Source organism: Haliotis rubra, unplaced genomic scaffold (genome assembly GCF_003918875.1).
Source record: "Haliotis rubra isolate DU_JTF1 unplaced genomic scaffold, ASM391887v1 Scf117, whole genome shotgun sequence".
Taxonomy (NCBI): domain Eukaryota; kingdom Metazoa; phylum Mollusca; class Gastropoda; order Lepetellida; family Haliotidae; genus Haliotis; species Haliotis rubra.
In genome coordinates, this window is record NW_025765081.1 from 1,058,733 (window position 1) to 1,124,769 (window position 66,037).

A 66,037-nucleotide genomic window follows, 5' to 3' on the forward strand; every position below is an offset into this window, starting at 1 on the left:
TATCTGTCTTACTAACACCATTGTTACTTCCGTGTAACTATATGACTGGAAATATGATTAAACCGCATATTCCAGACGAGTCTTCAAATCTCTCGTGTATATATATCGTACAGTCATCGACTCAGTGTTTCCACGCGTAATTTCCCGCTGATTTACCCGTGGAATTTCATGCCTGCTCGATTCACGCCGCAAGCTCGCGCCCTCCAGGAATAAACGGTTTCCAAGTTCATATTACCCTAAGCTGGCGTCAGAAGACACCCAGGAATGCAGACCAAACTTGAACGGTGTATCGTGGCCCGGTTTTCCCCGGATTTCGGTCGGTGTAACTGGGTGGTTTAAAATAGAACAACTTGCTATAAATAGAACAACCTCTCGTGGTTTCGCGTGCCAGGCAATTCGCGTTAGTCGAGTGTGGGGCTTTCCGCTGGATTTCTGTGTAAATGCGTCATTCATGTCGGGAGTATTTTCATTCTGTGGAACTTCCCACTTTCGTAAGAGCGTTTGTGATTAATCGTGGTGACACATTTTCATTACGCGTTTCTGCAGTAAGACCACTCCGCTAAGAGCTTGGGCGCTCTAGATAATAACTACCTGTTTTCGGTTGCCACAACGTTCTTCCTGTTTTTGCTTGCGTAAATGTGTTATAATCATATTTGTAGTTCTAATTTATTATTGAATGAGGAAGATGCAAAGGAAAATTACTGATAGTATCTTAGTGCTTACTGTGCTTTTAAAACCACGGACCTAAATTTACGTACTCGATACATTCCTTGAATTCAATTAAACCTTAATCGACTTCAATGTACAATTTTGATACAAAGTGAAAACGTGAAGAGCTTGTCCTGAACATAAGGTCACAAAGAGATATTTTTTCGGCTCTAATCACAATGAAACTATGAATCACAACATCGGAAAATATGCCGTGCTTTTGTTCACGATCTCATGACCGGGCCGTGCACCTGCCCTCGGAATCGGTCACGTGACAAAGGTCGTGACCCCAGCTACATGCGGCGGCTTGTCGTGTAGACATTAATATTGATGTTAACTTCATCAAATTTGTGCGGAGAAATGTTCATGTAACGTCATACGTAGATGCGGAAATAATGCCGAGACGTTTAACGAAACCACCTGAAAATAAACGTTTTATGTGTTTATGTACGCTATGTGTTTGCTTAGTGTCAAAAAATGACAAGCTGAGAAACTGTTTGACTGAACAGATATAGAGGTTTGACAGGGATGTAGACGTGACCATATTCGTGCCCTTATCGTGAGACATTCGGATTTTAGGATTTACGGGAAACATAAATTGCGCAATTTTTTAAACTTTTCTTTAAGGAAAGGTATTCATTGGGACCTTTTTTCTATAGAATGTGACATTTGCTTAACCTTCTTACATTTCCTAAATTCACTAACACTAAATTTAGATACGCTTAAATTATGTGCAAACAATATCTTTATTGATAGATACTTAATTAGTTTAAGAATTCGATATTTTTAACAAAAATTATTTGCGTCATGTATTTGGGAGGCATTTAATGACAGGAGAAAGGTTGTCCAATAACCCATGAATATTTGCTTTAAACTGACGGAGTAGTAGTACTAGCAGCAGCAACAGCAACAACAGCAGCAAAATAGGCTTAATAGTTAAAACAAATATCTCGCCCCAGTCTGCTATACTCCACTGCTACATATTGCATACACTGGAACATCTTGATAACATGAGAAATGACCGCTTGCCAACCTCTCACACACACACACACACACACACACACACACACACACGCTCGCACGCACGCACGCAGAGACACACACCACACAAACCCTGCTACAAGATGGAAGAAGTGTCCAGTGTCCCTCGGTGTGGCCAGTAGAACCTGTCACACAAGCAGGTCCTGATCACGCCGGTATCGATCCGCGACGTGCCTAGAGTATACGGTCGACCTGCGTCACGACTTGACCGCCGTCTCACTCCGGCCATCGCCTGGCTGACCGGTACCCCCGGCTGACCGTGGGCGGCAGCTGGACTGACCCCACATCGATTAATACACCAGGGCTTGGCACAAACAGCTTGCTTGTCGAGGGATTGGTGATACGTATTTGTACTAACTGCTAGTGCGAATTATTGAATCAAGTATCGATTGAGTTTATGATTCACTTGTTAAGGAACGGCGAACACGTCCGATTCAGCCTCGACGCTTAATATCCACGAGAGGGTGGACCTGTTACTGGTAAAGTTGTGATGGAACAATAAAATGGCATATAACAAGTAATTTTTATGATCAGGAAAATGTTTAATCATGTTTCTTGCCATAGGCGTTGTTACTAATCCGTCAATCAACACAGATTACAACATTTAAGTGACGATCTTGTCTATTTCCTATCGTAATGGCCGAGGGTGTCATACCAGCTGACGGTATTCGAGTGTCCAGCTGGGCAGATAAGAACCGATGTCGCCATCACAGATGAGATTGACATCCCTCTGCATGACTAGGCAGTATTTCATGCAAATATAACATGTACCATGTATTACCAGGCGCATCTTTTCGTTACAGGAATTGCATCATTGTCAAACGCCATATTCTTACATGAGACTTCACAAAATGGGTTTGGTAAGAAATCATGATGCTGAAGAGGCAGAGCTGGAACTCAAAAGCTTTGCATTTTTTAAGACGCGACACGGTGTCATTTCAGTTGATTATTATCATTCACCTCGTATAGCATGTTATTATCACATATATAATTATGAATTTGACACGTTACACAACAGGTGCTGTTGGTCAACAGTTGTTAGCGCCTATCTTGTATCTTATTAGCGTATATTTGAGACGGGCGTGTTTGTACCGACTTGATACCTTTCGAACGCGATAAAGCTGACCTGGATGTTAATTGGCTGACCCAGCGATGACCCTCGCCACCTCGTGGCCCCACCCCCAAGTTAACAACCCTTCGGGCATCTGGTGGTCACGGGGACAAATCCTGGGTTGATATCGATCACACCACGGCTGCAAGGCAGGGCAGTGGAGTCAATGAGCTGGATTATACCAGCGGCCATTGATAGGACTATATCAATATTCTGATGGCCATACCAATTCTACAAATAATTATGTCCACCTCATTATCGATTATGTGGACACGCAGTGAACGAATTTCTGTAAAATATCAATATAGAACCCGCTTTAAAGGAAACCAGACACCGTGAAGATTAATTTCCATATTTATGTATTATTATTGATCATGACACCCATATACACCATGTAATAACTGTTTAATATACAGTATAATTTCACCCACTCGTTAAATAACTTGCCATCCGACACTGCTATAGGATATTCATCAGGGAAGGCGGCTGTCGATATGCAATAGACATGATATAGACAACGTAAACATCCAATCAGTGTAAGAATTTTGATGCTAAGAAAGGAATAGACGGTAATAGAGATGTGTATATAGACAGCCTTTGATCAACCATATGTATGGACGTCGTGTAGTACATTACATGTGGAATATATAATGACGATTCTCTCGGCTCTACGAGCAATGGAACATCGCGAGATTTGAGATGCTTATGATACATGGAGCATATTTAGGTAAACCAGATAGCTCCACTCCGTGTGTCCAGCGTGGTGTGTTGCTCATGACATCAATCATTGGTAGGCCTATGTATGGTGGGCGATGCGGTAGCCTAGTGGGTAAGGCGTTCACTTCTCCGGGTTCGATTATCCACATGGGTACAATGTGTGAAGCCCATTTCTGGTGTCCCTTTCCGAAATATTGGTGGAATATTGCTCCTATTCACTCACTCACTTTCGTTATTTACAGGTCTTTGGAATACAGCTGGCGTAAAACGCATATCGCATCACTAAAACCTAAGATAGGAAACCATCCTTGTGTAAATGTTTCAGGAGTAACGAAATATCTTAAATATGTCAACAAAGATTTTATTACGCAGAGGGTCAAGTGTATCCGCGTCGTCGTGGGCGACAGCCGTTGCTCGGGCGATCTGAAGCCCATATCTAGTCAAGGGGAGACAATTCTCTACGTCATTTCACGTGATGTCAGGTAGCGCTATTCATATGCATTACGGATCTTCACGTGGATAATTTGCGACTTAAAACACAGCAACATATCACAAAATAAATCAGTTGGCGAAATGTAGGACATTCGTAATGTGAACAAATTTCAAAGATGTTTACACAGGTGGATCTACACAACAATGATTTAAACGGTAGAACAATATTAAACATGAATCTATATTAATATCAGAATTTAAGATGCGCAAAAATGTACAATTATTTCAATACTTTGTGTAGAAAGAAATGTCGATAGTGGGCCATTTATCAGTATACGTGGATTCATTGATCCGCTCAGCTATGTCCTCTGAAATTAATGTCCAAGTCATGGCCGGGGATATTGTTTACCTGTAGCCATGGCGACGAAGGATGTGTTGTTGCACGAGTTGTTTACTTGTAAGGCGACGGGTCTATTCCTGAGGGTTCTCGATTTACTGATAAGAATGTATGTATATATATATAAATATATATATATATATATTTTGAAGAAAACATTTCTAAATTAAAATCTTTGAAGCATTGTTAGTTGGTTCAAAACACATAGGCAATACACATCGAAAAGGCAATTCCTCCATTATTCGTTGTATTTGAATGTTCACTGTGGTAACTCCTTGAGAAAAAAACCCCAACTGCCCCGTCCTCAGTCACCTCCGATTTCAGGATATGTTTAACATATTTCTGTGAACTGAATCCCGTTCACATCCGTGTTAGAAAGGGTCTTCACTTCAGCAACCAATGCCAGCGTTCGAAATTAACGTCGGTCCATAGGCCCCGAAGCCGACTGAAAACCACTCGGACCCACAGCTTTTGTTTTCTGCAGGTCTTTAAGGCTGACATCTTTTCCATCCCCAATAACTAAGAGTATTACTATTATTATTAAAATATAGGAGGGTCTGCAGCTTTTCGGGGTTAAGGGCAAACACTGACCAATGCTTGTCGTAAGAGGCGATTAACGGGTGGTCAGACTCGCTGACCTGGTTGACACATGTCATCGTATCCCAGCTGCGTAGATCGATTCTCCTGATGTTCATCACTGGATTGTCTAGTCCAGACTCGATTATTTACAGACCGTCATATAGCTGGAATATTGCTGAGAGCGGATTAAACAAACAAGAGCAACCGTTGAAAAGAGTGCGTGAGTGTAGTTTTACGCCGCTTTTAGCAATATTCCAGCAATATCACGGCGGGGACACCAGAAATGGGCTTCACACATTGTACCCATATGTCGTTGAAAAGAGAAAACGTTCAAAGAGTAGAGTTAGACATCAGACGGGGATGAGGCGACTTTTCAACTCTTAAAATAAATGTCCGCGGATATATATAACAGGCAGTGTTTCTCGGATTACAGCAGTGCTCGGTTTCCAGACTACAGATAACGGGACAGTACGGACTGACCCCTGGGTTTATTGATGGTGTACTAACTCCGTGTTCCCTTCCTCACTCACACAGACCGCATCGCACTTTAGACACGTGGGTGAGTTTGCGCATAGGTAGAGAAACATTCCGATCTTCCATCCAGTATTTATGCAGCTGTTATTTCTGTTGAAAATACGTCTCAAATTGAAGTGTTTTATTAACATCACCCATACTAGTTAATCGTCGCTTAAAGAACTTCTGTAACTACGTTTATAACGACTTTGAGTAAAATGCGGACTACGAACTGAAATTAGAGGTTCCTTTAAGTGCGTCGATACCAGTGAAGATCCGGGTTAGAATTGGCCTTCAGCAACCCATCCTTGTGTAAGAGGCGACTAACAGGGTCGGGTGGTCAGGCTCGCTGACTTCGTTGACACATGTCATCGGTTCCCAGTTGCGCAGATCGATGCTCATGCTGTTAATCACTGGATTGTCTGGTCCAGACTCGATTATTTACAGACCGCCGCCATATAGCGGGAATATTGCTGAGTGCGGCGTAAAACTAAACTCACTCACTGAGTTCGTCGTAAGCGTAGCTGGCTGTATTTCATTAACATGACTGCTTCCACAGAAGAACCCTTAGTAACGTAGGTCTCAGACATTTATCAATACGTGTCCCAGCGAGTGCTGAAAAACAAGACCCACAAGCATGCGCTGTCAGTTCAGGATTCGAGCATTTGAGGGTTCCTACACGACCCCGGGACTCGACTCCGGCCGCGGAGAGCAACTCAGACGACTGGGCAACACGTCCAATAAGCACAGATGACCCTTCTACACTGAACGCAATATTTTAGCCACCTATATTAGCGCATATTTGATAGAGCTTTGCGTTCATGTAATCCCTCAGAACTTGTCAAACACAGTCATATAAAGTAAAATACAAGTATATCTGTAATATTTTGAGTATAATTTTAAACGAAAAATACAATGCGGATATTTTCACGAATCAGTAATGCATGTCTCTCGTCAAGCCCTGTCACGTGAGTGTGTGACCTGCGTATGACTGTGACCAGCATGACGAGGCACCCGACAATCTGGGTCAGTCAACCAGCAGGACCCGAACTAACTTGTCAGTGTTGCTGTCTCTGTGACTGTGATTCTGCATCGGTGAATAAAAGGGTCAGCTCACACAGATGCTGCTCCAAAAACATCGGTGTATATTCCTGCCTGGAGAACATCGGTGTATATTCCTGCCTGGAGAGCGAGGCGAGGATAAGTGGCCACGCCCATACATACTAGGAGCTGAGTTACCTAAGCTAGGCACTGACTCATATAGGTGGCTTGGGTGTGATTAGTCTGTTGCATAGTCACCGAACCATATTTGTTTTCCCTTCTGTGCAAACCCTCCTGTGAGGCAAAACCCATAAATGAAGCAAGTCTAGATTTCCCTCAGGTTCCGTTACCATTTTCTTAGTCTCTGAATCTTCCATCACAGTTAGTGTTTCTGTCAAATTGTCAGTCAGGGGTCTAATAAACCAGGTGAAATAAAGACAGCAGACATTAACACATCCCTCATATGTTTACATGCATGCGTGCGTGCGTGCGTGCGTGAGTGAGTGAGTGAGAATTTACACTGCCTTTAGCAATATTCCAGCAATTTTTACATTGGGGGACACCAGAAATGAACTTTAAACATTGTACCCATGTGGGGAATCGAACCCGAGTCTTTGGCCTGATTAGCAAATGCTTTACCCAGTTGACTACCCAGCTACCCCACACATACATGATTACATATGCTTGCTTGGTTCAGTGTATAGAATTATACATTTACAAAATTTGAAATGTTTTCTGTTGGTGTTTAACAAACAAGATGTTGATACAAAATATTAATGTCAGAAGTGGTATTGAGGACAACTTGATCCAACCTCATTTGCTTCCAGTGATGTTAGTGTTACACCCTGAGGTAGTTCATGAATTCTTTATCATTACGGGTGGGGGGGTAGCCTAGTGGTTAAAGCATTCGCTCCTCAGACCCGGGTTTTGATTCCCCACATGGGTACAATGTGTGTCCACCACCGTGATATTACTGGAATATTGCTAAAAAACGGGGTAAAACTAAATTCCCTCCCTCACTCACTTTATCATTACAATCAAGAATGAAACAGAGAACGGAAAGGCAGACTGAGGATCATCCTTGAAATACAATAAACTATGGTTAAAACAAACTCAGAAGGACTAATCATTTTTTATCTTAGTTCTTCGTAACTAAAATATACAGCAAGTAGCTGGTACTAAAACAACATGTTTTTATTAAGCGCATTATAAGCATGTTCTCGGCAATATTCCAGCTATATGACAGCGGTCAGTAAATAATCAACTCTTGACGAGACAATCCAGTGATCAACAGCATGAGCATCAATCTACACAATTGGAATATGATGACATGCATCATGATCAATCAAGTCTGACCGCCCGATCCCGTTAGTCACCTCTTACCACATGCATGGGTTGCTGAAGACCAATTCTAACCCGGATCTTCACGAGTTGCGCAGCTGTAGAGGAGTAAAACTTGGCGTGTCTTGGAGAAAGATGCTGGCATTATTTCTGGGTCAATTAAAATATGCCACAATGCCACAATGAATTATCAGATTTCCATCCAAACTGTTTATTAAATGTTGGACAGAAAGCATTATATTTGTAATATTTTCATTAATCAAATAAACACCTCGAGGTATGTAATTTACAAGAAGCATGCTTGTGGCAGGATGTAGGTATGGAGTATTTCATCAGTGAAGAACAAAAAAAACACGATACTCTTTTCTATACAACACAAAAAATGATGACTTTTTTGGTAATAAGACAGGTAGGGACGGAGCTCTAATAATATATTTGTTATAGCCTGAATTAAAATTCTATATTGTGACATGTTAGTGCTTACCAGTTCAAGTCCATTATCAAGTGCAGAGAAAAAACAACACCAAATATATCAATACAGGCATCAGGTTTAACTCAGAGACATTTATATTCATACTAAAACATTTTAATGAGACAACCCCTCATCATATATATATCAAATCCATTTCAAAACATGATGAAATGTTCATCTAAAATATAATTTCATTCAAATATTAAATCAGACAGTATGTGGTTATTCCTGATCATTTATAGAATTATAGCAAGAAAATTTGCTGTTTTCTGGTCCATTTTACCTCATATAGAGCGGGTTTGCACTGATCTTGTCACAGTTGAAGGGAGGTAACTCTTACTGATCATGAACCATTTCTCTCTCAACCATGTCAGTTGTCCTGATCACAGGGATGATATTGATATATCCGTGATATATAGTGTGTCATCCACACTCATTGCTTGTAAGAGTCTCATGTCTCCATGGAAACCATTATATTTCATGACAGCTGGATATGACATCATTTCACAGGTTGAAGCGTTAACAAGCTCCCGAACATGAAGTGTTGAATTACAGGAAACTTTGCCAGCACCTGCAACAGAGGATGTACGTCAAATAAGGAGTGGACTGAGACAGTGTTACTGACGTCACCGGACAGGTGGTCACACCTCCTGTTAAAGAATTAAAAACAATCGTCATGGAAACTGTGGAACTCCCTCATCATCGTCCAATGCTTTGAGAAAATACATTCAGATTTTGACACTGTTACACTACATTTAGTGTACCCGGGATGTTGAAGTGAAAACTTAGTCGTGAGGCAGAGTGACTACTCTATCTTTGCCAACACTTGCTATCACCCCCACCTTGCAGGCGCAAACATCACAGCTTACCAGACTTCCAGATCAAAGTCTGTGAGCAAATTGAAGGGTCTTGCTTATGGTGAATTGAATTACTGTTTATGGTCTAAATTAAAACTGCTGTTTGTGTTAAAACGGACATTACTGTTTATGGTGAAATAGTGTGAGTAAGTGAGTATACAGTATCGAGCAAAAAAAATGAGACAAGTTTTGATTCAATGTCTTGATTTAATAACTGACATAAATTTATGAAAATTGGCACAATGTAGACAATGCAATCCTAAATCGTTCACAATAAGTCAATAGTCAGTCAGTCCACCATTTCGCTCCAAACACTGTTCAATCCGCCGAGGCATGGAATTTACAAGATTGTCTATCAGTTCCTCAGATAGCTCGTACCACGTTTCATGAATCACTCGTTTCCAATCTGCAATGTCTTTCGGTTCCAACTTTTCCACTTTGTCCTTGATGATTTGCCAGACATTTTCGATGGGGTTCAGGTCTGGTGAAGCGGCTGGAAACTGCACTACCTGAATGTAGTTCCGACGAAGCCAAGCTTCGGTGTAGGTGGACGATGTGTATGCAGGCATTATCTTGTTGCATTACATAGGGAATTCCACTCTGTCCAATATTTGAATCAAGCAGTCCTTCTTGCAAAAGCTCGCAGTACTTCCTTGAATCAATGCGGCTTGTAATTTCCAGAAGCAGAGTTAACCCAAATTTCCCGATCCCACCCCACACCATCACAGAAAGCAAGAACTTTGGGCACATTTTTTCGCATTTTCCATTTTGGCACCACCTTTTCCTTGTAATTTGGAAAAATTGGAACTTCGATTCGTCTGTAAATAACCAGTTTGAAAAGTCAGTGTCCCTATTACACTCACACCTCTCCCGTCTTTTCCACTTGTGCTCTTGCGTCATCAACGGAACCTTTGTCGGCACTTTCTTCACGGTTCCTGATTCTTTTAAACTCCGCCTAACAGTCCATTCAGATACTCTAGTACTCCCTGAAGCCATGGCACGCTCATCCAGTTGTTTTGCCGACGTGTTTAGATGCACTGCCGCCAGTAGTGCGAGTCCTCTCCTGTCATTTCCACCGAGTTTATGAGGACGTCCCAATCCTGGCTTGCGCTGAAAACTGCCGGCAGCTTGAAATCTATCAATAAGTTGGTAAATGGTACTCCGAGGAAGCCCCAATATTTTCCGTAACTTCTGAACTGATTTGCACCCTGCTTCATATAAAGCGAGAAGTTGATATTTCGCTTTAGATTTCGACATGACGTCGGTAACTAGGAAATCGTCTGCTACAGCGTCATCACGTGACCCAGCCCAACGACAGGGGAGATAATGCCGAGAGCGTCATACTGTTGTCAGCGGTGCAAAATATTACCCAAACAAGTTTGAATTCACCGCACGGCGACAAAAAAACAACTTTTTGTAAGTGTCTCATTTTTTTGCTCGGAGCTATAGTTTTACACTGCACTCAGTAATATTCCAGCTATATGGTTGCAGTCTGTAAATAATCCAATCTGGACCAGACAATCCAGTGATCAACAGCATGTTGTGTCAAACAAGTCAGGAAGCCTGACCACCCGATCCCGTAAGTCGCCTTTTATAAGCATGGGTTAGAGAAGATCAATTCCAACCGGGATCTTGATGGGTTTATGGTGAAACAGAATATATTGCTTGAAGGGAAATTAAACAGGTTAGTGGTGTGGGGTTTGCAACTGAAGGGAGTTAACTCTTCACATTGTGAAACATGTATCGTTATTTGCTATTTGTTGGTATAAAGTTCTATAAATCGTTTTTTGGTGGGAACAGAGCTTGTGGAATTTTTAGCAACCGCATAATATGATAATAACAAAACACATAAAGGAGTTCTCTACCCGACTCTGCCTTCAATATCTTTACTAGTCCCAAGTTGACAACTCACCTCTGCCTTTACATCTTTACTATTAAAATACTAGTCCAAAGTTGACAACTCACCTCTGCCTTGTACATCTTTACTAGTCCGGAGTTGACGTATCACCTCTGCCTTGTACATCTTTACTAGTCCAAAGTTGACAATTAACCTCTGTCTTGTACATCTTTACTATTAAAATACTAGTCCAAAGTTGACAACTCACCTCTGCCTTGTACATCTTTACTAGTCCAAAGTTGACAACTCACCTCTGCCTTGTACATCTTTACTAGTCCCAAGTTGACAACTCACCTCTGCCTTGTACATCTTTACTAGTCCCGAGTTGACTTTGTCCCACTTGCCTACACCACTGATGTTCCACAGCTGGTTTGAATGTTCAGGAAATGGTCCCGTCTTTACCTGTAATCAACATATTACATTAATATTCACCCCGTTCCTGCTATGGAAACACATATCCTGACAAAACGTAATGTTATTTCCTTTTCTGAGGATGCGACCTGACACCCCCAAAGCCATTTCTGCCACACAACATGTGAACATTGCCTGGTTTATCCTACACACTGACTTCTTCAGTCAAGCAAGTCCACACGCCTGACCCCCTGCCCCTATTAGTCGCCTCTACTACAAGTATGATCTTAACGGCTTCCACAAAACATGGAATTATAAACAGCCATGGGCTCCTGTACATTGCTGCCAGAAGTCAGTGCTGCTATTCCCTGAAACCTGTTTAATTCCTCTTTCCAAAGAAATGGTTGTGGTCTCACCTCATTGATGTACTTGATACATCCTAGAAACATGAAGTCTTTACAAAAGTGTTCACTAATTTCTGGCTTGGGGAAGGACTTGGGCTGGATCCTGGGGTGACCTGAAACAACAATCATGTACATGTATCTTGCCTCATACATAAATGTTGTTTATTTTCAACGTACCCCACTTACAAGCAAGTAACATTTTACTATGTACCCCGCTGGGAATGTCGAATTCATTTGGTACTTTGTAGTAGTAATTCTTTATCTTGAATAACATTGAATCTTGTATGATGTATGGAAATTACTGATGTTTTGCGAATGCAAATCGATGGAAGGGAGATAACTCTAAATTGTTTTTCTTGTCGTCTGGTACTCCCTACTATGATCCGATGCCCGTGCTTGAAACAGTTTAAAATTACCGTTGAGGTATTTGGTAAGATAAAATACGTTGTTCACTGGTCCCTGGGGACCCATGGGTTGATGTACCCTCGATGAGGGCTCAGGGAACATAAACAAACATCGAGGGAACATCAGCCCATGTCCCCCTCGAGACCAGTGAACACCTTATAATGTAGACTTTACGAACACCTCAATGGAAATTTTGAAGCGGGGTACATTGAAGATAATAGAAGAGCGCTCAGCCAATCAGAAAACGACATTTATGTGAGAGGCAAGATAACTTATAATGTAGACTTTAGTATCCTGTATGGCCGCTGACCTATCAACAACAGAAAATCCCCAAACCTAAAAACGGCAAAGATTACATTTCGGCACCTTAAATTACATTGCACAAAACTTACCAAACTTAACCTCATTTTACCCAGTAGCAGCTATTATCATTTGAGCTGTAATCCCCTTTCACAGATGGACTTATATTGAACTTTATCAGCAGCTTATGCTTGTAGTATACAAACTACTGTCTGATTACCTAGCAACTGGGAACTTCCCCATATAAATGGTATGAACTGGTAGTCATCCAGGCTCCACACACCATGGCTCCCTGCTGGCTCCATGCGATAGGTCTTCTGTAACTTGCGTACAAACTCCATATACCTGAACAAAGAACACAAAATGACACCTCCCCACTACAACATGTGAGTCAACTTCCTACAACATGTGACTCATCTCCCTACTACAACATGTGAGTCACCTCACTACTATAACATGTGACTCACCTCACTACTACAACATGTGAGTCACCTCCCTACTACAGCATGTGACTCACCTCCCCACTACTACAACATGTGACTCACCTCACTACTACAACATCAGAGTCACCTCCCTACTACAGCATGTAACTCACCTCCCCACTACAACATGTGACTCACCTCCCTACTACAGCATGTAACTCACCTCACTACTACAGCATGTAACTCACCTCTCTACTACAGCATGTAACTCACCTCACTACTACAACATGTGACTCACCTCCCCATAACATGTGAGTCACCTCCCCACTACAACATGTGACTCACCTCACTTCTACAACATGTGAATCACATCACCACTACAACATGTCACTCAAGTCACTTCTACATGTGAGTCAACTGCCCACTACAACATGTGAGTCACCTCCCTACTACAGCATGTAACTCACCTCCCCACTACAACATGTGATTCACCTCCCTACTACAACATGTGACTCACCTCACTACTACAACATGTGAATCACCTCCCCACTACAACATGTGACTCACCTCACTACTACAACATGTGACTCACCTCACTACTACAACATGTGACTCACCTCACTACTACAACATGTGAGTCACCTCACTACTACAACATGTGACTCACCTCCCTACTACAACATGTGACTCACCTCCCTACTACAACATGTGACTCACCTCACTACTACAACATGTGACTCACCTCCCACTACATGTGACTACATCACCTCCCTACTACAGCATGTGACTCACCTCCTACACAACATGTGACTCACCTCACCACTACAACCTCCCTACTACAACATGTGACTCACCTCCCCACTACAACATGTGACTCACCTCCCCACTCACTACAACATGTGACTCACCTCACTACTACAACATGTGACTCCCACTACATGTGACTCACTACAACATGTGACTCACCTCACTACTACAACATGTGAGTCACCTCTACAACCCACTACACTACATGTGACTCACTCACCTAACTACTACACACATGTGTGACTCACCTCACTACTACAACATGTGTGAGTCACCTCCCATGTGAGTCACTACAACATGACTCCACTCACTCTACAACTCACCCACTACAACATGTGACTCACCTCACCTCCCTACTACAACATGTGACTCACCTCTCCTACTACAACATGTGACTCACCTCCCTACTACAACATGTGACTCACCTCCCTACTACAACATGTGACTCCACCTCACTACTACACACATGTGACTCACCTCACTCACTACAACATGTGACTCCACTACAACATGTGACTCACTCCCTACTACAACATGTGACTCACCTCACTACTACAACATGAAGTCACTACTACTACAACATGTGACCTCACCTCACCACATTACACATGTGACTCACCTCACTACTACAACATGTGACTCACCTCTACACTACAACATGTGACTCACCTCCCTACTACAACATGTGACTCACCTCCTACTACAACTACAACATGTGACTCCCCTACTACAACATGTGACTCACCTCACACAACATGTGAGTCACACTACAACATGTGACTCACCTCCCCACTACAACATGTGACTATAACATGTGAGTCAGCCTCACCTCCCCACTACAACATGTGACCTCACTACACCTGACACTACACACATGTGACTCACCTCACTACTACAACATGTGAGTCACCTCACTACTACAACAACATTTGAGTCACTTCCCCACTACAACATGTGACTCACCTCACTACTACAACATGTGAGTCACCTCACCTCCCCACTACAACATGTGACTACAACATGAAGTCCTCCCTACAACATGTGACAACTCACTACTACAACATGTGACTCACCTCACTACTACAACATGACTACAAACATGACCTCACCTCTACTACAACTGACCACCTCACTACTACAACATGTGACTCACCTCACTACTACAACATGTGACTTCTCCTCCTACTACAACATGTGACTCACCTCACTACTACAACATGTGACTCACCTCACTACTACAACATGTGATGTGTCACCTCCCTCACCTCCCTACACACATGTGACTCACCTCACTACTACAACATGTGACTCACCTCACTACTACAACATGTGACTCACCTCACTACTACCTCACTACAACATGTGAGTCACCTCACCTCACCACTACAACATGTGAGTCACTACAACATGTGACTCCACCTCACTACTACAACATGTGAGTCAGCATGTGACTCACCTCACTACTACAACATGTGAGTCACCTCCCTACTACAACATGTGTCACCTCCCTACTACAGCATGTGACTCACCTCTCAAACACCCGGAGAACAGTTGCTACATAGTCTTCCGTTGTCAGCACGCCTATCTTATACAGGCAGCACAAGAAAGCTACAAAATTTAACTCATGACCTGCAATGAAAAAAAACCAACAAGATACAAAAGACACATTTATATACACATGAGCATTAATTAAGCTCCACTTGAATCCAACGGCAATGCATGTCAATATTTCATAATTGCAGTATGTTCAGTACAGTGTTCTGAACCGATTTAAAAGTTGACTGTACTAAAAATGAACTATTCTTGACCTGGCATTACATAGACTGTCAGGAACTACATGCCGGCAAGTTACTAGCAGGAACCACAAGGGATGTAATGTCGCAACATCGGCGCTAACTGGAACATCAACCACACGGTTATTAGTCGACCTGTGAACATCTGGGTTAGATTAGCATAGATCTATGCTCATGCTGTTAATTACGGGATTGTCTGGTCCAGATTATTTACAGATCGCTGCCATATAACTGAAATACTGTGGAGTGTGGCAATAAAGCTAAACTCACTCACTCACTCATTAGTCGACTTATGAGGAGGCATGTGGCCACTGATAAATAAAAAATTTCATCCACGGCCTGGAAGGCTAAAGACTGCTGTGATGACCGACTCATAGTTGATGTGGCAAGATGCAATGCCATGACCCACACAGAAAAACTGCACTTGGAGCCCGAACAAGGAGTCCTGATCCCACTCACCATGCCAGTGTGGGGAAGAGACTGGCAGATGTTATCTGTGGTGGCTAGTGGTGGTTCATACAATCACAACAATCGTTGACAACTGTGTGACCATCACATTCTTGGCATAGTCATGGTGACTATGCTTACCAGCATTGTTGATGCGCATATTTTTGTGCATTCCTCTCAGATAGCATGTAAATTGTTGCCATGTTTCAATTTCAGTTTGGTTTTTGTTTGAACAGTTATCATTTTAATATGCAGTGATTGGTTTTTAAAGCATAAACAACAACTTGGCGTGTTTTCGTATATCCATAGGAGTGAGTGAGTGAGTGAGTGAGTGAGTGAGTGAGTGAGTGAGTGAGGAGTGAGTGAGTGAGTGAGTGAGTGAGGAGTGAGTGAGTGAGTGAGTGAGTGATCTATCTCTAGTAATACTTGAGACCTACCTGTACCATAGTCTATTCTGGTGGAGTTGCCCACACTCTCCAGTAAGTAGACACTGAGCTCATCTATGGCTGGCGTGTACTTCTCCCCGAGACATTCAGTCAACAGCCCAGCTGAGTTCTGTAACAAGCAGTGCTATCATTGAGGGATCAAGCGGACCTGTCTACAGTCTAGCATAGTTCTGTAACAAGCAGTGCTATCATTGAGGGATCAAGAGAACCTGTCAACAGTCTAGCATAGTTCTGTAACAAGCAGTGCTATCATTGAGGGATCAAGAGGACCTGTCAACAGTCTAGCATAGTTCTGTAACAAGCAGTGCTATCACTGAGGGATCAAGAGGACCTGTCAACAGTCTAGCATAGTTCTGTAACAAGCAGTGCTATCACTGAGGGATCAAGAGGACCTGTCAACAGTCTAGCATAGTTCTGTAACACTGACTGACTGACTGAGTTTGGTTTTACGCCGCTTTTAGCAATATTCCAGCAACATCACGGCGGGGGACACCAGAAATGGGCTTCACACATTGTACCCATGTGGGGATTCAACCCGGATCTTCGGCATGACGAGCCAACGCTTTGACCACTAGGCTACCCCACCGCCCCAGTTCTGTAACAAGCAGTGCTGTCATTGAGGGATCAAGAGGACCTGTCAACAGCCCAGCACAGTGTCCCTTAGAAAGACTACAGAGTCCCTAAACTGGGACCAGGAGAACCTGTCAAGAGTCCAGCACAGTGTCCCTTAGAAGTAATACAGAGTCCCTAAACTGGCACCAGGAGGACCTGTCTACAGTCTAGCACAGTGTCCCTTAAGTAATACAGAGTCCCTAAACTGGCACCAGGAGGACCTGTCTACAGTCTAGCACAGTGTCCCTTAGAAGTAATACAGAGTCCCTAAACTGGCACCAGGAGGACCTGTCTACAGTCTAGCACAGTGTCCCTTAGAAGTAATACAGAGTCCCTAAACTGGCACCAGGAGGACCTGTCTACAGTCTAGCACAGTGTCCCTAACAAGTAATACAGAGTCCCTAAACTGGCACCAGGAGGACCTGTCTACAGTCTAGCACAGTGTCCCTTAGAAGTAATACAGAGTCCCTAAACTGGCACCAGGAGGACCTGTCTACAGTCTAGCACAGTGTCCCTAACAAGTAATACAGTGTCCCTAAACTGGGACCAGGAGGACCTGTCTACAGTCTAGCACAGTGTCCCTTAGAAGTAATACAGAGTCCCTAAACTGGCACCAGGAGGACCTGTCTACAGTCTAGCACAGTGTCCCTTAGAAGTAATACAGAGTCCCTAAACTGGCACCAGGAGGACCTGTCTACAGTCTAGCACAGTGTCCCTTAGAAGTAATACAGAGTCCCTAAACTGGCACCAGGAGGACCTGTCTCACAGTCTAGCACAGTGTCCCTAACAAGTAATACAGTGTCCCTAAACTGGGACCAGGAGGACCTGTCTACAGTCTAGCACAGTGTCCCTTAGAAGTAATACAGAGTCCCTAAACTGGCACCAGGAGGACCTGTCTACAGTCTAGCACAGTGTCCCTTAGAAGTAATACAGAGTCCCTAAACTGGCACCAGGAGGACCTGTCTACAGTCTAGCACAGTGTCCCTTAGAAGTAATACAGAGTCCCTAAACTGGCACCAGGAGGACCTGTCTACAGTCTAGCACAGTGTCCCTAACAAGTAATACAGTGTCCCTAAACTGGGACCAAGAGGACCTGTCTACAGTCTAGCCCAGTGTCCCTAAACTGGGACCAAGAGGGCCTGTCTACAGTCTAGCACAGTGTCCCTAACAAGTTATACAGTGTCCCTAAACTGGGACCAGGAGGACCTGTCTACAGTCTAGCCGAGTTCAGTAGCCAGTAATATATTGACCCCCATACAGGTATCAAAAGGTCCAGGCATATATTCAGCTGTTGTATTTTCTGTTCAGTTCCGGTCTACTGTACCTGCTGCAGCCGAGTGAAGAAGTCCCTGAATGCCTTATTGCCGAACCTCTGCTGCTGGTCGACAGGGGATCTCATCTACCCAGCCTGACAGTGTGTCAACAACACCCTCAATTTTTCTTTATTGGCTGAAACAGTGTCACATCAGAGTTTTCAGACAGGTGAAAATGAGACTTACAGAGGCCCAGATAAGCTGCGCAGATCCGGTAAAATACGATAGATAGAACATTTCCAACCACGCATTGAAAATAATTCTTAAGGTACCACCACGCATTTAAAATGTTAGATACATAAAAAAGTTTAAAACAAATGCGACGAATATATTTATAAAAATAAACTTAGTAATGAAAAAAGACATGGATTGCTATCAAGTTGTACTGTTAGTATAGGACAAGTGTTGTACTGTCAGTATAGGATGAGTGATTTTTATGAAATCATTTCCATTATATTTAAGTTGGTTTTGATTAGGTATGACATAAGGCAGAACATACCTGCTTAGTAAACTTACTCAATGACATAATACTTAGGTGAGTAAAAGCGACTGAAATACGACACATATTGAAAAGAAAGGGTAACGGAAAATGAAATACCCACTCAACATTCATAAAACCCACTCCAAAAATACAGTGGGTACAGTACCCACATGAGCTAAATCTTATCTGGAGCTCTGGACTTACTCATTTTTAACATTCAAACATTTTTCATGAGGGAAGGGTGCAACTATTCACGAGAGAGAGACTTCAGAGTATGTAGTTCCACTTAACAGATTTTCATCTAAAATTAGTTAAAAAATGCATACATTTAGCTGAGTGCATATGTGATCATTTCAGTTCATTATCAAGTTTTTCTCTCCAACATGCTCTGCTATTTTCCTTTTCATGTATTATATGAACAAGAGGCTATCATTTGAAAAGCAGGTTTGGCAGTGAGATCCAGCGAGACCCACCTCGGAGACGGGATATGTGTCAGATATCTTCTTGCCCTTAACTGCCTCGTTCAGGGTCAGGATAAAGCCTGTCAGGTCACCGTAGGCCTGAAACAGTCAGAGGTCATTGTGTCGTATCAAACACAGGTCATTATGTGGTAAGAGACATAGGTCTTTATGTAGTATTAAACACAGGTCAATATGTAGTATCAACACAGGTCATTATGTAGTAATAAACATAGGTCATTATGTAGTAATAAACATAGGTCATTATGTAGTAATAAACACAGGTCATTATGTAGTAATAAACACAGGTCGTTATGTAGTATTAAACACAGGTCGTTATGTAGTATTAAACACAGGTCGTTATGTAGTAATAAACACAGGTAGGTTATGTAGTAATAGTAGCAAAAACACAGGTCATTATGTAGTATTAAACACAGGTCGTTATGTAGTAATAAACACAGGTCATTATGTAGTATTAAACACAGGTAGTAATAAACACAGGTTATGTAGTATTAAACACAGGTCATTAAACACACTAGGTATTAAACAACAGGTTATGTAGTATTAAACACAGGTCATTATGTAAGTATTAAACACAGGTCATTATGTAGTATTAAACACAGGTCATTACGTAGTATTAAACACAGGTCATTATGTAGTATTAAACACCGGGCTTTATGTAGAAACTAATGTGTCAGTATAGTGAATGCCGGTCTAGTACAATGTCAACAAACTCTTGCTAATTGATGTGGGATCATATGGACATGAAAGACACAATGAAACAAAATTGCATAATACTAATAAGTATAATGATAAAAGCTCCATACTTGTAAATATCACAGTAATAGGTGGAACAGACCATTCTGTACTGAGGAGAGAAAGGCATCTACCTGTGACTTCTCCCACTTAGGTATGTCTTCAACACCCTTGATGGCCTTCTCTGGTTGTGTGAATGTGTGTGTGGTGACATCTAGAACCCCCTGACACACCAGCTCCGAAGCCTGGGTCGGAAGGCCTGCAATACACAGAGAGACATACAAGTATGTATGGCTAACAGACAGCAGCACCAGCAAGGCTATACACATACAGATATACTTCCCCTGTCATCATGGTAATACTGAAATATGGAGACAATCAGATACGTGGATGAAATCACTGAATGACTATATCCACCAATGGCGGGTGTTTATTCTCACAATAGGCTGCTACATAATGGATGGCAACTGACTAATTATCGCTTCAATCAGTAATTTTTAGGGTTGTAACTTTAGTGTGACATTTGTGTGATTATCTGTTTAGGCCATGTGGCGTTAGTGTGATTATCTGTTTGGGTCATGTGGCATTGCAGTGATTATCTGTTTGGGCCATGTAACACTGCAGTGATTATCTGTTTGGGACATGTGACATTGCAGTTATTATCTGTTTGGGACATGTGACATTGCAGTGATTATCTGTTTGGGCCATGTCACATTCATGAGATAATCTGTTTGGGCCATGTGACATTAGTGTGATTATTTGTTTGGGCCATGTGACATTCATGAGATTATCTGTTTGGGCCATGTTACATTAGTGTGATTATTTGTTTGGGCCATGTGACATTAGAGTGATTATCTGTTTGGGCCATGTGACATTTGTGTGATTCTCTGTTTGGGACATGTGACATTTGTGTGATTATCTGTTGGGGCCATGTGACATTTGTGTGATTCTCTGTTTGGGACCATGTGACATTTGTGTGATGCTCTGTTTGGGTCATGTGACATTAGTGTGATTATATGTTTGGGCCATGTGACATTTGTGTGATTATCTGTTTGGTCCATGTGACATTAGAGTGATTATTTGTTTGGGCCATGTGACATTCATGAGATTATCTGTTTGGGCCATGTTACGTTAGTGTGATTATTTGTTTGGGCCATGTGACATTGATGTGATTATCTGTTTGGGTCATGTGACATTTGTGTGATTATTTGTTTGGGTAATGTGACATTAGAGTGATTATCTGTTTGGGCCATGTGACATTAGTGTGATTATCTGTTTGGGCCATGTGACATTCATGAGATTATCTGTTTGGGCCATGTGACATTAATGTGATTATCTGTTTGGGTCATGTGACATTAGTGTGATTATCTGTTTGGGCCATGTGACATTTGAGTGATTATCTGTTTGGGCCATGTCACATTTGTGTGATTATCTGTTTGGGCCATGTGATATTCATGAGATTATCTGTTTGGGCCATGTGACATTAGTGTGATTATTTGTTTGGGTAATGTGACATTAGAGTGATTATCTGTTTGGGCCATGTCACATTTGTGTGATTATCTGTTTGGGCCATGTGATATTCATGAGATTATCTGTTTGGGCCATGTGACATTAGTGTGATTATTTGTTTGGGTAATGTGACATTAGAGTGATTATCTGTTTGGGCAATGTCACATTTGTGTGATTATCTGTTTGGGCCATGTGACATTCATGAGATTATCTGTTTGGGGAATGTGACATCAGTGTGATTAACCTGGATCTTCACAGGTCTTCATGTTTCCTTTCTAAATATTGTTGTCATTCATCATTGATTGAACATCACTAAATGTTTAATCAAATTTAAACTCAATATATGAAAAATGAATAGGTTTATCTCCAGCATACAATATCTTTATTGCATTTTTAGAAACATAACTCCTTTTCATGAGCAAGTATCCAGTGCAGTAATAGACTCGGAAATGGTTCTTGCTTTAAACTTAGAAACATTAACCCTTCAAATTAGATCTTCTTTCACCATCAAGGTAAATATATTCTTAACCATTAGTTGTTTGGGAAACAGTACCAGTGATAAACCAGAATATGGCTCCAAACAGTGTAAGTATACAGAGTTATCTGTGACCGATTTACACCCATCTGGAGTTATCTTATGGAGGAATGGCCTGTATCACTACTGTTGGGACAGCACTGGATCTACACTGGTACTGCTGACTCGGCAAAATATAGATCACAACTGTTTTTATTCCTTAGATGGTTGATTCCTCAGTCATAATATGTTGTATATGTTCAATCTGACAGACCAAAAGGATATTAATCGAGCAAAATATATTTCTATTTTCCGGCTCAACAAGAACTGGAGGTTGTAATATTACCACAATATTATGGACTGAATATAATATTTGTTTCCATGGTTACAGATTGTAAAACATAATTAAATTGAATATTGTACAGTGATACTTAGATATGCTATGAAATCAGAATAGTTCTGTCTGACAACAGATGTTATTCCAATATATTAGACTAGGCCAACGGCATTTGTTGTACAGATGTACAGATCTCCCAGACCACTTGGATTTGTTGTATAGATCTACCAGACCAGTTGTATTTGTTGTATAGATCTACCAGACCAGTTGTACTTGTTGCATAGATCTCCCAGACCTGTTGTATTTGTTGCACAGAACTCCCAGACCAGTTGTATTTGTTGTACAGATCTCCCAGACCAGTTGTATTTGTTGCACAGATCTCTCAGACCAGTTGAATTTGTTGTACAGATCTCCCAGACCTGTTGTATTTGTTGTACAGATCTCCAAGACCACTTGTATTTGTTGTATAGATCTCCCAGACCAGTTGTATTTGTTGTATAGATCTCAGACCAGTTGTATTTGTTGTACAGATCTCCCAGACCTGTTGTATTTTTTGTACAGATCTTCCATATCAGTTGTACGTGTTGTACAGATCCATTTCTGCCACCTAGGCATACCTCAACCCTGACTAATCCTGCTACAAAGTCTGTAACCCATACAACAAAACAGCATGGCCTGACATTGTTGACCATGTCATTCACGTTCCGCCAGTGCAGTGATGGGTTCAAGTCACGGTGAACATGATAAATGTGTCCCACATACACGAGTAACCACAACTGGCCCACGGTGACATCAGCTCAGGTCAGACAGGCCAGGCGGCTGTGCTATCAGAACCAGGCAAGGTAAGTTGCACTAACACTCCTTTCACTCTTGACCCTGTCTGTTCACCCTTGACCCCATATATCAAACTACCCATCTCACAATCAGTCATGTAGTTTATGGCATGCAGATGCTTCATTCGCAGATAAATTATTAACTATTACTGCATGGTATTACCGGTATATAGCAATACACCTTTCAAATGATACATATTGCAATGTTTTTTCCTCAGAACCGGTATACTGGGTAATAAAATATGCGTAGAGAAACAAATAAAAAAACAGAGGAAAATTCAAGAGTTCCTTTAATATTTTCTAGTTTTCATCACCAGCTTTGAAAAAGCTGTGGTGATGAAAACTGGAAATTAATAAAGGAACGCTTGAAGTTTCCTGTGTTCCTTTATTTGTTTCTCTAAGTATAAAAATGAAGTTTTGTGAATATTTTTATGGTTTAAGCATAGGCCCTCACTGCGGGTCAGAAAATCGATAAACTAGTCCCCGGTTTAGTATCCACACCCCCTACTATATAATATGTATTATATAGTATAACTAGTCCCCGGTTTAGTATCCACACCCCTACTATATAATACAAATTATATAGTAGGGGTGTGGATACTAAACCGGGGACTAGTTTATCGATTTTCTGACCCGCAGTGGGGGCCTATGGGTTTAAGTTCAAATCTACACTGACTTTTTTCCAGTGTAATTGACTGACAAAACAGCATACTTTACATACAATACATTTTATAAAAAAAACAAAATACAATCCCTCAAAATTAAATCTAAATTCAAAATTTCTATTATCACAACTGATTAAGTATATTTTTATGGCTTTAGTATGTAGAAAATAGTCTCTCATGTACAATCAATGTCACTCACTGTCAAACACTAAGGCTCCCAATATCTCGCGATACGAATCGATATGTGGGTACCAGAATCGTAATATATTGCAATACAATTTATTTGCCAATACACAGACGTATTATTAACATTCATAAACTTATCCTGGCACCATCCAGAAGTTCATTAGATTTATCATTTTGATGAAACAAAACTGTAAACAAATGTTCATTTGTATATTTACTTCACCATAATTTAAATCAAAATGACATAAAATTAAAATAATTCAAAACATCTTTTCATCCAGAAACATTTAGTTTGGACAACCCTCCTAGTTACAGAAAACAGCAGACTTCCGTACTGCAGAGGACAAAGCAGACCAACAGATACAAACAATGCTGTTCACACACGTCATCTAAAAAGTATAAGTATGATAACATGTACACTAAATATTCTCACATAATAATAATAAAGTTCATATTTGTATTGTGCGTCTAAATCCAAAATTTGCTCAAGGCACAGGTCGTAGGCTCGTGTGAACAAGAGGGTGTGCACACTGAGTTCACAGAGCAACATGTGGTTTGCTTGTGAGAGCGTTGCCACCTGCACTACCAAGAATTGACCATGTGTGTAAACAGGAATACTTAAAAATCAAAATGATCAAGTGAATACTATTATCATTTTATAATATCACAAATAGTTTGAAATACTCTCGATCCCTTCGCCACCACAGATGGTGTTTTGAATTATGTTGACAGCCATGACCTTTAATGCTGTCAAACAAAACTGACCCATGAACAAAGGACAGGGACAACTGACCAGTGCACCAACAGGCCTACCAAAGAAAACTTTCCCACTGTGCAGAAGAACGCAGAAAAGCCCATATTAATCGTGGAAATAGCAACATAAACGTAATACTTCGCTACTGAAACAGTAAAAACGGCAACTTTAAATCGCTAAAACTGCATAAAAAAACGAAGAGCCTGCAACTTCGATTGTGCGCATGTGCACATGGACGAGGAAGTCTCCACCGCATGTTGACATTTTACAGATTGGACAAAAGTTACATTCCCTTTTTAAGTATTTCTGTTGTGTTATTTGGCATTTATCATCATGATACTTGTGTGCACACTTGTTTAGTTTACTTTCCATTCGTATGAAATGACTGACAGCAATTATTTCGACATATTTAATACTTTTTCTACGCGAGGCGATTCACTGTTGCTTGGAAATTGGAAAGAAGCACGGATCATAATGCGCATGTGCATTGGAGGTCAAAGTTCGCTCGTATAAAAATGTTGCAGTTTCATAGTTTTCCGTTGCCGTTTTTACTGTTTCAGTAGCGAGGTATTATGTTTCTGTTGCTATTTCCACGATTAATGTGGGCTTTTCTTGCGTTTTTCTGCACAGTGGGAAAGTTTTCTTTGGTAGGCCTGACCAAAGGACAGGGACAATTGCCCAGTGCACCAAACCAGATTAGCCGACCAGAGATTGGAAAGGCAAGAGATATGGAGATCTGAAGCAAGGCTACGGAGGCAAACGGGTCCAGGGTTCGTAATAGAAGTGATGAAAACACACCTGATAATCAAAGATGGGTGGGGGTTGCACAAGTGTATCACGGGAAGACACAAAAATGTTTATGTCGTCTCAACCATCTATCACGCTATGAATAAATATGTATTTAACCATGTGTTAACCATAATACGTATCAACATGACCAAGTCTTTCAAAGAGAGAACTTTCTGCCCTTTGCAATGTTCATTTAATAGTAGTTGAGGTTTCAGGATATCAACAAAGCATTTTCATAACTCCTTTTTACAGCATGAATATATTATGGACATCCATCTTTGAAAAACACTCTCTAATGTACCACTCCGATTGCCCTGTGACATTGCCATCTCATGCCTTCAGTCAGGAAGCTGGGGGAGCAACCATTATTTCTACAGCTAGATGCTCATCTCTACAAGTGAATGATTTGATAATGCTTCTCCGCAGTGTTGTGTACTCCACCATTACATCCAGACATCGTCAACTGACAACTGCCACTACAGCTGTTGACACTGTCTATGCATAATACCGGTAGATGGAGGATGGCATTGTATGTAGTGAGGTGAGGTGAAATTGGGTTTAACGTCGAGCTTGAGAATATTTCGCTCATATGATGACGTGCATGCGTGTGTATGTGTATGTGTGGCTGCTTGTACTAGCCCAGACTGAAGCTGGTTTTATAGTGCTAGCCCACTGAGATACCATGCCGCATTGAAGCATGAATACCCCACTCAGACACATTATACTGACTCCGAGCCGACTAGTCCTTGTTGTACCCATTAATGCCGAGCGCCAGGCAGGGACCAACAAGTACCATATTTTAACGTCTTTTGGTATGATCGAACCAGCAACCTTCCGCTCTCCGCGCGGACGCTCTAACCACTACACTACGGAGGCGGTCTGTATGTAATGAAATATCTGATGAGATGCACCTACTGTGCAAAAGAGAAATGGAAAAGTTTAAAAATTAGAAATAGCTGATGTTTTCTGATATTCATATAAAACGAATGTGAAACATGAATTTCTCATGTCTGCATAAACTGATAGTGATTTGTGCAAGTAGAAAAATGTACAGCCCCAAAATACCGAAAAGTGGAGAAAATGTAAAAACGCAATCTTGGAGCATGGTGGTCAAATATATCAACAAGATATGAAGCTGCAGTATGAATTGTTGGGCTGTAAAAATGATAGCAAGTACAGCAAGTGAAAATTGAAAAATGCCAAGATTGACAGAAACTCAAAGCAACAACCATCCTCGATAATCATGGATGCATCTACAGCTTGGCCACATGGTTATTACCTCCCTTGGCAGGCTTTTTATCCAGTCAGAGGCGTGTTCAGAACAGTGATCCTGAACGCCTGTGCCTGCTTTAGTTCCCGAGCGCGCGCGCGCGAACCATTCTCACAGCTGCCTTGCTAAGCAAACCAAGATGGCGATCATGTTCAATGTCATTCGTCACCACTCGCCCCTTTCCGTAACCTCCAAAAAGAAGACATGGAGGATATTTTGTTAATGATGTCAAATAACATGTATATGTCATCGAGTGGTCTGAAAAAGTTGAGTTGCGTAACCATTGACAACATTAACAAAATATTCTATTTATTATATTTTGATCATTGTTTAGAAATGATCGAGACATCGATTTCGTAGTTCGCGTTTCGTAGTTCCAGGCAAAACTGATATTCTACTCAGTGAAAATGACAATACCATTTATATTTTCACCAATATTTACAGTATTTCACCCTTAAGAATATAATATAGTAGCTATTCGGCTTGTCCCGGAACAACATGAGTTCGTCACGAAATGGTTTATTGTAACCAAGCGCTCGCGTCCGTTCAGGGCCGATGTGAGCGTTCGCGGGCGGCAATTGCGCGGGCGCTCGCGGTTCTGAACACGCCTCTGGTGTCTACGCTGGAAAGTTGAGCATACCAGTCACAACTCACTTTCGCATCTTTTATCTAACCGATTAAACTTTGCAACATAATTGCTGCAGAGGTACTCTGAAAGAGTTCTTGCATATATTTTTTAAGGTTTCAGACCTGTCAACTTGTCTGTGAGATTTCCCCCCAAATCCGAGTCGCACTGCGAAAACAAACCTTTGCGGCTGCGACCGCTATCTTTTTTGACACTGGCTAGCTCGGTTGTAATGCCTGTTAAGCTGATTGGCTACTGTGAGGGAGGTAATAAAATCATCTGGCCGAGCCTTAGATACATCCAGGGTATAGTGGAGATTTATCGGAACATATACCCTGTGGCCGTATGCATATGTCGGGCGTAAATTCTAGTCCGGGCGTAAGTAAAATGTGCGTCTGGACGTAACGTAAACCGGTATGCACATATTAGACGTAGTTAAAGTTACGCCAGTCGCGGCGCTCTATATTTACGCCACCTACCCAGCAGGCGTAAGCCAGGCGTAGCCCTGTAATGGCGGCACTGGATGCCGAGGGTTGTTTTTCAGCCGCACATTTTCAAAAGGTTTGAAAAGTGAACGTAGTGCGAGAATTGCGCTCTTGTGGTCCTGGATCTGCGTACGGCTATAAAATTACACAGAAATGTAGAATATTTAATTTCCTATCTGTTGGTATAAATATAAGTGCGACTATCACTTTAAACTATCAATTTCTCGCTTTTTGTCGTGCACCGATAAAAGCACTCTGCTACGAATTTTTTAATTTGGCATCTTTACAGACAGTGTGAGCGAAGAAAATACAGCCTGATATCTGAACGACACAAGTGTATATAAAATGGGTTTACCGGTATGTGCTAATGCTTAACGTTACACGCTCAACATTAAAAATGACTTGCGATAAGTGCCAAAAATGGATTTTCTTCTATGACGTCAACCGACGACAGAGAGGTCATACACGTATAAAGATAACAGGGCATAACTCCGCTATGCTTAACACTAGGTCAATGTAACTCAGATCACTTTGAGAAAAGTTGTGGATACGGACGCTATATTTTCATTATGCTGTGTTCACGGTAAACCAAACTATTCCAATTCAAAGTTCAACAATGTGAGCGGATACGTTTTGGTAGTTTCACAATTTATAAGAAAAGATGGCAATGTACTACTTGAGAAAGCAGGTAATAGCGATTTGGATGACCATATCCGATATGTAAGTTAGTTCTTAGATTCCCATGTTCTCCTGTTTGTGTAGATGTATTATGACTAATTTTGCATCATTATTAACGGAGTACTAGCCATATCTTCAAATGTAATGAAATTACTGATAATAATACAACATTTTAGTTGACGTCATTGCTTGTTTTATGCATTTGCGACGTCGGAAAAAGACGACATTGGTTTGCTGATTAGTATATATCTTACCTAATTTCCATTAATTGTATAAAAGGTCTCGGCTTCTATGTCAGAATTTAACACTCTTTAGAGAAAACATAAAATGAATGATTTTACCAATTAAATAGTGTCCCGAATAGAACCCGGGTCTTCGGTGTGAGGAGTAACGCTTTAACCACTAGGCTACCCCACCGCCCCAGATGGCATCTGTATACTGATGTGATCCTTTGTTTGGCTGTAGAATGATGAATTGTCTACCAGATGCGATGTAACAGTAGTTTGGACAACAAATACAAACGACTACACAGAGCTCAGTCTAAGGAACCAGATAGTGCACATTGACATTCAAAATCAAATTGCATCTTGTAATTTATGCCCAGTGTCAGAAGTAATTCAAACCCTGTAGGATAATTTGCAATCTTTTCAAATTTCAATTTCCGTCAGAGTGAACCATTATTTTCAGTGCTTGATGTTGATTTTTTCTGCATTATCACCACAGACATTTTCAGTGGTAAAACACTGGATTTACTTTTATATGAGTCAGATAATTCACATGCCTCTGAAAAGACAGAAATATCACTTCTTTCATGTACCTCAATAGACTAACATCTAGTCTCTGAAATGAACATATTTACAGGAAAAATGTTCCTAAATTACGTTCATAAAATATCATAAAAACGAACCCTAAGACTTTCTAGAAACTGTGGTTATCTTGACTTGTCACATATTGTAGACTTGCAAAGGCTGTATTGGGTATATTTGTTTCAGGGTCTGTATGACAGACTAGTACCTCAAGAATACTCAATCTTACTGATTTACGGCTAGTAATAAATACAGTGGAAGCCCTCTAAACCGGCAGCCCTCCAATCCGGCATGCTCTCAATACCGGCACTAGAATTTTGTCCCAGCAGAAGCTACGTCATTTATGATCATATACATGCCCTCTAATCCGAAGTCAGTCTATTCCATATTTCGTCACAAAAAAGACCGCCAAATGACTGTTTGTACCGTAATTCACGCTTTTAAACCGGCATCCGGTATCTCGGCTCTCCTGTTAATTAGCTGAACGTGTATTAGCAACACAGTAGATTACCATCGGCATTAAGCTCATTGATGTTGCCTGATAAAAGGAGAAGATAAGGATTAGGCCTAAGTAGGTGAGACCTGCCTACCGAGTAAATTGTTGCTTTGGGGGATGTTATTTTTATTGATGAAAAATGAATATTGACATCAACACGTTGTTCAGTAACTTGTATTATAAATTAATTGTCGTGTGAATAAAAACAGTAAATTTGACAAAATTAACACACTGACACATGATTGTTTTTGACTGCCTGCAGTAATAACATGCCCATTTCTGACCTGTATGGCCCTGTTATGAAAGAGAAAGCTGTAAACTGAGAAAGAGAAAGCTATTCAGTTGCTTTAGAATTATATGTCAATAGCAAATTTCAAATTTTGTTTATGTATTTACACGCACCTGTCACTGAGTCGGCCATGTTGTTTACCGGTACTTCCTTTTCCGTGTGGTCATGCGCTATGATGTTCATCTAAAAATAGATAAAAGCACGCATGCGTTTCAGGACCCACAACAAACCTGCACATTGCTTCGGAAATACTCTGTACTTTGACCCTCAAGCTCCACTTTAAATAAAGTTTTGCCAGTCACGATCACAATGCTGCGGCATCTGAGGAGGCCACTGGTAAGTAATCTGAGTGTAAAACATATGCATGTTATCAGAAGATTGCAGTGCAACAACAATATTAGAAGATGTCAAAGAATTCGTTTTTCATATGAGAATGTGTTGATTAAAATATACGCTGGTAGAGGTTATAGCGCAAATGCTAACCACTATTGTCTTTCAGCAGAATAATATTTTGCAGTTGTTTACAACTGTTGAACCTGTTTACAAAGGTTATGAGGACAAGCGCCGCTGGGAATAGTACTGTCAGATTCACATTCGGCAAATGTTACTTGAAGTCCATACTCTCAACGGTAAATGGTGAACTTTGGTCGAATTTGTCTGCCAGCCGATAAACCCAAACAAACGTATTTAGGCTGAAGGGGTCGTTGTCGGCACAGGTACTACAGATATGTACCCCAGGTACATTTCTGTATACAGACATGTACCCTAAACAAAGACAAACTACAGAAACGTACCTGGTACCCTAAACGACAGACTAGTCCATATTCCGCAACCCAAAACCAAAACCGTATGTAGTTATTCCCGTTCAGCTGATTGGGAGTGGTGTACGTTGTGCACCGTGAAATACTCGTTACTGTGTATGCTCTTATACAACGCAATCAAATGCATCTAATACAACAGCATGACAGTTCCGATCAAGAAAACTCCACAATGTAAAATGGAATCGTCTAAGGGTACGTTTCTGTATTCTGATTTTGGCTAGGGTACACATCTGTAGTACCTGTGCTGACAACAACCCCTTCAGCCGTATTTAGTGTTGGAAAATACGCTACGTTTTGATTGAATGCATCTTTAGTGTCAGTTGTATTAGGTAACATGCAAGACTGATCCACTCTTTCCTTAGCCTCAGGATCTGTAAATGATGCAGAAGGGGTCGTTGTCTGGCGCGGGTTCTACAGATATGTACCCCAGGTACGTTTGTGTATACAGAATTGTACCCTAGCCAAACTCAGAATACAGAAATGCACCCTTGGACGATTCCATTCTGCATTGTGGAGTTTTCTTGATCGGAACTGTCATACTGGTGTATTAGATGCATTTGATTGCGTTATATAAGAGCATACACAGTAAAGAATATTTCACGGTGCACAACGTACACCACTCGCAATCAGTTGAACGGGAACAATTACATACGGTTTCGGTTTTGGGTTGCGGAATATGGACTCGTCCGTCGTTTAGGGTACCGGGTACGTTTCTGTAGTTTGTCTTTGTTTAGGGTACATGTCTGTATACAGAAACGTACCTGGGGTACATATCTGTAGTACCTGTGCCGAAAACGACCCCTTCAGCGTAAATGACAGTTCTGATGCAAATGCAAGCGACTCCATGTATTTCTAATTATTTGCATCCTGCCAGTGAGGGTAGTCTGTTCCACCCTTCAATGAAAAATATAATTTATGTCGGTCTCTTCTACAAGTATTGGGGCGATGGGGTAGTCTAGCAGTTCAAGAGCTCAATCGTCACACCGATCACCCAGGGTTAGATTCCCCCGAAGACCCAGGGTTAGATTCCCCACATGTGTGAAACCCATTTCTGGTGTCACCCATCCTGATGCTCCTGGAATATTGCTAAAACTAAAAACTCACACGCTCACTTACTCCCCAAGTATATCTAAACAAGTGTGAGATGAAAAGTTAAATGACAGGTTTTGTCATTCATCCCCAATTTGGTCTTGAAATTTCATAATATTGTTTCAATCATTACAGTTTATGTATAACATGTGTATATTAGTGAGGCTGAAGGGGTCATTGTCGGAACGACTACTACAGATAAGTACCTCGGTTTACTCCCAAAAGTTAGATGACCCAAAAGTCAGACATCCCAATTGTAAGACAAATCAACCAGGCGTGACTGTGATGACAACCTAGTCTTACCCCCTGATATAATGAACCTGTCCCATACACTCAGGTTATATAGAAACGGACCCAAGCCAAAATCAGGATACAGAAATGTAAGCTCTGATGATTCCATTCCGCTTTGCACCTTGTACTTGATCGAAAATGTCATACAGTTGTATGAGGTGCATTTGATTGCATTGAAAAAGGAATGAGCTGGCTCAGTGAGGAATATTTCATGACGCATGGTAGAGCAAACAGCAGCTAGTTTATTGTAGGAGACTCTTTGAAGTGATGATAGCTGACATGCATCGTGACGTCGGTTAACAAGGGTACGTTTGACAACAAGGAGGCAGACGAGAATGGCGAAGTGACGTCAATACAGTGTGACGTCATGCAAAAAGTGTACTTTATTGCCTGACAAAGTACTGTCGGTGCCTTTGATCTTTTAGCGAAGCATCTTAGAATTCCTCTTAATTACAACTGACAAATATCGACAGCTGTTACCAGAAGCAACGATGACATAACACAGTCATTACTTGACTCTGCATGACCGGCGAGAAGTGTACCTTCATAAATCATATGCTTGTAGATATGACTGATTACCATCCTATTTTCTTGAGATATAAAAACCTCAAACATTCCATGAGGATTTGTGACTGATATTTAGATATTGTTGTACTTACGATCGTGAATCTACATAGACAATTGATCCAAGCACCTCACATGTCATGAACTACACGTTAACTGTGGGTAGAAACAAGGTTTTCACTAGGGCTGCGTAATATAACGATTTACTGGTATTTACCGGTTCACACATGAAAACGATTCATATTCCGATAAGCTGATCAAAAAGCGGTATTTTGACATGCATTCAGAAAACTTCGTAACACTCGGAAATCTTGATGATTGTGGTAATGGTGGTGGGAATGATCAAGCATTAACTCGATTATAAGTATTATTTTTTTTAAACAACATCTTGCAATATATTGCAATACATATCGCAATATATGCTTTCGCACCGCAATATATCGCAATATGAAAATTGTCTGCAATACCCACCCCTAGTTTTCACTATCTCAGTATATATTTCAACAGTAGCAGAGTCAACACAATGACATGACATGCTCATGAGGTAGAATTTCTAGAGGTGTTTTCTGCTATCAGTATGTGTTGCACTGTTGCTTTCACTCTGACTCAACTGAACTTCTTAGACCAGAGAAGTAAAACAAGCACAGTCCAGGCGTTGACAAGTCCAGGATAAATTGCTGGGAATAAGATTCCACAGCTGAACAAGAAACTTGGAAGTCATTGGACAAGAAGAGATATTTGCTGTTAAAATTAAAAGTTTTTAATTACTAGTAATTAATTTTGAATTATCTGCAATTAATCCTTGAACTGATGGTGTGGGATTTTTATGATACCTGCTTCAGATTGAAACAGTTGCCATGGTGATTCTTTTCGAGAGATTCCTGGCAACTGCTTGTTGAGCTAGAGTTGCCAGAACATTCAGGCATGGAGTCCAAAACATCTGTAATCAGTTTTCTTGTCTTATCAGTGATCGAAACCTACATATTTACTCTGTAGTCTATCTATCATCACACATAACAGAGCCCTTAAAAGGGAAAACTGTTTACAACACCTCATGGTACCTAAACTATTGGTCAGTTTTTGTTTTTGTATTAATTGGACAAGCTTCAGTTTCTATGGCCAGGCATTTCTGGTGTCCCCCGCCATAATATTTCTGGAATATTGCTAAAAGCGTTGTAAAACTAGACTCACTCACTCATTCTATGGCCGATACATATAGGCCAATGATAATACACAAACAGTAAACCCTGTCAGTTTTATACAAACATTATTCACATTTTTTAGCATTGTTTGCTTTTGAAAAATCAATGGTCTTGATGTTGATCACTGGATTATCTGGTCCTGATTCAAGTAATTATAGGCCACTGCCATATAGCTGGAATACTACCGGGTACTAAGTGTGGCGTTAAACAACAAACAAACTTTTGTAGAATTTGTAAAATATGTCAATAGAATAAAATGCCTGAAGCATGAAAAGTGATAGGGGTATAAATGACATATTCACATTCAAAATCAATTATTGATTGATAAAAGAAGGATTGCAGCTGTTTTTCATTACTTAAAATCTCGAAATTAAAGCATAAATAGAGATGAAAAGTATTTTAATGAAATTTTTAAAAATATTTTAATGAAATAAAAGAATGAAAAGGGCAACTGCCATTTAAAATGCAATGGAATTTGATATTATAACAAAATTTATGGGAAAATTTTATCTTATTTTAAGGAATTGACAGCAAAAGTTTAAGTCAGTTTCGGTACTGTATGATTGGCATGAGGTTTTACAACAAGAAATATAGATTATTAACCTTGTGTGTTTCCGTATCATTAATATTATATATTAGGAATAAAAATTGTATTATGCGAGCCTTTTTTGAGTACAGGAAGCTGAACACACCAACCCAGTTCCGCACCAAATGTCACCTACCTGAAAATATCTCTGCACACATTCAACATTAGTCATTGTGTTAAAAAAGACAGCACTAAATGTTGAAAAATATGCTCAGTTTTATTTACTGGACGGATGTACATTTAAAAAACACAAAAATATTTCAGTAAATCATCCAATCACAGCTGTCAGATGATTCAGTCTGCACTGAAGGCTTGAGGCAATGTCATTTTTCATACATACTGATGTAATGCTCCTTGATATTGTGCTGTATCAAAAAACACCTACAAAGAAAAGTGTGAAAAGTGGATCTTAGCTGAGAGTGAGTGAGTTAAAGTTGATGTTGCAGCAGCATTATTCCAGTAATAAAGCAACAGTAACAACGTTTCTACCTACACAATTGTCATACATCGTGTCATTGTTATATTTACAAGAAAATTTGTAAAACATACTTTAATATAGAATCCTCATAGAGAGCTGGGAGTTCAGATATATAGTATAGGAGAAGTGATTTTATAGAAAATGAAACCTAATAAAGAATCAGTGAGGTTTATAGAAAGTGAAACAATTATTTTGTGTATAAGTTATGAGGCATTACAACTGTGAAAGCTAATGTATAAGTGATGAGGTTTCATTGTAATCGTGACACATAGTACAGAATATCGTAGCGACAGGATGTATGAGCAGCGAACTATATTACAAAAATAATTGAATACATAGGTAATGGAGATTGTAAGTATTGTTAAAACTGGTGATTCATTAGGTTTTATAAAGTTTATATATTTTATTTCGTTGTGGCAGAAAATTATTCCTCAAATAGCATTATATTTGACATGTAAGCACCAAAACAAGATGACATTTTCAAGTCAACGAATTACCATTGTGGGTGGGTGGGGGTATCAATGACCTTGTCCTCTTGGTTTTGTGGTGTTGAAATTTATATCATTCCCCAGAAACCTTTTGCACGTTAAAAAAAGATGCTGAATATGTACAAGCTTCAAAGCGGCCAAACAGTTTCATTTAGAGATTTAAAGAAATACTAGTTGATGCTCTAAACGTAATATTTATTGCGGTTTAACGAAAAGTCTGTACAAACAGTTGTGTGAATTTCTTTCCAAATACAAGTGGTGGAATATTTAAATTGAGATCAGTCAGTTTAATGGTGTCCATGCAAATACAGAGAGTGTATGTGATATGTCCATATTGAGAGGTATAACTTGGGGTAGAAGGCTTGATTGTTATGAGATTGGTTGGGCTCTGAACATGGAGCAAGAGTGTCATGTATAATTAGGAAACCTGATTTGCCACAGGAGTAAAATTTGCCTTGCAGGGTTGTGTCCCATAGTTGTGTCAGGATCTGATGATGGTAGGTTTGAATCCTAAATTTGCATCTGTTTGCAGCATGCCTTCACAAAATTAATGGATTCAGACCTGACTTCAGCCTTTCCTGAGCCTATCATGTGATATAACTAAAATGCTCTTGAAAATGGCATTGGAACAACTCACTCACTCACTCACTGATATGGGATAGTGATGTTGCTGTGTTGTTGTCAGGGTAACAATGCTGGTCTGATCCTGTCCAGAATGCAGACGGAACCGAGGATCAAGGCCATTGGGCGGATGTTTTCCGTCCAGGACTCCCTGCCCCGACTTCCTCTCCCACAGATAGATCAGACGCTACAGAAGTACCTGCGCACTGTACAGCCGTTAGTCAACGCTGACGACTACCGCCATACGGAAAAGGTTGGTTTGGCCTCAGATCTGGCCTGTTTTCTAACATGGCTATAGCCTTAAGGATGTTCTTGGATAACATCTGCAATGTAACTTAATTTATTGATTAGTTACATTTTGTGGGTAGTTCTAGTTTCTTGGATTGTGAGTTATTATGTTGTTAATGGGAGTCCCGTAATGGGATTCAAACCACAGACCTTGTGACCAAAGAGGTTAACCCCGTCAGTAAGCTGTGGAATGTACAGGGCAGAATAGTTCCTCGGTATTGTACATGTTTTTGGTTTAGATATACGTCTATAAATATAACCTTGATATATCTTTATGTCAAAATACAAATCCTGTCATGAATAACTTTGTCAAACACCAGGAATTGTTTCCGTTTTGCTCTGCGTGTAATCCTGTTTGTTGTTTGTGCTTTTTTTTTTTATCCTGTTTATTGTTTATCCTGTGTATTGAGCCCTGTATGGTATAGACTGGCACTCACAGGGGCGTGTCACGTTTAGAAACAACATTAGAAAGACATATGTATATAGACCCTACCCTAGTACTCTTTAAAAGGAAAGGGATGTAACGATGGAACCACCCCCTCCTCAATCAAAGTTAGATTTCACCACATAAACTATTTTAAGGCCCCCGTCGAGGCCTACGGATCGAAAGCCAGATGATTTCCCTACAAAATGAGCTATAAATGGTCACAATAGGATCATTATTTCAAAAGTTATACGCCACGACTCACCGAAAACAGCTACCTTCGCAATTCAAGCCAAAATCATGGACCACCCAAGACAGCGAAAACTCACCTTATAAATTCGTTTATTAATTCCAGCCACTTTGACAGCACCTATGTAGGGCTAGATTCAATCGGCAGCGGCATTCCACGGGTCTAAAACTTATTGCAACATCTACAAATCATTTCCTCGACAGTAAGCAGGCATTTTCTCCAAAACCACCGGTAATCATACTCACTTGTCGGCCATAGATGGCCTTGACATTCAAGTGATCTGAGCAGATCCGCAGAAACTGAATTGGGCCATCCGATTGGTGGAAAATATAATATACTGTAAGATTTTGACTGTTTGCTAATGGGCGTGAAATATGAACTTTGCAATATTCCTTCTATTTTGGTTGATGTACGGAACAGTAAATTGTTAAGAATAATTTTAGAGGTTGTAAAAATGCATTCGATATTGATTCATTTTTAGGAAATTATATTTATAAATATTTAACCTTGAAAATTATTCTTACCAAGTTACTGCTCAGGTCACTTAAATGTCAAGGCCATCTATGGCCGACATGTGAGTATGATTACCCATGGTTTTGGAGAAAATGCCTGCTTACTGTCGAGGAAATGATTTGTAGATGTTGCAATAAGCTTTAGACCCGTGGAATGCAGCTGCCGATTGAATCTAGCCCTACATAGGTGCTGTCAACGTGGCTGGAATTAATAAACGAATTTATAAGGTGAGTTTTCGCTGTCTTGGGTGATCCATGATTTTGGCTTGGAATTGCGAAGGTAGTTGTTTTCGGTGAGTCGTGACGTATAACTTTTGAAATAATAATCTGATTGTGACCATTTTTAGCTCATTTTGTAGGGAAATCATCTGGCTTTCGATCCGTAGGCCCTCGACGGGGGCCTTAAAAATAGTTTACGTGGTGAAATCTAACTTAGATTGAGGAGGGGCTTGTTCCATCGTTACATCCCTTTCCTTTTATATAGTACTAGGGTAGGGTCTATATACCTATATGTCTTTCTAACGCTGTTTCTAAGCATGACACGCCCCTGTGCTGGCATGGACCATGCCGTCAGAACATCCCATGTTACAGTATACATTGCTAGTGTTACTGGTTTCCAGCTTGTTGAAGCCTTCAAGAAGTCACCTGGCCCTGAGCTGCAAGCTCTGCTGGAAAAAAGGGCAACTGAAAAAGTAAACTGGGTAAGGATGGAACAATTCTCTATTTCATTTTACTGTGCTCCAGATAATTCTCTCAGCTGGTTGACCAGTGATAAGTACACGACTGGTCATTATCAGAGGAGTACCAGACATATTTTTTCAAACCAATAACAGGGGCGTAGCTACCATTACAAAAAAAAGCCCGGGCTTACACATGATTGTTGCTAATAAGGTTGGACAAGTCCTGAATACAATCTAAATATAAATCTTTGCAACCTATCGGGCTTACACAAAATATTTGGCTTGCTACACGCCTGAATAAGTACCATACTTCTGGTTCGTAGAATCGATGAATGGTATGATACCCTGCTGCCAATGTTGAAAGATGTCTACATTCAGATTTTGGTGGTAAACCAACAGGAGCCTGTTCGTGATGATACGGTCTGAGTGTGTTTTATTAGCCAATGACAGTGCAGGACTTGGATGAAATCCATTTGTGGTCACATGAACAATGATGAAATGACACATTCCTGGTTAGGAGGAACATTATACCCAATACAGTAAACAGAATATTAACAATTTTTAAGGAAAGTGTTTGACTGACTGACTGAGTTTGGATTTACACCGCTTTTAGCAATATTCCAGCAACATCACGGCGGGGAACACCAGAAATGGGCTTCACACATTGTACCCATGTGGGGATTGAACCCGGTCTTCGGCGTGACGAGCCAATGCTGTAACCACTAGGCTACCCCACCGCCCCAGAAAGTTTTAGAGATTAAAGGGTCATGGTATGGTAACAATTAATCCAAAGAAATGATTGTATTATTTGCCTGTGTATTTGATATGTTGGTAATTTGCAATCCAGCCATCTATCTTGAAGGCTGTTTGTCAACTCATCTTGCAGGATATCTCAAGGATATATCCTTAACTGTCATGCGGTAAAGGGTAAAGGGGCGATGTACGCCCACTGTGCCCACTTTTCTTAAAACAACAAAATGCAGTCACCTGTAGAACAATACGGGAATTAGTTATAGTCTGTTACAAGGTAAATCTGGTGACACCGTGACCACAAGTCTGAACAAATTGGTGAGCACTGACAAATGTCACAGTCATATATGTATATGATAAAACTAACCCCCACTTCATCATTCAACATCATGGCTAATACTCAAGTTGAGGTCAAGTACATTGATAATGAACAGGGTGGACACAATTTGATTTATGTCAACTATAAGTTTAGGGTTAGGACCAGAAGAATAATAAAGTCAAAGACCGAGTACAACAACATTCATAACCACGAGGTCGATCCAAACCGACTTTCTGTTGACAAGTTTTTGACTCATATCAGGTGGGAAGTCTTAGAAGCTGCCTTTTTAGACAACCAAAATGTATCCCAGTCTCAGACTATGTCACTGAATTCTGGCAGAGGGTAATGTACATTGGGACATCTGGAATCATCAAGCAGAGGCCCAGATAAGTTGCATATCCGGGTAAAATATGCATGGAAAATTTCCAATTACGCATTGAAAAATAATTGTTGCGTACCAATTACGCATTTAAAATGTTACATACACAAGAAGTTTAAAACAAATGCGTACAGAATATATTTATAAAAATCGCTTGCGTAATGAAAAAGACATCGATTGCTATCAAGTTGTACTGATAGTATAGGACTAGTGTTGTACTGTCAGTATAGGATGAGTGATTTTTTTATGAAATCATTTCCATTATATTTAAGTTGGTTTTGATTAAGTATGACATAAGGCAGAACATACCTGCTTAGTAAACTTACTCAATGACATAATACTTAGGTGAGTAAAATGACCGAAATACGCACATATTTGAAAGCAGTGGGTAACGGAAAATGAAATACCCACTCAACATTCATAATACCCACTCCAAAAAATACAGTGGGTACAGTACCCACATGAACTAGATCTTATCTGGAGCTCTGATCAAGGTTTATAAGTTAAGTATGTAGTTGATGACTTAAGAGTTAAGTAGACTATACTATATACCAGTGCCCACTAGCCTGATACAGACTATACCATAATCCCTCTGTTGTTTTAACACTGCCCATTTCCAAAAGTGGGCACAGTGGGAGTAAAGCAAAAGGGCTTTGGGGTAGCCTAGTGGTTAATGCCTTCATTGAAGGCCCGGGTTCGAATCCCCACATGGGTACGTGTGAAACCCATTTCTGGTGTTCCTCACCATGATAAAGATGGCATAAAACTGACTGACTCACTAACTAAAGGGTAAAGACCCATATTAACCTGTTGTTCACTGAAGCTGTTGTACTGGTCTGCCCTAGTTGTCTGACTGGTGGAAGGATGTGGCGTACCTCAGTATCCGCACCCCTGTTGTCATCGCCTCCAACCCGGCGGTCATCTTCCCTCGACAGGACTACAACGATAAGAAGGGTCAGCTGAGGTCAGTGACTTTGTATTAGTCGCAGATGAATATGCATTGTTTCTCTCCTCTCTATACAGCAGAGAACTGCACAATCTATCGGGGTTTATTTAATTGGTTAGCCTGTTTATATTACAGAATCTGTCAATTCACCAGAGCATCAGGGATTAGGAATGTGTTTGCTGTGTTTAAGCACCGAAAAATTCAATTTGAATCAGACAATGAGTGAGTTTAGTTTTCCGCAGCACTCAGCAGTATCTCAGCTATATGGCGGCAATCTGTAAATAATCGAGTCTGGACCAGACAATCCTGTTAAGCGCATCTTATGACAAGCATGGGTTACAGAAGATCAATTCTAACCCTGATCTTCACGGGTCTGGAATCAGACAGGTCAGTGATTGATGTTATGAATAAACTCAGACGTTATCAGGTGACAGGTATCAGCCATCTCACCAACCTGATACTCTAGATCACCTCATACGACCATCATGCAGAGTTTCACTGTAACACAGGAGCCCCGCGGGGGGGATCTGACACAGCTACACAGTTTGGGTTTATTCCTCTCTGTTGTGCAGATTCCGTGGCCTTTTCTGTGTTGTAGCTTCAAGACCACTTCAGTTGCTGACTGATGTTGTCTGTCAACAGTGTTTGCTGTCTTTACTCATATTTCAGTAGGATGATGTACGAGATGAAAATCTTTCTTTTCCAGATTTGCTGCCAAGGTGATTGCTGGGGTCATTGATTACAAAATTACGATTGATGAGTAAGTAAACTTACGTCTGACATATCTTACACCCTAATCACTAGAGGTACTGAGAGACAACCACCAAAGGAGAACAATTGACCAAGATGTTGAAGTGAACCTATTTGTTCCAGGTCTGTGTGAAAGGTAGTGTGAAATGTGTCTGTGATTTATCGACAGTTGCAGCAGCGTTTCAGGTCTTTGTGAAATATGACCAGCGTGCGAAATAGTTTCAAAATTTTGCTTTGCCTGAAAGTTGCTGGCCCACAAAATAATTCACTAGCCCGAAATTTGAATGTAGACACGGGTTTCTTCATTCATTAACCTGTTAATATGATGAACATATTTATTATGTATTATAACAGAGAGTTAGAGAGAGTGATATATTTACAAAATGACCCCATGAAAATTCACCAGCCAGTCAGGTCAGTGAATGTGGAGATTTACTGGTCCGACTGGATTTTTACTAGCCACAGGCTAGCAGGCCGGTGGCTATTTTCGCACACTGAATATGACTGTGTTTTACAGGCAGACCCTGCCGGTGGAGCTGTTGGGTGGCAAACCTCTGTGTATGATCCAGTACTACACCATCCTGGGCGGCTGCCGCATCCCGGGGGTAAAGAGGGACTCCCACGTCCTTTACCCGTCCACTGATCCCAACCCCCCACGGCATATTACCGTCATGCACAAGAATCAGGTAGGAAGATGCTACTGACAGTGTTATTTAAACTGAACAGAATTTGTTTTAAATTAAACAACATCAGAACATTAAATATGTTTATGACTGCAATCATGATAATAATATCTTGGGTTTGACGAAGGCAGGACTTGATCTTCAGGATCAGATGGTCAGGGTCGTTGACTTGACTTGCATGTCATTGTATCCCAATGTTCATGATATCAATCACTGGATTGTCTGGTTCAGACTTGTGATTATCTACAGATCGCTCTCAATGTATAGCTGAATATTGTTGAGTACAGCTCTTAACAACAAATAACCAACCACTGAAGACCCGGTTCGATTCCCCACATGGGTACAATGTGTGAAACCCATTTCTGGTGTCCCCGCCATGATATTGTTGGAATAGTGCTAAAAGCGGTGTAAAACTAAACTCACTCACTCACTTTCCTATTTATCACAGCAGATCACTAACATGGCAGTTAAACATTGTGATTGTTACACTGAAACACCTCAACAAGACACAGTAATGGTACTGGCAGGTGATTGTTGTGTGACCTCATGGACTAGACCCAGTGTTCATTCCTGCCTCTCTAAAAAGTGAGCCTATGGCCCAGCAGCCCTCAGTTATGTGGGTCATTTTGGAAATAGATGAATTTACTTGACTTAAGCTTCATTCAAGACTTTTTATTTTATTTTTTATATTTTTTTCAGTCTGACATATTTCAGTCTGACATACCTTGTTAGTGCAGTGTTATGATGAATGTGTACCTGTCTACAGCTGTTCTCTGTGGATGTGTACGGCAACGACAACCGCCCTCTCAATGTGGAGCAGATCTACGAGCAGCTGAAGAAGATCGTGGAGATGTCCCCCAATGCCGCACCCTCCATCGGCGTCCTGACTATGGGGGACCGGACCAGCTGGGCCAAGACCTACAAGCACCTGGTCAAGGGTGAGGTCACCTCAGTACACTTCATAGCTCCTTGTGTGAGGGGGTAGAGTATGTCCCCATCAGCCAATCTGAAATAGATATCTGTGTTGACTCAAAGCCATATCTGTGTTGACTCGATGGTATGTTGTAAGCTGCGACGATGTTTGACTGTTTGATTGCTAGCACTTGACCAGATTGCCAACAACAACCACAAACACCTTGTCAGGTCAAAAAGCTGCAGAAAACTGCTTCTTTGTGAGGGTTTGGGGTCTAAATATTTCACTCTAATAACCTATCCAGCACATTCATCTGTAGTTACATTGCAGTTTTCAAAACAGTAACTTCATACATAAAGACCAACAAACATTTAACACAGATGAATGATTCACATTCATCATATGTTCTTCTTGGGAGTGTTAGGCCGATGTTAACTGTATAGCCACATACTGGCCGTGTTCCTACACTCACATCCAAGTCTTGGCCAATGTTCACACCTCGTAACATGGTTGATTTTGTTTCCTTGGAATCTGATGGCTAAGCACTTTTCTAATTATATCAATCATTGGTTTGTCAGATCCAGATTTGACTGTTTGCAGGCTGCCATCACAGGTCAATCTGCTGTTGTCGCAAACTCGTCTAATGACAGCACCAGTTGGACTCAATTTAATATTCTCCCCCTGAGGGTTTAGTTGTCAGACTTGGTGACATGTGTGATTACCTGGCCTGGATTGGTCCTCTTGCTGTGTATCACAGGTATATCTGGCTATTTGAAGGTCACTAATATTGTCATTACACAGGATTCATCTGCTCGCTCCCCTGTCAGTGTGAAGCTGTCCTTTCCACATATTTCTTATTGTGAGCATCCTGACTGGTACCAAACTCTCTCAGAATCTTTTATAGAACATTAATACAGTGCATACATTGACATGTGGGATGCTGGTGATGTTTTCAGACAAGGCCAACAAGACTGCCATGGAGAGCCTGCAGAGAAGCATCTTTGTGATGTGCCTTGACAGTACCGGGCCGCAGCCCACTGATGAGGACCACGCCAACTCCCTCGCCATCACTCAGATGCTGCACGGCGGAGGCAGTGCGTATAACTCGGGCAACCGCTGGTTTGACAAGACATTGCAGGTTAGTTCCCGAGTTTGTGTTTCATATGATTATGGAATTCCAGAATCTAAAGAGAACCTATGTTCGTAAGTCACCAGGATGAAATTGAGCCTGACTGTGTCATATGTAAACTTTGTATAATTAAAAACCACAGTAATCTGAGCTGCCAGGAAGTGACATCTTCAGGATGTTCTCGTTCCCTCTGATGAGATGTTTGATGTTGTGTGGAACCATGTTGTAATCTATTTCTGTTTCCCTGACAGTTTGTTGTTGGTGAGAACGGAGTGTGCGGCCTGAACTATGAGCACACCACAGCGGAGGGGCCTCCGATCGCGGCCATCATGGACCACGTTCTCACATTCTGGTCAGTCAGTGGCTCATCTCAGGTCTTTGAAATTTTGTAATGGAAAATTGAAGGCAGGGTGTTGAAGACATGGACATTGGTTCAGAATTAAATGTCATGAAAGCTGCATGGACACCTTACAATGTCCAGTAATTGACAAGTCAGTGGACAGGATTGGAATACCATGACATGTGTCAACCATGACATGTGTTTTAGATTTCTCTCAGTCTACCAGTGATTCAGTTAAAAAGTACCCATGAATACAGCTTTGTGGAATGTTGATGCAATGAGCTGAATACATTGTATCTTAATAAAGTTGATGAAATAAATAACAAATATCAATGCAGATACACAATGAATGTTTTTGAAGCCAGTAAGTGTAGTAACAGGATTAAGTTAAAACTGTGATAACATGATCCCTACCTTTGATACTGGATGATAAATTGCAAAACTAACATCATCATCACATCCTGGATATCTGAACCATTATATTAGTATATATTTTATATCCGATAAACATCGTCTTGTAACCATCTAGGGTGTTGACAACACCTGCTGTGTTTATATGAGCTGTAACACTTGGATCTGATTGTTGTATTGGTGGCAGTGAGAAGAATGAGGAGATGGGACTGAAGGCAGGTGGCATGACGGACGTGCGGAAGTTGCCGCTCAACTACTCGCAGGAGCTGCTGAAGGACATCGAGGAGGCTAAAGTACACGCAGACAGGTAACACAGGTTGTTCTGCACACCGCAGTACTCCATATAGATGATGGCAGGCAGCAAATAATCATGGACAGTTCTAACTACCCAGTTGGGATACAGTAATGTGCATTAGGACAACCTGATGCTGTTTGTTGCCTCTTACAAAAGCATGAGTTGCAGCAGACCCATTCCTATCTTGATTGTCCTGGGTTGTATGTTGAAGTTACATATATAATCAATCAACACAGAGCTCCAGATAAGATTTAGCTCATGTGGGTACTGTACCCACTGTATTCTTTTTGGAGTGGGTATTATGAATGTTGAGTGGGTATTTCATTTTCCATTACCCACTGCTTTCAAATATGTGCGTATTTCAGTCATTTTACTCACCTACGTATATGTCATTGAGTAAGTTTACTAAGCAGGTATGTTCTGCCTTATGTCATACCTAATCAAAACCAACTTTAATATAATGGAAATAATTTCATAAAAAATCACTCATCCTATACTGACAGTACAACACTAGTCCTATACTAACAGTACAACTTGATAGCAATCGATGTCTTTTTCATTACGCAAGCGATTTTTATAAATATATTCTGTACGCATTTGTTTTAAACTTTTTGTGTATGTAACATTTTAAATGCGTAATTGGTACGCAGCAATTATTTTTTCAATGCGTAATTGGAAATTTTCTATGGCGTATTTTACCCAGATACGCAGCTTATCTGGGCCTCTTATAAATTATATTTAGATGTGCAATTATTTATTATCCTGACACGACACAACTCAGTCACCTTCTTCTCTTCAAGAACACAACACAGATCCCAGAGCATGCCGCTCCTTGTTTCCCTCAGTTTGATGTCAAGTCGAGGGATGTTGTCTCAGGATAAATAACATCACTGGTGGAAACATTGCGTTTATGTTTTTCGACGGATATAATGTCTCAGTTCGACTCACAATTAAACAGCGACACGGCAACGTTCGCAATGTTTACATTCCCACAATGCATTTAAGTTGTAGAATGAATGAATCCACATGTTTGTTATGAATGAAAAAATAGTTACGTCAGAATGTGACCTAATTGAGAGGTCATTGGTTATCCAATCAAATCGTTAGAATCTCAGGTCAAGTCGTTACGACACAGGTCAACGCGATATGACACTCATGTGACGTACGAGATTAGTATGCAACTACCCATACGTTGACATATGCCAGAACATCAACTGCTGTCACGTACAAACACTGTAAACTTACAACAATCTGTTTATGTCTGTGTTGTGTTCCAGCATGGCGAACGACGTGGACATGCGAGGGTTGACGTACGAGGGGTACGGCAAGAACTTCCCCAAGTCCCAGCGACTCAGTCCTGATGGTTACATCCAGATAGCCATGCAGCTGGCCTACTTCAAGTACGTGAGGAGGAGGGGAGGCTCCAAGTTCATATCACAATATTCACAGTAACCAGGGACCTTGCCTACATTAAAATTGCCAAGCTAACTATCATTTACTTCCAGTAAATGTCAATTATGTCACTTGATTAGGTTGTCAGTCAAGCAGAGTGTTACAGAAATGCTTTAAAGGAATAGCATCAAATAGTGACATGTTATTATTAAATGACAAATAGAGACATGTTATAACGTTGTGCACAATCCATCTATAATAATGCCACAATCTAAGTTGTCAAATAGATAACAAATTTTAATGCACCTTGTACCCAAAAACCCAACTAAGCGGCTCACTGTTGTGTACAGCCTCTGGAAATACAATCCGCTGACTTGTGCGGCAATCTACATCATCAGAAGGTCGTCTCCTATTGTTATAAAGTTCCTGTTAGGCCCTGGATTTCTTGCCACTTCCCCCTTAACTTGGTGCAACGTCTGTCAAGTGAATGTCTTCCTTATGCTGTTTGTTTGAACAAAAGGACGTAACTCCCAACATGGGAGTCATTACACAAGCAATTCTACATGTTGATACAGTTCACTTTCAATAGTTAATTTGGGGTGTTAAATGGGTTGTTTTGTTGTGGTTATATGTAGCTGTCTTCATCAATAAATACAACTCAGAGTCTTGATTCATGTCCGTAAATGATTGTAGTCGTCAGATGCAGATGATCTGTGAAACTTTACAGTTACTGTCATGACGGTAAGATACTTGAGAGATCAGGTAATATTGTAACATATTTACCCACAACAGATTGTATGGCAAGCCATGTGCCACGTACGAGACGGCATCACTGCGCCGGTTCAAGCTGGGACGCACCGATACCATCAGATCTTGTTCGGTTGACTCCTTCAATTTCACCAAGGCCATGCTGGACAGCTCCATATCACGGGAGGTGAAGGTCGACCTCTTCAAGAAGGCTGTCATGGCTCACAGAAAGTACACGGATGAGGTCTGCTTTAAATCATTCTCTTCTGTTTCAGGAGAAAGTCTTCCTCTTCATTTCATGCCCGATGATATAGATAGCTTTCTGTTACAAGAAATTGAGTTACTTTTCAGTTACAGTTCTGATGAAATGAAAAGGTTGCTGGGCACTTTGTGGAACAAATTTCCGAATATCTGTGCACTTATTGTTCTGATGTAGAAGAGATGCCGTTAAAAAATCGGTTGCATGCTTGCAGATTTGTAGTGGTACTAAAACAATTTAGACATGGAAACCAATATTGATGAGAACTGCATAACCATGGTTGCCAAGCCCGGAACTCTACTGTGGGAGAATTGACTACTCTACTGTGTATTTTTCAGGCTATTAACGGCAGTGGAATCGACCGTCACCTTCTGGGGTGGAAGCTAGCAGCAGTGGAGGCTGGCATGAACATCCCCGATCTCCACATGGATGGCTCCTTCGCCACCAGCCTGTACTTCAAGATATCCACTAGCCAGGTACAGTCTTGTCCGTCTTCCACCGTGATGCTGTTCAGTTAGGGGTGATTGGGTGGTTCAGGTGTTTGCTTGTCTTGCTGAAGACATGGGTTCAGGTATTCACCTGGGTATACCGGTAATGTGTGAAGCCCACTTTTGGTGTCCCCAACCAGGGCATTAATAGGATAGAGCAAAAAGTTGTATAAAATCATACCCACACACTCACCCTATGTACAGTAAGCTTTTGTTAAGTATACGCATTTCAACTACGATATAGTTTACTGTCATAATCCCTGTAAAGTACCTAGCTCTCTATGCTGGTAGAAACTCCTCTATAAGATCAGCCAGATACGATGCTATCCTTGTTTATTGTGTGTTGTGACTGTCATCATGTGCATGTTACCAGACCAGATGAAATGTTGCAGTCCAGAATTTACTGGGCTGATGAACAAAAGTAACGAAAGGGTAAACTTTACGATCACAACAAACATTTCTTTGTCACTCTAACTCGTGTATTTATTCAAGTCTTATTCATACATGTCTGAGACCCGTGAAGATCCGGGTTAGAATTGGTCTTCAGCAACCCATGCTTGTTGTAAACAGCAACTGACAGGATGCTGATGATGTCATTCACTGGATTGTCTGGTCCAGACTCGATTATTTACAGACCACCGTCCTATAACTGAAATATTGCTGAGTTAAACAGTAAACAAACATACATACATACAAATCTGAACACAGGTGGGTATTTTACACCCAGTATAACTGTGTGTTCTTTGTTGATCAGGTTGCTGCCAAGCATGATGCGGTGATGGCGTTCGGTGCCGTCGTCCCTGACGGCTACGGCATCTGCTACAACCCTCAGAACACAAAGATCAACTTCTCTGTGTCGTCATATTTCAACAGTCCGGAGACCGACTCCAAACGCTATGAAACAGCACTGAAGGAGAGCCTGGACGACCTGCAGACTTTACTGGGACCTCCTCAAGCCAAGTTGTAACCTGGTGTATGACTTGGTGTGTGACCTTGTATGTGATGTGTGTGACCTGACTGTATGTATGGCTGCAGATTGAGTCACACTGGTGTATCTACATCAGTGTGTACCATCATGACATGAGCGTGGAAAAAGATGCTAGAAAACGTCAAAATTTTGTCCTTGATCCCCACCTTCTGTAACTGTTTGTGTCCATATTTTGTAAACCGTTTTGCTGCTGTCCATATGTTTTGTGTCTTTCTCATCTCCAGTCTCCCAGCAAAACAGCAGAAGAGAAATAGAAGTGAAAAAATATTTTTTATCAGATTGTGTGTCTTATTTTATCTCATATTAAAGTTACTTGGTAATATTTTATGATGTAGATTGAGTCACTCTGCTTTAGAAACAATGTTTAAAGGTCACATGCAACCAAAAAATCAAACATAATTAAAACACAATTATCACTTATTCATGACATATAATATATATTGCTGATTATGAAAAAACATATAAACAAAATTATAAGCGTACAATCGCAAATCAAAAAGGCAATATTTTGTACTTGGGTTTACTTCCCAAGAAACGAAGCAGCCGGGATACCGAACCCAGTCAGAGCGGTAGGGTGTGCACTCAAGTAAGAAGAACGTGTGGTGAAATAGACAAATGAAATCATATAAACAGTTAAATCGGTAATCTACTGTCATAACATATAAAAAGCTCGCGCCTGTGAAATATGAACAAAACATTAGAAAAATAGCTCACACCAAAGCCTTCACCGAGTATTCACCGGACAACCCGCTTCGAAGCTGCACGAACCTATTTCACTGCGCATGTGCTATGAGCCAAGCCCAGCTGTTGAAACCACTTTTTCCCCCAAGCTCGTGGGGAAAATTAGTGAATCGTTTGAACTCCGATTTCGCGATTTTTTCATTGCGTTGTTTTTCAACTTTATAAGTTGAATTTGCATTTTTGACGATTTGTTTCGGTAAGTCCATACCGAAAGGTATCAGAATCTGCAAAGTTGTGTTTTTGCGTTGTATGTGACCTTTAATAAATATAGATAAGGGGAGACAATGCTGACCTGTTTTGTAGGAGTGTTTCAGGGGAGTTAAAGTATTTTTTGTATAACATGAGGACATAGATTATAACATGGCAGGGAAAATAGAGACAACAAAACATCCTGTTATTTCATGTTGAATAAATACTCGGGGCGAATGGGAGATGGGTAACACAGGAATAATACGGACAGCCAAGCAGGAGTTGCTGAAACGTTCTTGATGTGTGTGTGTGCATGGTGAAGGTAAATCTCGAAATGTCACATGGGTTTGTAATACAACATCTTGTCTACCAAAGGTTCTGATGTTCGTGTTATGCTTCTTAACTGAATCAAACCAAGGAACTTGTTTTCAGAGTTAATGGTCAGTATGTATGCAAAATTGGTTTGCTCAGTGAAGAATGTTGTCTTTATTCTTGGCAGTGTTAAATATGATGCTCAGTATACCTACCCTCCATTGTATTATGGCTGAAGAAAGAGTATGGCGTTCAGTCCCAAACGTGCTTGTAACGCATGTTTTATTTGGGATTACACTTTCTCAGTAAAGTACAGATTCTAGTACTTTTGTTGGTTGAGTCCCACTCTCAGATTCAGGCACCTAATCGCCAGCACACAAAGTCAGCAATCTAACCCACTGCTGCTTCCACTAAAATATCATAGTTGTACAACTGGTAATCTAGATTACATGCTTTGTGAACCCACCGACAAGTGTTGCTTGACGAAATCCTTACATGTCTATTTTGGCAATTTTGTTGTCATTGCTAGATACAGTGTTGTGTCAGCAGGTGTAAAGAGACACAATCTGAGTCAGCTGTTTCATATGTAGATTTGGAGATCCTTCACAGAGAAAGTGAATTACTGCCCTTTTGTTACTCATATACTGACATACCAAGTATCTGTGAGACAGTGGACCTGTGAATATACAGATTATTGTACCACCTCCAGAACTGTAAGTATAATCATGATGATACATGCATGCAATGCTAATAATCATTATATTGTGTCATAATAGAATTGCTGAAAGTTCATGCATAATTCTGAAAACTTTCCTTTCATTTCTGTAAATATATGGCCACAGGAAAGTATATATATTTTCAGACTCCATGCCAGTCTGTTGTATCTGATTCAGCCTGTATAATAATGTGATGTACTGTCATTGCTTCATTCTTTATATTGTACGGCAATAGGAAAGCATCACTGAAAAAATACTTGCATGAGTTTTCATGTGGATGTATCTTTTTCTGTTCTTTTATAAATGATGACAATTTTGCAAATAACCTGGCATTAACACTGAGTTATCAGGGCAATCGGATCTCTTTAAGTTTTTGAGTGGTTTGGATCTTCCGTGACTGCAGAAGATGCAAACCAGTGAAAACTCATATCCTTGCTCCGTGTAGCAACAGATTATATAGTGTCTGTCTCCATAGCAACACTTCCAGACTAGTCAGAACTAGGATTCCTGTTGTGTAAGGGATCTCCAGCTTTATTGTGATACCTCCTGAATTGTATATATATCACAACATTCCCCTGGGGATCTGTGTTGTTACGGTTGTGAATGTATACTTGTTTCAGAACTTAGATTCTGACAGAGGTTGATGTCTGCTGGTGACATTGATTCCTATCAATGGATTATTTTGCCCAAAAAATATTTTTGCAATAAAACAGTTTGAAAAATAGCTTCTAGGGCTTTAAAGGAGGTCAAACCATTGTCACAGCTATGTCATTGTAAAGCTCTGACTTTCTCCACCTGACAGACTGTCCCCAGTTTCTCATTCTTCCTGAAGAGCAGACTGATATAGGAAGTTTTGATGTGTCGAAATAGTGTGATTGTTGCTCATGATGTCAGCCATTTGATTGGCTGAACCATTTACTGCCATCCTTCAGGACTCGCATTGCGGTAAACCTTCACTAACCCCTGCATCCATTCACATGATTCGTACGATCACAAATGATCTATTATAGATTTCTATAAGCTGATAGACTGGCAACACTGCTAGGTCTAACCTACCAATCAGAATGCCAGTTACAGCAGTATCTAACCTACCAATCAGAATGCCAGTTACAGCAGTATCTAACCTACCAATCAGAATGCCAGTTACAGCAGTATCTAACCTACCAATCAGAATGCCAGTTACAGCAGTATCTAACCTACCAATCAGAATGCCAGTTACAGCAGTATCTAACCTACCAATCAGAATGCCAGTTACAGCAGTATCAACAGTATCAACAGCATAGTGGCCTGTATCATGACTGATCCAGTTTGGTCTTGAGATAATAGTAGTCACCTCCCTTACCCTTTTCATTGGGTCCATGTTTGATCATCTGTAAAATGTTAATGAAAAATCAAGGGCAATTCTTTGTGATAGCAAGAATCCTGGGGATGGGGCCAGGGGTTAGTGCAGGTTTGCGGCAATGGTAGAGCTGTGACAATATTTCATAGTATCAATAATCGTGATACTTTATCTTACCATAAATATGTCGATATTTTTTTTCGTATTGTGATATGTATTGTTGACCTTGAAATTGTTATTTTTCACTAGAAATTGATGGTTTATATGTCAAAATTTCACTGTTACTTGATATCAAAATATACTTTTTAAAGAAAATAACTGAAGATAGTATATCGTGATATTGTTTAGTGCCTTATCCATTAACTGTTTAACTGTCAGTTCAGTCAGATTTACTTCGGTTGAGGTATCAACTGACATGTTTTGTATAGCAAGGGGAGACCTGGTTATCATCATCATCATCATCATCTTTATTGTTTTCAAGGCCAAATGACCAATTGTTCATATAAATATATACAGAAAAATGTGAACATGTGCCTTACAATTGTTGTAGATGGATCTTAAAGACATTATATAAGTATTTTCCTAATATAAACAAAGTATTTGTATCATTGGAATTCAGTAACTGTTTAAAAGTATCTGGATGTATGTCATTTCTCATCTTCTGATACATTACAGAATATTTAGCATCATTTTCAGCATTACAAAAACCTTTCTAACATTTTGTACACTTATATGATTCAGATTTATTCATGCCTTTCTGTACATATTTGTATGAATAATGGGTCATTTGACCTTGAAAACAAATGATGATGAGGAGGAGGACGATGACTTGGTTATGTAATCTTAAAGGGACATGTTTTTGTACTAAGTCAATAAGGCAGAAGGATGTCTTCTTGCATTTAAATAGTGTGAAATCGCATATGTCACTTCAGCATCCGATATTTTCAAGTTTGAATATCAGTTTCGGGAACCCCTATTGGAGGCAGTCATGCAGAGTGAATGATTGTGAATGAAAGCAGTTAGCCTTGTCTGAGTGCAGTGTGTGAACCTGAACCTTCATTTAAAGGTGGGATTGTCACTGTCAAAAAGTCTGGGTAGGGGTGTTTTAGTATTGGCTGCTGAGGATATGTTTGTTAGCTGAGGCCATAAATAGTTTGCAGAATTGCTGCCTGAAGACGTTTGTGGGGCAGGTTAAGACCGTCTTATATAGTTATAGAGAGATGTTAGAACGCTGTGTGATGAAATAATATGTAAACAGAACCTTAATTAGTGCGTTACCATGCATTTGTTTATGTGCAGTTTTATAATAAACAGGGAATGAACATGTTTGATTTTGTGTCATTGATATGCTGAATGGCTTGAAACAAGTGAACAGAAACATTAAGTCAGGACAGTTTGTGTCAGTGTATTGCCAGATTCCATGATGAGTAATTTACCCAGCAATCTGGCAACGTAATGGTGGAACTGATCACCTAGGTCGATTGTGCGTGGTCATACCTCCAGGGATGGGTGATGTTCATAATATCATTCATTGTTTGTCAGCTCACCTGATTGTGTGACGTCATACCTCGTATAGGGGATATTCATATTATCAGTCATTGGTTTATCTGGTACAGTGAGTGAGTGGGTTTAGTTTTACGCTGCAATATTCCACCAATATTCCAGCTATATGGCGGCGGTGTGTAATCAATCGGACCTGGACAAGACAATCCAGTGATTAACAGCATGAACATCGATCTACGCAATTGGGATACGTGTCAACCAAGTCAGCGAGCCCGACCCCGTTAGTCTCCTCTTACGACAAGCATGAGTTAGTGAAGATCAGTTCTAACCTGATCGTCACGAGTTGTTATTCAGTTTGTTCAGACTGTTTGTCGTGGGTTATTGTCCAAGTTAGGGCTAACAAAGAAACAGTCACACTCATACAACCCTTTCACGGCAAGAACCAGCTACTACAGACTGCTTTGTTGCCTAAATGAGACAGAATTTACGTTCTATTATTGCAAGCTAGGGAGTTATCAACCCGTGAAGGAACAGCTAGGTTAGAACTGGTCTTACCCATTGCTTGTAAAGCCAACGAGATGGGGCGATCAAACTTGCGGTGACACACGCACGCACGCACGCACGCGCACACACACAGAGAGAGAGAGGTCCCAGGCTTGCTGACCAGGGTGCCGTTGTACAAAACAACCTTAGTGCTAAGACTACCTTAAGTCTATGTTAAAGTATGGGAGTTACGGTCACCTTAGCGCTAAGATCGCTTTACACAACGGAACCCTGGTTAACGAGTCGTAACCCAATCGTGCAGATCGATGCTCATTGGATGTCTGGTCCGGACTAAATCATCTACAGGCTGTCGTCATAAAGGGGAAATATTACTGAGAGCGGCGTTAAACAACAACAAATTTGCGTTCACAGACTTTGTAGAAACGTTCTAGTGACTTCCTTCAAGATTTATTTCAGTACAGAGTGGTGCAAAAAGTATTCCGACACTTGACGTAATTTCCATAGACTTACATTATAATTTAGTGTAGCATAAATAATTGTCATGAATTTTATTTTCGTAAGGTCCAAGTGAAAATTTGCACATTTGTGACGAATCATCTTACCTATAATCACATAATTTCTGTTAAATTTTTCGTTGCTTATTTATTGAATGGCAAAAATTTAATCAACATATTACAGTGCCGTAAACTCCTTCAACATGGCGGCCTTTGGGATTGTGCATTGTGGAACCACAAGTACCTTGATGATGTCATTAGTTTAATAGTGGTCGGAAAATTGAACTGAGATTATGCACGCAGAACAGAGATCATTTCAAATTTGCCTGTCAAATGTTTGGAAGATCCGTCCTAAACTAGCATAAAATTATTTATGCTACGTTGAAATAACATGTAAGTGTATGGAAATTACGTCAACTGTCCGAATACTTTTTGCACGGGTCTGTACATTAATTTTACCACAAGCTGTCACGAGTTCTCAATCCCACGAAATACCCGTGCACATGGACACGTTTATATAGCGTTTCAGGAGAAATATGATCTGCACGTGAAAAAATGGCGTTCTCTTTGGACATGCGCGTAACTATAGCCTAATGGCGAAAGCCATGGCGTTGAGCGCGGAATGTTAAATACAATTACACGACTAACGTGCAAGCCTGTTCCCAGTGGTCAGCTGGCCAGCTGTGTTCGGTAACATTATGCAACAACCCTAGGAACCAATGGGATGACCTGAGGCAGAATTACCTGCCCACACCTGCTGCAGTACAGGTACATTTATCTGGTCAAGCGAGACGGCCAGTGGTATGTAAATCGCCCTTGCTGGCTATCCCGAGTCACAACCCACACAGAACCGTGCAGCTGTCGTTGCTAGGTAAGGATAGCTCTTCTTTTCTCTTAGTCTGTCTCAAAACTTTCAAAGTAAAATATAAATTATCACATTTTAAACGTAGTATTTTTGTTATTTTAACTGTTGGCTAAATTTTCCTACAATCGCCAGCGGCTGAAGGGATGGTGTAAATCCAGCTAGGATCCATGCAGGTAGCAAAAGTAATGCAAGTCCCCATGGTTCCTAGTATGTTGATCTACCTTCAGTTGGTTGCGATCTATAGCCCATTTATATATTGTGTTGTCCCCTATAGTTAAAATGTTTTAGATTCAATTACTAGTTTTACATACATATCTGTGATATTCTAGTTGCTTTACTGTCCTTTGTCGGCAGGTTTTATAATCTCTCTCTATATATATTCTATTTCAATGTCAAGTGTTCTCGTCACGATATGGCTGAAATATTGCCGATGTGACGTTAAATAATAACTCACTCACTCTTAGTCTGTCTCACAGTCCCTGAACCACATTATTTTCCTATGCTTAGCACTCTCTGCAGTGCTAAAGCCCTAAATAAAGCAAGTCTAGATTTCCTCAGGTTCAGGTTCTGAATCTCTGGTCTCCCTAGGGCTCCTTTTCAATATAAATGGGCTTGTTTGTTACTATCAAAATTATATATATTCAGAGACTAAGCCTTAGTCTACTTTTCTCTGTATGTAACCGAGGTACTTCGGTCATGTAAACTAGCACTTGTGGTTAAATACGAAAGAAGGTATTAGTATGTATTATAAATGGAAAAGAGTCTTACTGTATTGGATAACTAGGGTAGCATTTCTGACCACCATCATTTGGATAAAGATTATAATACAAATACAAAATATAGTATAGTACAGACTGTGAGATATTGTATACTATTCTAGCCACCACCTGAACGCATTTCATATACAGGAAAGGTTAACACTTGAATTACTAGCGTTACTGGACTATTTATAGAGTTGCACCGACCACTTAATATTCCTTTTGTTGCTACCTCTGACAGTATCTATTCACTAATATGGTGAGGCTATAAACGCACAGCATGTTGTAGCCTGGGGCACATGCCGAGTTGTTGCAGCCCGAGTGACTTACGTAATACATGTACCACTCAAAGTTACTGGACAGCTCGTCAGCAACGTTATCTTGAACTATACTTATATATGCAAGCTGTAAAATAAAATATTGATGTAAATATCAAACTGATAGAATTACAACCATATGTTTGGATTAAAGTGATTTTAGAAATTGGACACTTTAATTCAGCTTAACTTAATAAGTCTTGTGTTAAAAACCAACTTAATACCAGATAGGCTTGTATTTACTAACAATCGAATATTCTGGATTGTTTTGTTTTCTAAACAGTATGGTACATTGTTAGTAAAGTTTTAGAAGTATTGCTCCCCTTTTACTGGTTCATGTACTTCACAAAAGTTCAGGACGGATTAATTGTAGTAATGTGAAAGGTTTGGGTGTTCTTTGAGGGTTAAGTTCCGTGGCAACGATGACCTAGGCAGCTTCTCAAATGGCTACGAGGATGACGTTAAACGGGTTTGTTTCATAATGAAAGGAACTGTTTATGTGTATGCCAGCCTGAAACAATGACAATGCTATCATAAGCAAATGTGTAACAGACTATATTACAATGGTTAAGTACGACTTGTTAGAATTACTATTTGTTTTTAAATACACCTATAGCTTGAATAAATATATCTGAGAATTTTTTCTTTGTAACCTTTTAGATATCACACCCAAGTGTAAATATTCCAAACATAAAAAATCACATCAAATCACTCAATGTTGTAACTGAAACACTTGTATAACCAGTGTAACTTTAGGAATATGTGAATAGTTTCTTCGGTTACATTGTGCCTGCATGGGGTATAAACCCAAATAACTTCTGGTGTAATATTACATATTACGATGGATGGGGCTGTGTGTTGGCAAACATATTGTATTGTGATTTATTATATACTTCTGAATAATATGGACCATTTTGCACATGCAATACTGGCTGTCGGCACATATCTATATTGACCATGCACCCAGGCCGAAAAAGAACGGAACAGATTATCGATAGGGATAAGTTCCGGATGGCAATGCGCGCCCTAAAGTACTCACAGAAATAAAAATAAAATTGTTTTTGGCGTGTATTTGTTGAAATGTAGGCAGTTTTAGCAAATATTAAAATGACTTTTTCCCAACTAGGCCTTTTAATTTGGTCCTCTATTATCAACAAATTTAGAAACATGTCTTAACTGACGTCACAATCAACAATGGGTGGCAACAACTACCTGCAACACTGTTTAGACGGGAAGATGCGTTTGCACGTGCATTGAAATAGCGATTGTGCAACTGACAATGCTATGAACTCACTCGTAAAATGAGTAAACTTTCGACAAGAGTACAGGCATGAAATATGTACTGAGAAAAACCCTAAGTCAATTATTGTGTGTATTAATTAGGATAAAAGAAATAAGGAATGAATGGTGTGTGACGTTTTTCATAAATTATATCATGTACGCCAACCTATGGAGAGAATATCTCTAATGCATACTGTAGCTTGCATCAGAAGCGTACATTTTGAAATTTCAAGGGGTGAAAGTGACACGATTGGCTCACCTGTAAACTCATCTATACTGAACAGCAAAAGAAACGCAAGTTCGAAAAAAATGAAATCTCATAAAAGTAAGCGTTCATGGTCAAGTGACGTAATGATCCCAGATGGGATGATGTCATGCAATTTGACGTCTATACGAAACATTTGCACAAACACACCCACAGTGCAGCAAACCCATAATTTCGACGGTTCTGGATGGAAAGCATGCATTTCACTCTGAGGTATCCTTTATAAAGGTTTGTGTCAAAAACAGTTCAGTATTGACGCTAGGAGGTGTACACGCCACACAAACGATGCCTAGACTAACGACTGAGCAGAGAGGAATGGCCATTGGAAAGTTGCAGGGAGGTAGCTCTGCAACTGCTGTAGCTAGACAATGGGGCTGTGGCCTTACCACCATTACACGACTTGCTCAACGTCATCAGCAAACCGGGGTTGCTGCTGATCTTTCCCGTATCGGACGGCCATGAGTGACAACTCGTGCGCAAGATCGGTTCATCCGGGTCACTCATCTAAGGAACCGAACTCAAGCAGGAACAGTAACAGCAGCCTTAGTTCTTGGGTCAAGGGGAGCAGTGTCCAGCGATACGATTAGGCGTCGTCTTCGGGCTGCAGGAATCCCATGCCGACGGCCATATGTGGGGCCAATTTTGACACGTCAACAACGCCAGCGACGTTTACAGCCCTCACACAGCAAGAGTGTCGATGGATTATCTGGCTCAGAACAACATTAACGTTCTTCCATGGCCGTCTCTTTCTCCGGATATGGCTCCCATTGAACATTCTGGGACGGAATTGGACGTAGGATTGCTGCAGGTAGACAGCCACTCACACTTGCACAGTTAGAACAGATTGGTGTTTGAGTGGAACCACTTGCCTCAGGCATTCTTTCAGACTCTGGTGAACACAATGAGGCGAGGATGCAAGCTCAAGGTGGCTATACAGTCACTTTTCGCGTTCAAGGGTATCTCCATTTGACAGTGATCAATTTGAACTTATTGCAATTCAATGTCAGCAGCAACTTTCAGCTGTTAAACTGATAGTATTTTCTATAGACTAAATAATTAGACATAGTTTTGGTTGTCTTCTATTTAAAAACTTGACAAATAGCCAGACTTGCGTTTCTTTTGCTGTTCAGTATATTTCGGATGATTTTATAAAAAGTGTTAAAAACAAAAGTTGGGAAAACGATAGTCATAGAATATTTAACAATCAAACTTTAGTTGTGTTCAAAACTACGAAATAAACACCAAGAACCATTTTATTTCTATTTCCGTGAGTATTTTAATTGCGCTGTTGCTGTTAGGAACTTTCTTCAGCAGAATCGCGATCTGACCTTATTTGGCACCACTTAACATTTCTGGGATATGTCGGTAGCGGTGCTGGTGTATTCTTGCAACGGTCGGTTAGATATTTAACAGATTACCTTTAACCTTAAAATCAGCTGTGTCCTGAAGTATTGTCTGACTGCGTATAGGTCACACCCAATAATAACCAGTGAAGACGTGTCTAACCGTTGTCAATTTGACCAGTCTCATCGTCTGGGCAGTGGGAGTAACCTGTTGGTTAAAGCGTTTGCTGGCCACACCGAAGACCTGGGTTCGATTCACAAAACGGGTACAATTTGTAAGGCTCGTTTCTGGTGTTCCCCTCCGTAATATTACTGGAGTGGTGAAAAAGCGGCAAAAAAACACTCGATATTCAGTGCAGTTTCGCCGCTTTCGTTCGTTGTTTGTTCTGCCGTGTCCTAATATTGCACGTCTGTCACTTGGTGAAACATTTACGATATTAACATAACGTGCTATGTAAAGTACATTTGCATGTAAATACACATCAAGACGCCATTACGCTGACCAATTACACATTAAGACGCAGGTTTGTCAGTACGTTGGAATGATTAAACTTCATCACTGTTTGAACGTTGATAACAATTAATACTTTGTTAGATTGTTATAGACAGACGGATTCCCTTGTGAGATTCGGGTTGGGCAGCCCAGTGAGAAGTGAAATATTTTCTTACTCGTGTCCTCCAGACTGTAATTTCACTTTTCTTCATGGCAAAAACAAACAACAATACCCTTATACAGAGAACTTACCTTGAACCGGCAGACTTCAGCGGTGTGGAATTTGTCTTGCTGTGTAGTGTTTTTATCTGAATTCAGACCTAGTGAAGGGGAGTAGCGGTTTCTGAGCAACGGGTAAACCTGATAATATATGCAAAATACTTTTTTATTCTGTAACTATTGTGAAACTGTTACCTTGCAGAGCCAAGATGTGCCTGTCCAGGTCCTGACTGCTCTGGCAAGACACTGACAGATGGATGCCATTTTGTGATCGTTCCAAGGTCATGCAAGTGGAGCAGACGACTTCCTCATTAACCTATCAACTCACCCGACCTCGAGGGCAGCCTCCGCCCCGACATTGATGGCAGCCTCCGCCCCGACATTGATGGCAGCCTCGGCCTCCGACCTCCACCGTGACGGCAGCCTCGACCTCCGACCTCCGACCTCCACCGTGACGCCAGGCTCGACCTCCGACCTCCACCGTGACGCCAGGCTCGACCTCCGACCTCCACCGTGACCTCCGACCTCCACCGTGACCTCCGACCTCCACCGTGACCTCCGACCTCCACCGTGACCTCCGGCCTCCACCGTGACGGCGGCCTCTACCTCCGACCTCAACCGTGACGGCGGCCTCGACCTCCGACCTCCACCGTGACGGCAGCCTCGACCTCCGACCGTGATGCCAGGCTCGACCTTGATGGCAGCGCCGACCTGCATATCCACACAATCCCATCGTATTGACTTGACAATATGTCTAAATGCTGTCCTTGTACCGTGCCTGGAACATCGTCTCCAACGAGTAATGAACTGGCTCTCGGCTTGCAGTGACAATGGGACACATGGAGCTTAGCACAGGACGGCGAGGTCATCACAATGCAGGGGTCAGTACTTCCTGGACGGATGGTTGTCACGTAAGATTTAGCTTTATTTTAACACACGGCCGAAATATGTATTTTCCCAGTATGTTTTTTCCACTTTCATGTGATGTATATATTTTTTAACTGAGTAGTGTTTTGAGATCAATCACAATGTCAAGAGATTGAAGCCAGCGTGTAGGTTTCTGTGGTTGCAGACAGGATGGCATATATCATCCAGTAGCTCTTGCAATAACAACCGTTATGTTGTCTATAACGGTACTAGAGTCAGTATGTTAGATGCATATGGAATATTGTTACCAACAACATCTCTTTAAGTAGTTCAAATGAACTATTTTTGGTGTCGTTGAGGAAATTGCATTGCTTGATACACTTATATTATACTTTGAGTAATAACCAAATAGAATCAATTTATGGATAACTTCAGTAATGTTGTAGAATAGACCTTTCAATCTTGTAGGGTTCGGCATTGTGGAGCTTCTCCCAGGTGACAGAATCGTTATTATATCAAACGGCTAGAACTACAAACAGGTACTTAACCAACATTCTGTAAGGCTGCGGTCAGTGACTTCCTACCTGTCTAGCTGTGTCCCGCAAACCGTTCTCAAAACGTGGAGAGTGATCGTAACGTATACCCTGGAGATTATCGAGGATGGTGTTTCACAGGTTTAGTCCCAATTTTGACAGTGAAATTTCACACTTCTGTAATTGATCTAGCTAGTTGTCCCAATATTGACAGTGAGCTCACCGAACGGTATGTGGCACTGCCTTGTCCGGAAGGAGACAGAGTCGCTCGTCCGGTTTTGACGATGTTCAATGTTATAGTGCTGAGAATCCTTATGCAGGTTCTGAAAACTATGTGACTTAACTGGATTGAGAATGTAAAAATATAACATTGTAGAACATATCTAAAATTGATAAAAACTTGAAGGAAAAGTATGGTAATTTAGGCACTGTCATATTATTGACGTAGCTTGTTTGTCTGGTGTTTTGACCTGGGCTACGTCAATGACAAGATATTGAGGGAATTAACTTGGCAGAGCTGACTACTCGGCCATCAACTTACAGAGAGAATGTTGCTGAGTCCCCTCGAGTCTTTATTCGTAGCAGAGTCGTAATTACATATATAGACATGTCAAATAATAATAAATATACATGGTAGATACAGTAAATGACTAACAAAACATTAGCAACATAACAGTGGTATTGAAGTCGTGCTTGGCTTACGGCCAAAGTACTTCGTACCTAGAATTGGGGAATTAGCCGGGAGGGATCTCCACACCTTAATACAAACAGAAGGATTCCAGGGTCAGACTCTTTTATTAATATATGGATTCAATGTCATACAAAATCATTCAACCACAATGATATAAATGTCATTGATGCACATGAGAAGGGTAGAATAAACATATAAACATTACTATATAATAAATCATTATCAATTAAGTTAAACTCAATGCAAGGTACCTCTACCGTAACGAAGGTGTAATACAAACATTTATATAGTTATAGTTAACAACTGCATGTCTGTACTAAAAATATCTGACTTAACATGATCTGTATTCATTTATTGTGAACTTTTACTCATAAAACATTACATCTTTTTTTCTTTCAATACAGGGGCGTCCTTTACATCAAATACGGTACGCCTGTACGGTGTTCCTTAACATGTACTGTTAATAACAGATGTACGGTAAATGTACATAACAGTTACAGATGAGCAATGAAATATTTGACAAATAAATATCCTTAAACCAGTTCAAAATATGGAGTGATATACAGCTACTCCATGGGTGTAAATGAAAGACAATGTGACTGATCGTTAGAACGCACTGAGATTGACTACGGTACGTTACGTCACAACTAAGCAATCTATATATAAGTGGACTAGCTGTATTGACCAGTGTGGCGGCATGCTAATGAACGGTTACCGTTGCATTGTTGCACACATTTTACAGAATTAGCGTTTATTCGTTAAACTCACTGAAGTGCTTTAAACTGATAATGTAAACTCACTTCATGTATTAGAACAACTAAGCTGTTAACGGCTCAGTATAGAAAGTTATGAAGAATATGTCTGTCAGTTTGGAAATCTGAAAAACCCCGGTTCTTTACGAACTAACCTACAATACACATACACTAAATTTCGTAGCTTCCAAATGATTGCTATTTACCGGACATTTTCCGACCAAATGATTGCTAGTGCCTCCATGACAAAGCTCCAATCTATCTGAAAGATCTCCTCAGTGAATATGTCCCACCACGGCTTTTAAGATCTCTAATTGTCAGTTGAATGTCACAAGGTCAGATTAAAGATGGACATAGACAGTTCTCTTACACAGCTCCCCTTTTCTGGAACTCACTGCCTCTTCACATCCGACAAGCCGCGTCCGTGGAATCTTTCCAGTCCCAACTGAAAACTTTCCTTTTAAACAAGCTTATGAACTTTAATCCTTTCTTCAGATCACTCTATCTTTTAGCGCCTAGAGAATTGCCTTATATATGCGCTTAGGCTTATTATTATTATTATTAATAATGATGTACGCATTTAGTCAGAATATACACTAAGGCGTTGCTAAATGTACGCATTTAGTCAGAATAACTTAATGCTCAAGTATTTCTTCTACACAAATGCTGTCACAACTTAGTAACCTGAGAATACAATATCTACGAAAACATCTAGTCACAATATAAAACATATACATGTACTTGCACTGACTTGGTTTTGGTTTTCGACAATATGTGATGGTAAAACATCTGATTTGAAGTAAACTGATAACTCTGTCGTCAGGCAGGAATTGTACATGAAACTGAACAGTGTGTTGACACCGGAAAGTATGGATATAGCTAATGCTTCATGTTATTCAACATCTTGCATTATATTTGAAAATCACTTTACTAACGGCACACCGCGACGAATTTTACACATATGAATATTATAGTCCGTGCCAAACTAGCGACTTAAAACATATTCTCGCAGAGTGTAACATGTACAAATTCTAAATTGCAAAACGCCCGTATATACATTGTTAACGGAACACTTCCAGGACACATATTACGATTGGGTAGAAATAATAAAATCCTAACTTGTAAACCACGCCTGTGATATTCAGCCGAATTGTATGTTTAAGTTATAACTATAGTAATCTTACAAAGTGTCTGATACAGAACTACCGTATTAAATGATACCAAGTTACATTAATCATAACGGCGCAGCCAAGGTACAAGGTTAGAACATAAATTTGATAACGTGTAGAACTAGGTTCATTGTTCAAGTAAGGCACATTGTAAGCAAAAATATGAAAACATTAAAGTAATAGGTAACTATGGCTTACCTTAATACAAACAGAAGTATTCCAGGGTCAGACTGATGTATGTCTCAGACCCTGGTGCTTATATAACTGAACCCTCTGCTTGTATGATGTAACCAATTTCCCTAATATGGAGACGACGCTTTACCTATCTTTTGAAGAGTTGTGCCTTCGAAATATTTCTCATTTTTGGCAGATAGCTTTAGAGATTATAATTGCTTTGGCCGTGTGTTATCGGAAAAGTTGAGTAATAACCAGTAATGTACGTGGTTAAGCATCCACATCTATACGTCTGTCTAATTTTACAGCGTGTACAGGCGTGAATATTTGACCATTAAGTTGTGGCCGGAGTGTATATTCAATTAGGCTTTTAGCGGTATGGGCGATAACGCGGCATAGACAGCTGTCAGTTACGCAAGTCACCGATAACCAGTCTCTTACAACGTGAATACTTTAACAAAGTGTGAGAGATATAAAATTGACTTTGTTGAGAAATATCTGAATAATTTTAGGTAAAAATATACACATTTTGCAACTGTTATAATGTTATTCTGCTAGCGTATATCACACAGGAACTGTTAACACATTTAAGGCATTCTAGCGTCACTGACGTGTTTACATATACATGTATTATTTCAATGCCGTAAATGCTTAACCGAATGATAGACTTAGGGCTAGTATGCGTGCTTGTCCTTGGGTGTGTTGCTACCGTTTTCTTGGGGGGGATTAGTATCGGTAGGGCGGTCAAGACTGGCTGGCACCAGAGAAGGCTTTGAGTTGAGGCGTTCATTCGGCGAAGGCAGAGTGAGTTAATATGATACGTGACAACACGTATACTGTGGCAGCATACATTAATTATGTTAGAATATGATGATCATAATACAGTATGATAGGTGTACAGTACGTTTACAGAGGCAGAATCATATATTCACAATAACAATTAAAATAGGGTGCATTAAGAATAAGTCAACTCTTTTTCATTGGCACGTGTCTGCCGGCAAACCGATGTTATGAGTATGCGTCTCTGAATGTAGTAACATGGAAGTGTTTGACACTGGTACTAATAGTCATAGTGGGATATTGCCGGGCAGA

The 66,037-nt window shown here is 40.5% G+C and overlaps 2 protein-coding genes across 3 annotated transcripts; one reads left to right on the plus strand and one right to left on the minus strand.

Moving 5' to 3' along the window:
• Positions 1-8,410: 8,410 nt before the first annotated feature.
• LOC124257571 (serine/threonine-protein phosphatase 2A activator-like) lies at positions 8,411-31,169 on the minus strand. Its single transcript, XM_046691672.1, is given in 13 exon segments — positions 8,411-8,923; positions 11,401-11,508; positions 11,874-11,974; positions 12,787-12,911; positions 15,325-15,424; positions 16,473-16,590; positions 18,418-18,481; positions 18,483-18,533; positions 18,807-18,816; positions 19,357-19,447; positions 20,236-20,360; positions 30,451-30,520; positions 31,132-31,169. Coding segments are annotated over 12 exon segments (1,035 nt in total). The 5' UTR covers positions 31,132-31,169; the 3' UTR covers positions 8,411-8,851.
• LOC124257554 (carnitine O-acetyltransferase-like) lies at positions 23,285-49,801 on the plus strand. Of its 2 annotated transcripts, none has more exons than XM_046691664.1 (14): positions 23,285-23,303; positions 36,542-36,730; positions 38,572-38,652; positions 40,925-41,043; positions 41,732-41,785; positions 42,293-42,461; positions 43,225-43,396; positions 44,328-44,509; positions 44,752-44,852; positions 45,439-45,558; positions 46,824-46,946; positions 47,731-47,929; positions 48,283-48,420; positions 49,187-49,801. In XM_046691664.1, the coding sequence occupies exons 2-14, from the start codon at positions 36,572-36,574 to the stop codon at positions 49,397-49,399; spliced, it is 1,830 nt and encodes a 609-aa protein (XP_046547620.1). In that variant the 5' UTR covers positions 23,285-23,303; positions 36,542-36,571; the 3' UTR covers positions 49,400-49,801. The 2 variants fall into 2 exon arrangements, with proteins under 2 accessions (XP_046547620.1, XP_046547612.1); XM_046691656.1 differs by lacking the exon at positions 23,285-23,303 and adding an exon at positions 30,548-30,673.
• The last annotated feature ends 16,236 nt before the right edge of the window (positions 49,802-66,037 follow it).

Bases quoted from the DNA above. Each gene is read 5' to 3' on its own strand.
- LOC124257554 (XM_046691656.1), top strand. From the start codon at position 30,647: ATGCTGCGGCATCTGAGGAGGCCACTG. The intron at 38,653-40,924 runs GTAAGGATGGAA...GGTCTGCCCTAG, and splicing joins CAACTGAAAAAGTAAACTGG to TTGTCTGACTGGTGGAAGGA. The intron at 43,397-44,327 runs GTGAGGTCACCT...TGATGTTTTCAG, and splicing joins CTACAAGCACCTGGTCAAGG to ACAAGGCCAACAAGACTGCC.